The 61730-nt window shown below is 40.8% G+C and overlaps 2 protein-coding genes and 1 pseudogene across 2 annotated transcripts; all 3 read left to right on the top strand.

Annotated features, from left to right (window-relative positions):
- The first annotated feature begins 29359 nt into the window (after positions 1-29359).
- CCR8 (C-C motif chemokine receptor 8) lies at positions 29360-33290 on the top strand. The gene is made up of 2 exons (XM_025377252.1): positions 29360-29484; positions 31931-33290. Exon 2 carries the CDS (start codon positions 31945-31947, stop codon positions 33010-33012), a length of 1068 nt encoding a protein of 355 aa, XP_025233037.1. The 5' UTR covers positions 29360-29484; positions 31931-31944; the 3' UTR covers positions 33013-33290.
- Positions 33291-34477: 1187 nt separating this feature from the next.
- Positions 34478-35667, top strand: LOC112619187 (heterogeneous nuclear ribonucleoprotein A1-like). Its single transcript, XM_025377098.1, has one exon. The coding sequence runs from the start codon at positions 34660-34662 to the stop codon at positions 35623-35625; it is 966 nt and encodes a 321-aa protein (XP_025232883.1). The 5' UTR covers positions 34478-34659; the 3' UTR covers positions 35626-35667.
- A 9483-nt stretch (positions 35668-45150) lies between these two features.
- On the top strand, positions 45151-46537 carry LOC112619682 (annotated as a pseudogene).
- The last annotated feature ends 15193 nt before the right edge of the window (positions 46538-61730 follow it).

The following is a 61730-nucleotide window of genomic DNA, read 5'->3' as shown; positions in this document are numbered from 1 at the left end:
CATCTGACGAGGGATTAATAACACAAATGTGTAAGAAACTAAAAAAACTCTATGGGAAAAAATCTAATAATCCAATTAAAAATGGGCAAAAGATTTGAATACACATTTCTTAAAATAAGACAAAAAATGGTAAACAGATATATGAAAAGGCACTCAACATCACTGATTATCAGAGAAATGGAAATCAAAACTACAATGAGATATCATCTCACCCCAGTTGAAATGGCTTTTATTCAAAAAACAGGTAACAATAAGTGCTGAAGAGGATGTAGGGAAAAGGGAACTCTTGTACACTCTTGGTTGGAATGTAAATTAGTATAACTACTATGGGGAACAGTTGGGAGAGTCCTCAAAAAGCTGAAAATAGAGCTACCAAATGATCCAGTAATCCCACTTCTGGGTATATACCCAAAAGAAAGGAAATCAGCATATAGAAGAGATATCTGCACTCCCATATTGTGGCACTGTTCACAATAGCCAAGATTTGGAAGCAATCTAAGTGTCCATTAATGGGTGAATGAATAACGAAAATGTGATACATATACACAGTGGAGAACTATTCAACCATAAAACAGAATGAGATCCTATCATTTGCAGAAACATGGATGGAACTGAAGGTCATTATGTTAAGTGAAATAAGCCAGGCACAGAAAGAAAAACATCACCTGTTCTCACTTATTTGTGTGATCTAAAAATCAAAACAATTGAATTCACGGAGATAAAGTGTAGGAGGATGGTTAACAGAGGGTGGGAAGGGTGTTGGGGGGTGGAGGAATATGGGGATGGTTAATGAGTACACACAAAAAAATAGAAAGAATGAATAATACATGGTATTTGATAGAGTGGCTATAGTCAAAATTAAATGTACATTTAAAAATAACTAAAAGAGCATAATTGGATTGTTTGTAACACAAAGGATAAATGCTTCAGGAGATGGATACCCTATTTTCCATAATGTTATTATTATGCATTGCAAGCCTCCATCAAAATATCTCATGTACCCCCATAAATAGATATGCCTACTATGTGCCCACAGAAATTAAAAAACAAAATTTTGGGCTTGGCACAGTGGCTTATGCCTGTAATCCCAGCATTTTGGGAGGCCAAGGTGGGCAGATCAACTAAGCCCAGGAGTTCAAGACCAACCTGGGAAGCATGGAGAAACATTGTCTCTACAAAAAAATACAAAAACTAGCCAAGCATGGTGGTGCATGCCTGTAATCTCAGCTACTTGGAAGGCTGAGGCATGAGGATCGCTTGAGCCCAGAGGCAGAGGTTGCAGTAAGCTGAGATTGCGCCATTGTACTCCAGCCTGGGTGAAAGAGCAAGACCCTGTCAAAAATAATAATAATAATAAATTTTAAAAAGACTTTCAGAATTTAAAGACAGGTTTTTTGAAATAATCCAGTCAGATCAAAATAAAAAAGAATGAACAAAACCTACATGACATATGGGACACCATAAAGCAACCAAATATTTAAATGTTTGGTGTCCCAGAAGGCAAAGAGAAAATAAAAGGGGTAGAGAACTTATTTAATCAATTAATAGCTGAACACTACTCAAACCTAGCGAGAGATTTAGACACCCAGATAATTTTCCAAATAGAAACATTCAAACATCCAGATACAGTCTCCTAAATAGAAACAAATCCAAAAGGTCTTTTCCAGAGCACATTATAGTCAAACTGTCACAAGTCAAAGACAAAGAGAGAATTCTGAAAACAGATGCAAGAGAAAAGTGTCTAGTCACTTATTAGGGAACCCCCATCAGACTAACTGTGGATTTCTCAGCAGAAACCTTACAGGCCAGGAGAGAATGGGATGATATATTCAAAGAGCTAAAAGAAAACATAAATAAAACCAAGGATACTATACTCAGGAAAGTTATCCTTCATAAGTGAAGGAGAAATAAAGTCCCAGACCAGAAAAAGCTGAGGAAATTTATCACCACTAGATGGGTCCAATAAGAGAAATGCTTAACAGGATCCTATACCGGGAAGAGAAAAGATGATATCTACCAACATGAAAACCCATGAAAATATAAAATACTGCTAGAGAAAACAAGCAAATAAGGAAGAGAAAATGCAAATGTTACCACTACAGAAAACTAGCAAACTACAATGATAAGCAGAGAGAAAGACATGAACAAAGGATGTACAAAACAACCAGAAATAGATTAATAAAATGACAGAAATAAGCCTTCACATATCAATAATAATAAACCTTGGATGTAAATGGATTAAGCTTTCCACTTAAAAGATAGAGACTTGGCCAGGTGTCGTGGATCACAACTGTAATCTCAGCACTTTGGGAGGCTAAGGTGGGAGCATCATTTCAGGTCAAGAGTTCAAGACCAGCCTGAGAACATAGCAATACCCTGTCTCTACAAATAAATATATACATATATAAAAAAATAGATTGGCTGAATGGATAAAAAAAAAGATAAAACTATGTGCTGCCTAAAACAAACTAATCTCATCTGTAAAGACATGTATGGACGGAAAGTAAAGAGAGGAAAAAAGATATTCCATGTGAACAGAAACCAAGAGCAAGCAAGAGTAGCTATACTTATAACAGATAAAACGGAATTTAAGTCGGCTGGGCACGGTGGCTCACGCCTGTAATCCCAGCACTTTGGGAGGCTGAGGTGGGTGGATCACGAGGTCAGGAGATCGAGACCAACTTGGCTAACATGGTGAAATCCTGTCTCTACTAAAAATACAAAAAATTAGCAGGGCGTGGTGGTGGGTGCCTGTAGTCCCAGTTACTGGGGAGGCTGAGGCAGGAGAATGGTATTAACCCAGGAGATGGAGCTTGCAGTGAGCCGAGATGGCACCACTGCACTCCAGCCTAGGTGACAGATCAAGACTCCGTCTCAAAAAACAAAACAAAACAAAACAAAAAAACCAACACTTTAAGTCAAAAACAGGAAAAAGGGACAAAAGAAGGTTACTATATAATGACAAAGGGAATAATTCAGGAAGAGGATATAATAATTCTAAACATATATGCACCCACTCTGGAGAACCCAGATATATAATGCAAATATTATTAGATCTAAAGGGATATCTAAAGGGTACAGATCCCAATACAATAATAGTTGGGGAAATTCAACATCCCACTCTCAGCATTAGACAGATTATCTACATAGAAAATTAACAAATAAATGTTGTATTTAAACTACACTTTAGACTAAAGGGACCTAACAGATGTTTATAGAACATTTCACCCAACAGCTACAGAATATATGTCTCCTCAACAGCACATGGAACATTCTCCAGGATTGGCCATATGTTAGGACACACACACACACACACACACACACACACACTCAAAACTCAAAAAGTTTTAAAAACTTGTAATCACATCAAGTATCTTCTCAGACCACAACAGAATAAAACTGGAAATCAATAACAAGAGGAATTTTGGAAACTGCACAAATATATGGAAATTAAAGAATGTGATCTTGAATTACCATTAGGTCAAGAAAGAAATTAAGCAGGAAATAAAAAATAATTCAAGAAACAAATGAAAATCAAAACACAACATACCAAAACCTATGAGATACAGCAAATGCAGTGCTAAGAGGAAAGTTTACAGCAATAAACACTTACATCAAAAAAGTAGGAAGGAGGTGGCTGGCAAGATGGCTGAATAGGAACAGCTCTGGTCTGCAGCTCCCAGCGAGATCAATGCAGAAGGTGGGTGATTTCTGCATTTCCAACTGAGGTACCCGGCTCATCTCACTGGGACTAGTTAGACAGTGGGTGTGGCACATGGAAGGCAAGCCAAAGCAGGGTGCGGCGTCACCTCACCCAGTAAGTGCAAGGGGTCAGGGAACTCCCTCCCCTAGCCAAGGGAAGCTGTGAGGGACTGTGCCCTCAGGAACAGTGCACTCTGGCCCAAATACTACACTTTTCCCATGGTCTTCTCAAACTGCAGGCCAGGAGATTCCCTCAGATGCCTATGCCACCAGGGCCCTGGGTTTCAAGCACAAAACTGGGCGGCCATTTGGGACACTGAGCTAGCTGCAGGAGATTTTTTTCATACCCCACGGGTGCCTGGAATGCCAGAAAGACGGAACTTTTCACTTCCCTGGAAAGGGGGCTGAAGCCAGAGAGCCAAGTGGTCTAGCTCAGTGGATTCCACCCCCATGGAGCCCAGCAAGCTAAGATCCACCAGCTTGAAATTCTCACTGCCAGCACAGCAGTCTGAAGTCAACCTGGGCCACTCCAGCTTCTTTTGGGGAGGGGTGTCCACCATTAGTGAGGTTTGCATAGGCGGTTTTCCCCTCACAGTGTAAACAAAGCCTCCAGGAAGTTTGGAGTGGGTGGAACCCACTGCAGCTCTGCAAAGCTGCTGCAGCCAGACCGCCTCTCTAGATTCCTCCTCGCTGGACAGGGTAACTCTGAAAGAAAGGCAGCAGCCCCAGTCAGGGGCTTATAGACAAAACTCCCATCTCTGTGGGACAGAGCATCTAGGGGAGGCAGTGACTATGGGTGCAGTTTCAGCACACATAAACATTCCTGCCTGCCAGCTTTGAAGAGAGAAGTGGATCTCCCAGCTCAGTGCACGAGCTCTGCTAAGGGACAAATTGGCTCCTCATGTGGGTCCCTGACCCCCGTGCCTCCTGACTGGGAGACACCTCCCAGCTGAGGTCAACAGACACCTCATACAGGAGAGCTCTGGCTGGCATCTGGCAGATGCCCCTCAGGGATGAAGCTTCTGGAGGAGGGAGCAGGCAGGAATCTTTGCTGTTCTGCAATCTCCACTGGTGATACCCAGGCAAACAGAGTCTGGAGCAAACCTCCAGCAAACTCCAGCAGACCTGCAGCAGAGGGGCCTGACTGGTAGAGAGAAAACTAACAAACAAAATAGAATAGCATCAACATCAACAAAAAGGATATCCACACAGAAACCCCATCCAAAGGTCACTAACATCAAACACCAAAGGTAGATACATCCACAAAGATGAGGAAAAACCAGCACAAAAAAGGCTGAAAATTCCAAAAACCAGAATGTCTCTTCTCCTCGAAACGATCACAACTCCTCGCCAGCAAGGGAAAAAACTGAACAGAGAATGAGTCTGATGAATTGACAGAAGCAGGCTTCAGAAGGTGGGTAATAACAAACTCCTCCGAGCTAAAGGAGCATGTTCTAACTCAATGCAAGGAAGCTAAGAACCTTGATAAAAGGTTAGAGGAATTGCTAACTAGAATAATCAGTTTAAGGAAGACCATAAATGACCTGATGGAGCTGAAAAACACAGCATGAGAACTTCATGAAGCATACATAAGTATCCATAGCTGAATCAATAAAGCTGAAGAAATGATATAAAGCGTGAAGATAGTATTAGAGAAAAAAGAATGAAAAAGGAACAAACAAAGCCTCCGAGAAATATGGGACTATGTGAAGAGACCAAACCTAAGTTTGATTGGTGTACCTCAAAGTGAAAGGGAGAATGGAACCAAGTTGGAAAACACACTTCGGGATATTATCCAGGAGAACTTCCCCAACCCAGCAATACAGGCCAACATCCAAATTCAGGAAATACAGAGAACATCCAAATATATTCCTTGAGAAAAGCAACCCCAAGACACACAATCGTCACATTCACCAAGGTTGAAATGAAGGAAAAAATGTTAAGGGCAGCCAGAGAGAAACGTCAGGATACCCACAAAGGGAAGCCCATCAGACTAACAGCAAATCTCTCTGCAGAAACCCTATAAGCCAGAAGGGAGTGGGAGCCAATATTCAACATTCTTAAAGAAAATAATTTTCAAACAAGAATTTTATATCCAGCCAAACTAAGCTTCATAAGTGAAGGAGAAATAAAAACCTTTACAGACAAGAAAATGCTGAGAGATTTTGTCACCACCAGGCCTGCCTTACAAGAGCTCCTGAAGGAAGTACTAAATATGGAAAGGAAAAATCAGTACCAGCCACTGCAAAAACATACCAAATTGTAAAGACCATTGACACTGTGAAGAAATTGCATCAACTAAAGGGCAAAATAACCAGCTAGCATCATAATGACAGGATCGAATTCACACATAACAATATTAATCATAAATGTAAATGAGTTAGTACCCCTATTAAAAGACACAGACTGGCAAATTGGATAGAGAGTGAAGACCCATTGGTATGCTGTATTAGGGAGACCCATTCTCATGTGCAAAGACATACATAGGCTCAAAATAAAGGGCTGGAGGAAGATTTACCAAGAAAAAAAAAAAAAAAAAAAAAAAGCAGGGGTTGCAATTCTAGTCTCTGATAAAACAGACTTTCAATGAACAAAGATCAAAAAAGACAAAAAAGGGCATTACACAATAATAAAGGGATCAATGCAACAAGAAGAGCTAACTATTCTAAATATATATGCACCCAATACAGGAGCATCCAGTTTAATAAAGCAAGTTGTTAGAGACCTACAAAGAGACTTAGACTCCCACACAATAATAGTGGGAGACTTTAACACCCCACTGTCCATATTAGACAGATCAATGAGACAGAAAATTTACAAGGATATTCAGGACTTGAACTGAGCTCTGGACCAAGCAGATGTAATAAATATCTACAGAACTCTCCAACTCAAATCAATAGAATATACATTCTTCTCAGCATCACATTGCACTTATTCTAAAATTGACCACATAATTGGAAGTAAAACACACCTCAGCAAATGCAAAAGAAAGGAAATCATGACAAACAGTCTCTCAGACTACAATGCAACCAAATTAGAATTCAGAATTAAGACATTCACTCAAAACCACACATGGAAACTGAACAACCTGCTCCTGAATGATTACTGGGTAAATAATAAGGCAGAAATAAATAAGTTCTTTGAAACCAGTGAGAACAAAGACACAATATATCAGAATCTCTGGGACATAGCTAAAGCAGTGTTTAGAGGGAAATTTAGAACACTAAATGCCCATAGGAGAAAGCAGGAAAGATCTAAAATCGACACCCTAACATCACAATTAAAAGAACTAGAGGAGCAAGAGCAAACAAATTCAAAAACTAGCAGAAGACAAGAAGTAACTAAGATCAGAGCAGAACTGAAGGAGATAGAGATGTGAAAACCCCTTCAAAAAAATCAATGAATCCTGGAGCTGTTTTTTTTAAAAGATTAATAAAATAGATAGACTGCTAGCCAGACTAATAAAGAAGAAAAGAAAGAAGAATCAAATCGACACAATAAAAAATGATTAAGGGGAGATCACTACTGATACCACAGAAATACATACTACTATCAGAGAATACTATAAACACCTCTACACAAATAAACTAGAAAATCTAGAAGAAATGGCAAAATTTGTAGACATATACACCCTCCTAATACTAAACCAGGAAGAAGTCAAATCCCTGAATAGATCAATAACAAGTTCTAAAATTGAGGCAGTAATTAATAGCCTACCAACCAAAAAAAGTCCAGGACCAGATGGATTCTCAGCCAAATTCTACCAGAGCTACAAAGAGGAACTGGTACCATTCCTTCTGAAACTATTCCAATCAATAGAAAAAAAGGGAATCCTCCCTAACTCATTTTATGAGGCCAGCATCATCCTGATCCCAAACTGACAGAGACAAAACAAAAAAAGAAAATTCCCGGCCTATATCCCTGATAAACATTGATGCAAAAATCCTCAATAAAATACTGGCAAACTGAATCCAGCAGCACATCAAAAAGCTTATCCACCACAATCAAGTTGGCTTCATCCCTGGGATGCAAGGCTTCTTCAACACACACAAATCAATAAACATAATCCATCACATAAACAGAACCAATGAAAAAAACCACATGATTATCTCAATAGATGCAGAAAAGGCCTTCGATAAAATTCAACACTCGTTCATGCTAAAAACTTTCAATAAACTAAATTTTGATGGAACTTATCTCAAAATAATAAAAGTTATTTATGACAAACCCACAGCCAATATTATACTGAATGAGCAAAAGCTGGAAGCATTTCCTTTGAAAACTGGCACAAGACAAGGATGCTCTCTCTGACCACTCCTATTCAAATAGTATTGGAAGTTCTGGTAAGGGAAATCAGGCAGGAGAAAGAAATAAAGGGTATTCAAATAGGAAGAAAGGAAGTCAAATTGTCTGTGCAGATGACATGATTGTATATTTAGAAAACCCCATCGTCTCAGCCCAAAATCTCCTTAAGCTGTTAAACAACTTCAGCAAAGTCTCAGAATACAAAATCAATGTGCAAAAATCACAAGCATTCCTATACATCAATATTAAACAGAGAGTCAAATCATGAGTGAACTCCCATTCACAATTGCTACAAAGAGAATAAAATACCTAAGAATACAACTTACAAGGGATGTGAAGGACCTCTTCAAGGAGAACTAAAAATCATTGCTCAAGGAAGTAAGAGAGGATACAAACAAATGGAAAACATTCCATGCTCATGGATAGGAAGAATCAATATCATGAAAATGGCCATACTGCCCAAAGTAATTTATAGATTCAATGCTATTCCCATCAAGTTACCATTGACTTTCATCACAGAATTAGAAAAAACTACTTTAAATCTCATATGGAACCAAAAAAGAGCCCATATAGCCAAGACAATCCTAAGCAAAAAGAACAAAGCTGGAGGCATCATACAACCTGACCTCAAACTATACTACAAGGCTACAGTAACCAAAACAGTACAGTACTGGCACCAAAACAGATATATAGACCAGTGGAACAGAACAGAGGCCTCAGAAATAACACCACACATCTACAACCATCTGATCTTTGACAAACTTGACAAAAACAAGCAATGGGGAAAGGATTCCCTATTTAATAAATGATGTTGGGAAAACTGGCTAGCCATATGCAGGAAACTGAAACTGGACATATTCCTTACACCTTATACAAAAATTAACTCAAGATGGATTAAAGACTTAAACGTGATATAAAACCATAAAAACTCTAGAAGAAAACCTAGGCAATACCATTCAGGACGTAGGCATGGCTAAAGACTTCATGACTAAAACACCAAAAGCAATGGCAACAAAAGCCAAAATTGACAGATGGGATCTAATTAAACTAAAGAGCTTTTCACAATAAAAGAAACTTTCATCAGAGTGAGCAGCCAACCTACAGAATGGGAGAAAAGTTTTGCAATCTATCCATCTGACAAAGGGTTAATATCCAGAATCTGCAAAGAACTTAAACAAATTTCTGTGCATATTTTTAAATCAAAGTTCACAACATATTGTATCTAGACTTCTAAAAAATAGCTAAGGATATTTTAAAACTTAACTTTGCATTATGAATTTTTTTATGTCATTGGAAATTTTCTCATACATGCCATTTTAATGCATGATAGCTTATCATACAGAAGTCTCTAAATTTATTGAACTGTTTCCTTATTTTGGAATTTGGGTTGATTTTATTTTTTTTGCATTGTAAATAATATTGTAAAAATACAGTTGAATATGTATTTTTGAATACGTTTCAACAATTTCTTGAAATTCCTGGTTGTAAAATAATTTAATGGATCAAAGTAAGTTTGTGTTTCTAAGATATTTGATATGCCCTATCAAATTGCTTTCAGAGGCCAGGCACGGTGGTTCACGCCTGTAATCCCAGCAATTTGGGATGCCAAAGCGGAAGGATCACCTGAGGTCAGGAGTTCGAGACCAGACTGGCCAACACAGTGAAACCCCGTCCCTGTTAAGCATATAAAAATTTCGTTGAGCAGTGGTTTGTAGTTCTCCTTGAAGAGGTCCTTCACATCCTTTGTAAGTTGGATCCCTAGGTATTTTATTCTCTTTGAAGCAATTGTGAATGGGAGTTCACTCATGATTTGGCTCTCTGTTTGTCTGTTATTGGTGTATAGGAATGCTTGTGATTTTTTCACATTGATTTTGTATCCTGAGACTTTGCTGAAGTTGCTTAACAGCTTAAGGAGATTTTGGGCTGAGATGATGGGGTTTTCTAAATATACAATCATGTCATCTGCAAACAGGGACAATTTGACTTCCTCTTTTCTTAATTGAATACCCTTTATTTCTTTCTCCTGCCTGATTGCCCTGGCCGGAACTTCCAACACTATGTTGAATAGGAGTGGTGAGAGAGGGCATTACTGTCTTGTGCCAGTTCTCAAAAGGAATGTTTCCAATTTTTGCCCATTCAGTGATATTGGCTGTGGGTTTGTCATAAATAGCTCTTATTATTTTGAGATATGTCCCATCAATATCTAGTTTATTGAGAGTTTTTAGCAAGAAGGGCTGTTGAATTTTGTCAAAGGCCTTTTCTGCATCTATTGAGATAATCATGTGGTTTTTGTCTTTGGTTCTGTTTATATGATGGATTACATTTATTAATTTGCATATGTTGAACCAGCCTTGCATCCCAGGGAAGAAGCCAACTTGATTGTGGTGGATAAGCTTTTTGATGTGCTGCTGAATTCAATTTGCCAGTATTTTATTGAGGATTTTTGCATCAATGTTCATCAAGGATATTCATCTAAAATTCTCTTTTGTGTGTGTGTGTCTCTGCCAGGTTTTGGTATTAGGATGATGCTGGTCTCATAAAATGAGTTAGGGAGGATTCGCTCTTTTTCTATTGATTGGAATAGTTTCAGAAGGAATGGTACCAGTTCCTCTTTGTAGCTCTGGTAGAATTTGGCTGAGAATCCATCTGGTCCTGGACTTTTTTTGGTTGGTAGGCTATTAATTATTGCCTCAATTTCAGAGCCTGTTATTGGTCTATTCAGGGATTCAAATTCTTCCTGGTTTAGTCTGGGAAGGGTGTATGTGTCTAGGAATTTATCCATTTCTTCTAGATTTTCTAGTTTATTTGCATAGACGTGTTTATAGTATTCTCTGATGGTAGTTTGTATTTCTGTGGAATCGATGGTGATATCCCCTTTATCATTTTTTATTGGGTCTATTTGATTCTTCTCTATTTTCTTCTTTATTAGTCTTGCTAGTGGTCTATCAATTTTGTTGATCTTTTCAAAAAACTAGCTCCTGGATAAGCAAATGGAAGAACATTCCATGCTCATGGATAGGAAGAATCAACATCATGAAAATGGCCACACTGCCCAAGGTGATTTATAGATTCAATGCCATCCCCATTAAGCTACCAATGACTCTCTTCACAGAGCTGGAAAAAACTACTTTAAAGTTCATATGGAACCAAAAAAGAGCCCACACTGCCAAGACAATCCTAAGCCAAAAGGTCAAAGCTGGAGGCATCACTCTACCTGACTTCAAACTATACTACAAGGCTACAGTAACCAAAACAGCATGGTACTGGTACCAAAACAGAGATATAGACCAATGGAACAGAACAGAGCCCTCAGAAATAATACCACACGTCTGCAACCATCTGATCTTTGACAAACCTGACAAAAACAAGAAATGGGGAAAGGATTCCCTATTTAATAAATGGTGCTGGGAAAACTGGCTAGCCATATGTAGAAAGCTGAAACTGGATCCCTTCCTTACACCTTGTACAAAAATTAACTCAAGATGGATTAAAGACTTAAATGTTAGACCTAAAACCATAAAAACCCTAGAAGAAAACCTAGGCAATACCATTCAGGACATAGGCATGGGCAAAGACTTCATGACTAAAACACCAAAAGCAATGGCAACAAAAGTCAAAATTGACAAATGGGATCTAATTAAACTAAAGAGCTTCTGCACAGCAAAAGAAATTACCGTCAGAGTGAACAGGCAACCTACAGAATGGGAAAAAATTTTTACAATCTACCCATCTGACAAAGGGCTATTATCCAGAATCTACAAAGAACTTAAACACATTTACAAGAAAAAATTAAACAACCCCATCAAAAAGTGGGCAAAGGATATGAAGAGACACCTCTCAAAAGAAGACATTTATGCAGCCAACAGACACATGAAAAAATGCTCATCATCACCAGCCATCAGAGAAATGCAAATCAAAATCACAATGAGATATCATCTCACACCAGATAGAATGGTGATCATTAAAAAGTCAGGAAACAACAGGTACTGGAGAGGATGTGGAGAAATAGGAACACTTTTACACTGTTGGTGGGACTGTGAACTAGTTCAACCATTGTGGAAGACAGTGTGGCAATTCCTCAATGATTTAGAACTATACCATTTGACCCAGCCATTCCATTACTGGGTATATACCCAAAGGATTATAAATCATGCTGCTATAAAGACACATGCACATGTATGTTTATTGTGGCACTATTCCCAATAACAAAGACTTGGAACGAATCCAAATGTCCATCAATGATAGACTGGATTAAGAAAATGTGGCACATATACACTATGGAATACTAAGCAGCCATAAAAAGGATGAGTTCATGTCCTTTGTAGGGACATGGATGAAGCTGGAAACCATCATTCTGAGCAAACTATCACAAGGACAGAAAACCAAACACTGCATGTTCTCACTCATAGGTGGGAATTGAATGATGAGAACACTTGGACACAGGGTGGGGAACATCACACACCAGGGCCTGTCATGGGGTAGAGGTAAGAGGGAGGGATAGCATTATGAGATATACCTAATATAAATGATGAGTTAATGGGTGCAGCACACCAACAGGGCACATGTATACATATGTAAGAAACCTGCACATTGTGCACATGTACCCTAGAACTTAAAGTATAACAACAACAACAACAAAATACAAAAATTAGCCAGGCGTGGTGGTGGGTGTCCGTAATCCCAGCTACTTAGGAGGCTGAGGCAGGAGAATCTCCTGAACCTTGGAGGCAGAGGTTGCAGTGAGCCCAGATTGTGCCAGCCTGGATGACAAAGTGAGACTTTGTCTCAAAAAAACAAAAAATAAAACACACACACACACTCAGACACACACACACACAAATTGCTTTCAGAAATGCTGCAATAGTTTTTGCTCCCACTGGAAGATCTAAGACTTTGCCAGCACTGTGTATCATCAACCCAGGAGGTTCAACAGCTCACAAATAGGAGTTCCAGAAAGGAAAAAGAGAAAACAAAAGAAGAAAATTATCAGAGTACAGGTGCAGTGGTTCATGCCTGTAATCCTAGCACTTTGGGAGGCCGAGGCAGGTGGATCACTTGAGGTCAGGAGTTCGAGACCAACCTGGCCAAAATGGTGAAACCCCGTCTCTACTGAAAGTACAAAACATTAGCCAGGCGTGATAGCAGGCACCTGTAGTTCCAGCTACTCAGGAGGCTGAGGCAGGAGAATTGCTTTAACCCAGGAGGCAGAGGTTGCAGTGAGCCAAGATCATGCCACTGCACTCCAGCCTAGGCAAAAAGAGTGAAACTCTGTCTTAAATTAAAAAAAAAAAAAAAGAAAAGAAAGAAAATTATCAAGGACATTGGCATGAAAAATTTCAAGTTGCCATTTTTACAGGTTCAAAAAAGGTTAAATATGAGCACTTTCATGTACGTCAACCTATTACAGGAAAGATTTGTCAGAACCGAAGGTCATGAACCTCCAGCTTGAAAATGCCAACAGAATAAAAGACAATGAATAAAAGAAGAATCACACCAAGTTACAATATTATGACGTTTCAGAACACTAGGGATAAAGGAAAGATCCTGGAGGATGCATTGGCATCAGGGGGGTGAGGCAAGGAAAGACAGATAGGGAGAGAGTCACATTATATTTTTTATTTTATTTATTTATATATTTTTTGAGATGGAGTCTCGCTCTGTCACCCAGGCTGGAGTGCAGTGGCGTGATCTCGGTTCCCTGCAAGTTCCACCTCCCGGGTTCACACTATTCTCCTGCCTCAGCCTCCCAAGTAGCTGGGACTACAGGCACCTGCCACCATGCCTGGCTAATTTTTTTTTTTTTTTTGTATTTTTAGTGGAGACAAGGTTTCACCATGTTAGCCAGATGGTCTCCATCTCCTGACCTTGTGATCCGTCCACCTCGGACTCCCAAAGTGCTTGAATTACAGGCGTGAGCCACCACGCCCAACCGGGAAAGAGTCACTTGAAAAAGGTGAGGAATTCTAATGCATCAGACTTCTCAACAGCAAAATGCCAGTTAATGTTTGAAAGCAGTGAAGCAGTGTCTTTACAATTCTAGCGAACCTAGAAGTTGTCCAGAGAATTACCAGTCAAGTGCAAGGGTAGAATAAAGATTTTTCAGACATGTAAGAACTAAATGACACTACCTCCCAGGTTTCCTTTTGTAGGAAGTTCCTACAGGGTATGCTTCAGAGAAACAGAGAGGAAACCAAACAAGGAGAAGATATGGGGTTTAAGGAACAGGAGCTCCAACCCAGGAGAGTAGAGAAAGGAAAAATAAGGATAATAACTGTTACTTTAAGAGCAGATTAGGGTGGAAGAAACGAGAGCAAGGAGAGGCTGATTCAGGGCAGGGGAGGAGGGGAGAAGAAACCAAAAGAACATTAGGCATTTAGAAAAATTATGAGTCACTGATTGGACAGACCTGCAGGAACATTTGGAAAAAATAATTGTAGACACAAAGGAGACTAGGCAAATAATTTAAAGAGAGATAATAAAGGGAGAACAAAAAAATAGCTTAAGAAAGGAAACAATACTTTTTGTATTATAATCATTTTGAGAGGTTGAAGAAGTGGGGAAGGATAAGAGAACTAAATCCTCAACCATCTCAATGGGAAATCAATAGAAAATAAAAGTTCTGAACTGAAAATTACATGATAAGCATACTATTTAGAAATTTTGATGGTAAATCCCAAAAGGAAAAAAAGAGCAAAAAGTGCTATTGGTGATCTTTTCTGGAGTGTGGAACTAGTGTGGGAATTGGGGATAAGAAACAGCTATATTTTGTTATAGAGTTTTAGTACTGTTTAATTTTTTGCATGTATTACTTAGGAAAAAATTAAAATTTAGTACAGTTTAAAAATCCCCTGCTTACCCCTTTTCCCCTACCCCAGAAAAAGCATATGAACTAACTCTATGTACTTCATAGGTTAGACAGTCATTTTTATTTCTGCTCTGATGTTTATCTGGAAGTAAAACCATTTTGGTGTTCTCAGAGAACTCTCTGACTCATACCTGGAGATATATCAGCACTTGTGACCTCAGAGATTTCTAGATCTGTCCCATTATTACAAGTAATAATGTAAAGGATTTTATAATTTTCCTCTCTCTTCTTTGAATTTTCTTTCTGGCATTTATCAGTGGCTGGAGAGAATGCCTGTTTCACACCAGAGATGGGGCATAGTGTTTTGGTAAAAGTATTAGGATATAACAGCTATAAAAGGGTTGGCTAGATTGAGGGTTCTCATCTACAGCAAGTCCCCTAAGCTCCCCTAAAACTGTAATTGCCCAATGGGCTCTTCCTGCCCACTGCACAAATACAACCAGTTCACTGAGACCATGGTCTTACAGTAAAGAAAGAGTTTAGGCTGAGCACAGTGACTCACGCCTGTAATCCCAGCATTTTGGGAGGTTGAGGCAGGTGGATCACTTGAGGTCAGGAGTTCAAGACTGGTCTGGCCAACATGGCGAAACCCCATCTCTACTAAAAATACAAAAAAAAAAAAAAAAAAAATTAGCCAGGCGTGGTGGCACACACCTGTAGTATCAGCTACTTAGGAGGCTGAGGCAGGAGAATTCCTTGAACCTGGGAGGCAGAGGTTGCAGTGAGCTGAGATCACACCACTGCACTCCAGCCTGGGTGACAGAGCAAGACTCCATTTCAAAAAAAAAAAGAAGAAAACAAAAGAAAAAGAAAAAAAGAGTTTAATTGACTTGAGGCTGGCCACGCAGGAGATGGAGTTATTACTCAAATCAATCTCCTTGATGGCTCAGAGGTTAAAGTTTTTCAAAGATAGTTTGGTGGGTAGATGTAAACCAAAAATAGAATTCTAATCCCCCAAGCAACTGGATGGACTCTTCCTCTCGACCAAGGACATTCAAAAGTAAACCTGAAACACTAGTGCAGGCCATGATGGGAATGGGTGGTCAGACATGCCTCATTATACCTTACTTCCTTTGGAATTCAAGCACAGCTGACCAGCATTAACATTAAAACAGAGCCCTTAAGACTGACAAAGGTCCAGGCACAGCGGCTCACACCTGTAATCCTAGCACTTTGGGAGGCCAAGGCAGGAGGATCACTTGAGCCTAGGAGTCCGAGACCAGCCTAAGCAACATAGTGAGACCCAGTCTACAAAAAGTAAAAAATTAGCCAGCTGCGGTGGCTCACGCTTGTAGTCCCAGCTACCCGGGAGGCTGAGGCAGAAGGATCACTTGAGCCCAGGAGGTCAAGGCTGCAGTGAGAGCCCTGATCATGCCACAATGCTTCAGCCTGAAAGATCAAGTGAGAACCTGTATGAATTTAAAAAACAAACAACAAGAAACCAATAACAACCAATCAGTTATGTTTCACATTTTTCTTATTTTTTTTGTAATAAAAAATTAAAAATTAAATGAAAAAAAAAAGACTGGTAAAGCAGATTCTTTGTAACAAGAAGATACCAACATAACAGCAGGCTTTGACATATTTTGAAACGTCCCTGCAAATCTGTCTCTTCTGGGGAAAAGCTACATTCTGTAGAGACTCCCTTTCCCTTTCCAGGGTCTTCTTCCTGATCCAGGAGAGAATTAACTAAAAGTTTGACACCTTTTTAGAATAAGAAACATTTACAATCTATTTTCTAGAAAGCCTGGTACCTGAAGATTTCATCTGCATAATAAGAACTTTGGTCTCCACAACCCCTCATCTTAACCCAGATACTCTGTTCTAGTGATTCCAGGTCTTTAGGTAAACTATTTCAACCAATTGCCAATCAGAACATCTTTGACTCCACCTAACCTGAAAGCCCCCACTTCAAGTTGCCTCCTTTCTGGACTGAACCAATGTACATCTTACACGTATTGATTGATGTCTTATGTCTCCCTATAACGTATGAAACTAAGCTGTAGCCCAACCACTTTGGGCACATGTTCTCAGGATCTCCTGGAGCTGTGTCACAGGCCATGGCCACTCATATTTGACTCAGAATAAATCTCTTCAAATATTTCAGAGAGTTTGACTCTTCGTCAACATAGGGGACTAGGGAATGGGGAATGCTGCTTGGTTGTGGATGCCATTATTGGGATGTGGAAAATGGTCCTTATGCACTGAGTCCACCTCTAGGTGGAAGGACACAGGACTGGTTGAGTCATGAGTCATGATTTCAAAAGACCAGTCTTAGGTTATACAATAGTGATGTTATCTATAGGAGCAATTGGGGAAATTACAAATCTTTTGACCTCTGGAACAATGGCTGGTTACTGTTTAACTATGCCTACCTCTTAGCAGAATTCAGACTCCTTTCATAATCCTAATCTTACTGACTTTCATTAGTTTTACAAAGGCAGTTCATTTTTAGGAAGGACCATTATCATTTTTGCTTTAAGGTTAAACTATAAACTAAATTTCTGCCAAATTCACTTGGTCTACGCCCAGGAATGACCAAGGGCAGCTTGGAGGTTAAAAGCAAGGTGGGGTCAAATATGTCAGATTTATCTTATTGTCAAAATTTCTCAAAGGTGATTTCAAAACCAAACATTTTTATAAACTTTGTTGCCTCGGCAGCTGGATTTGAGCTGATCCTGCCATTTATTAACTTCCTTGACCTAACTTAACTGATCTAAGCTTCTATATTCTCATTTAGAAATAATAACCTCTCCTTAAAGTTTTGGTGAGGACTAAATGGAACAATATATGTGATAATATATATAGCATATTCATCTGGAGTGGTCAATAAATTAGCTATGATCGGTATTATTTTAAGAACAATGTTGACCTTATACAAATCACTTATATATACAGTTAGCATAAGTGGTACTGAAAATAATGTAGTACAGTAAAAAAAAATCATGGTGTTGGTATCAGACAGATTGAAGTTCAGATCTGGGCTCAGTTACATGCCTTTTATATGATTCAAGTGAATGATCAAACAAAGGTGATGTAGTCAGTGCATCACACTAGGGGTCATGGCAGTCAGTGAGCTCACACAGCTGTGTCTAGGATAACTAAACCAAAACTTAGTTGCTAAGTTTTTAGAGTTTTGATGAATAGAATTTGAAAATCAGCTGTCATCTTAGAGCCATACAAATAACATATTCAATTCAGTAATGTTCATATATATAAAGAGTTCTTACATATCAATAAGAAAAAGATAACTAAATGGAAAAGTGGGCAAAAGATATGTCAGAAGAAATAGACCAGAATTATAGCTATATACACAGTTTTCCAATATGTAATATTCAAATAGATAGAAAATAAAACAATGATGTAATTGGTTGTTTCTGGCATATAGGAACCAAATAAATGTTGGCATATTTGCTTATTTTTATTTTATTTTGAGATAATCATACATTCACATGGAGTTACAAGTAGTAATTCAAAGAGATCCCATGTATTCTTTACCTAATTTCCACCAATAGAAATCTTCTATAAAACTGTAGTACAATATCACAACCAGGATGTTGACATTGATATAGTCAAGATACAGAACAGTTCGATCACCACAATGATTGTCTCATGTTGTCTTTTTATAGCCACATCCAAGAGTGTTACATAAATGAAATATGAGATTTTGAAATATGAACTTTTGAGACTGAATTTTTTTCACTCAGTCTAATTCTCTATAAATTCATCTCACTTACTCAAGCTGAATGATGAGGAGCTCCCCTGGAAAAAAAAAAAAAGAAAAAGAAAGAAAAAAAGTAAAAAGAGAAAGAAAGAAAAACAAAAAGAGATTCATCCCTGTTGTGATCTGTCTCAAAAGTTTGTTCCTTTTTATCTCTTGATTACTGGATAATATTGGTTGGTATGGATGTACCATAGTCTGTTTAACCATTCACCCATTGAAGAATAATTAGGTTGTTTATAGTTTTTGACTATTACAAATACAGCCACTGTGAACATTCCCATTCAGGTTTTTGTGTGAATGTAAGTTTTTATTTCGCTGGAATAAATGCCCAGAGGAACAATTGCTGGGTTATATAGTAGTTGCACATTTAACTTTTTTTTTTTTGAGACGGAGTCTCGCTCTGTCGCCCAGGCTGGAGTGCAGTGGCGCGATCTCGGCTCACTGCAAGCTCCGCCTCCCGGGCTTACGCCATTCTCCTGCCTCAGCCTCCCGAGTAGCTGGGACCACAGGCGCCCGCCACCTCGCCCGGCTAGTTTTTTGTATTTTTTAGTAGAGACGGGGTTTCACCGTGTTCGCCAGGATGGTCTCGATCTCCTGACCTCGTGATCCGCCCGTCTCGGCCTCCCAAAGTGCTGGGATTACAGGCTTGAGCCACCGCGCCCGGCCTCACATTTAACTTTTTAAAAGAAACTACCAAATTATTTTTCAGAGTGGCTGTATCATTTTACATTTTTATCAGCAGCATATAAATGACCCAGTTTCTCTGTATCCTTGCCAGTATTTTAAAATTGTAGCCATTTTAACAGGCATTATAGTAGTATCTCATTGTGGTTTTAATTTGCATTTCTTAATGGCTAGTAATGTTGACCATATTTTCTTGTGCTTATTTGCTATTTATTTTCTTTGGTGACATGTATCTTCCTGTCTTTTGTTGACTTTCTAGTTGGATTGTTTGTTTTTTCACTGTTGAGTCTTGAGAGTTCTTTTTGATTTCTCGATACTATCCTTTTGTTGGATATAGGATTTGCAATCTTTTCATTCGTTCTGTAGCATATCGTTTTTTTTTCCTCTTAACAGTATCTTTCACAGAACAAAAGTTTCTTATTTGAATAAAGTCCTGTTTATCAATTTTTCCTTTTTTATATTGTGCTTTTGGTATCATGTCTAAAAACTTCTTGCCTAATCATTAAATACTGAAGTTTTTCTCTGTTGTTTTTCCCTAAAAGTATTATAATTTTGAGTTTTACATTTACATTTGTGATTCTTGAGTTAATTTTTCATAAAGTATGAGGTTTAGGTGGGGTTTACTTTTTGCTATGGATGTTCAATTGCTCCAGCCCTATTTGTTGAAAAGGTTACCCTTTCTCCATTGAATTATTTCTGCATCTGTGTAAAAAATCAGCTGTGTATATGTAAGTGGCTCTATTTCTTGGTTATCTAGTTTGTTCCATTGACCTATTTGTCTATTCCTCCTCAGTACCACACAGTTTTCATTACTGTAGCTCTATTATAAGCTTTCAAATCATGTAGAGTTATTCTTCCCATTTTATTCTCTTTTTAAAAATTGTTTTAATTATCCTTATTCCTTTGTTTATCCACGTAAAGTTTAGAATATCAGAGTTATATAGGCTTCATAAAATGAATTGGGGAGTGTTTCCTCCCATAATCTGGAGGAGATTGTTTAGAATTGATGTTAATTCTTCTTTAAACATTTGGTAGAATTCTCCAGTGAAACCATCAGATTTCTTAATTGAGAGTTTTTAAATTATTAATTTAATTTGCTTAATATTATATGACTATTTATTTTGGGTGACTAATATTGGGTGAGTTACGATAGTTTGTACTTTCTAGGAATTAGTCCATATCATCTAAACTGTCAAATTTATGTGTTTAGAATGGTTTGTAGTATTGTTATATTATCTTTTTGATGTCTTCAGTGTCTGTAGTGATATTCTCCATTTCATTTCTGATACTGGGAATTTGTGTACTCTCTTTTGCGGTTAGCCTAAGTAGAGGGTTGTCAATTTCATTCATCTTTTGAAAGAACGAGATTTTCTCCTTGATTTTATCTACTGTTTTTCTGTTTTCAGTATCACTGATTTCTGTTCATATCTTTATTTTTTTCCTTCTGCTTGCTTTGGGTTTATTTTGCTTTATTTTTTCTAGGTTCCTGAGATGAGAACCTAGATTATTGACCCCAGACTTTTCCTCTTTTCTAACATAAACATTTATTACTTTAAATCTTCCTGGCTGGGCACAATGGCTCATGCCTATAATCCTAGCACTTTGGGAGGCTGAGGCAGAGAGATTACTTGTATCCAGGAGTCTGAGACTGTAACTGCCCAGTGGGTTCCCCCATCTCCACTGCTTGGACAGAGCTGATTTATCAGGACAGGGGAATTGCAAAAGAGAAAGAGTAATTCACACAGAGCTGGCTGTGCAGAACACTGGAGTTTTATTATTACTCAAATCAGTCTACTGAAGGATTCGAGAATCAGAGATTTTTTTTTTTTTTTTTTTTTTTTTTTTGAGACAAGAGTTTTGCTCTTTAGCCCAGGCTGGAATGCAGTGGTGTGATCTCAGCTCACTGCAATTTCTGCTTTCCAGTTTTCAAGTGATTCTCCTGCCTCAGCTTCCTGAGTAGCTGGGATTACAGGCACCCACCACCACACCTGGCTAATTTTTGTATTTTTAGTAGACACGGGTTTCACCATGTTGGCCAGGCTGGTCTCAAACTCCTGACCTCATGATCTGCCCGCCTTGGCCTCCCAAAGGAGGATCAGAGTTTTTAAGGACAACTTGGTGGCCAGTGAGCCAGGAGTGCTGATTGGCTAGGTCGGAGATGAAATCATGGGAAGTTGAAACTGTCCTGTTGCGCTGAGTCAGTTCCTGGGTAGGCGCCACAAGATCACATGAGCCAGTTTATCCACCTAGATGGTGCCAGCTAATCATCAAGTGCCGGTATGCAAAATATCTCAAGCACTGATCTTAGGAACAGTTTAGGGAGGATAAGAATCTTGTAGCCTCCAACTGCATGACTCCTAAACTATAATTTCTAATCTTGTGGCTAATTTGTTAGTCCTACAAAAGCAGTTTACTCCCCAGGCAAGAAGGAGGTTTGCTTTGGGAAAGCACTATTATCGTCTTTGTTTTAAGCTATAAACTAAGTTCCTCCCAAAGTTACTTCAGCCTACATCCAGGAAGGAGCAAGAACAGTTTAAAGGTTAGAACCAAGATGGAGTCGGTGGGCCTGGTGGGTGGCTCATGCCTGTAATCCCAGCACTTTGGGAGGCCGAGGCGGGCAGATCACCTGAGGTCAGGAGTTCGATACTAGCCTGGCCAACATGGCAAAACCTCATCTCTACTAAAAATACAAAAATTAGCTGGGCGTGGTGGCAGGAGCCGGTAATCCCAGCTACTTAGGAGGCTGAGGCCGGAGGATCACTTGAACCTGGGAGGCAGAGGTTGCAGTGAGCCGAGATCATGCCACTGCACTCCAGCCTGGGCAACAGAGTGAGATTCTGTCTAAAAAAAAAAAAAAAAATGGAGTCTGTTAGGTTAGATTTATTTTACTGTTTCAGTCAGTCATAATTTTGCAAAGATGGCTTCAAGGCCAGCCTGGGCAACATGGACAACCTTGTCTCCATAAAAAGAATACAAAAAATTAGCCAGGTATTGTGGTACACAGCTGTAGTCCCAGTTACTAGGCTAAGGTGGGAGGATCACCTGAGCCTGAGAGGTCAAGGCTCCAGTGAACTGAGATCACACCACTGTACTTCAGTCTGGGTAACAGAGTAAGACCCTGTCACAAAAAAAATAATAGAAATAAAAAATATTCTCCTTTTGGCACTGCTTTAGTTGCATCCCACAAATTTTGACAGTTTGTACTTTCATCTTCAGCTCAGTTCAACTGTGTGTGTGTGTGTGTGTTAAATTTCCTGTAAGGAGGAAAAATAATTTTCTTTCTATTCTTCATAGTTCTTAGTGGAAACAAACTCCTGTACAAAAGATAAATTAATAAGAGGAAAGCAAGTAGAAGTTTTAATAATGTGTGTACCTCATGAATACCTGGAGATACCTAGGGAAAATGAGTACATCTCAAAGAAGTGACTTTGAGTTCATGTTTAACTATGATCTTCAAGTGAAACAAATAAAGAAAGGTGTTGGGGAGGTCAGTAATAGGGAGTTGGCCAGCAAAAATATAGTAAACAAGGGTAAGGTTTGCTATGGAAATTTATGCTAGAGTCTTCTCCATTGATAAGACTGTAGTAATTTAGAGTCATCTTCTCTTCCTGGTACACAGAGCAGACACCCTTGCAAATGGAGATTTCCTTTAACTATTGAAACTTCTCTTGCAAAAACAGCAATTTCTACTCTTGTTTTCAGAGCTTCTCCTGTTTGCCAAAATAATCATCTCAAAATTAATCTTTATGCCAAAAAAAGGTACATTTGGAGTGGCATGTTCTGGTCTCCTTCAGTCATATTTTGGGGTGCCATGTCCTGACCTTCATCATTCCCTTGAGACCACCTCCTTGGGCCAAGACTGTACTACTGCACTCCAGCCTGGGCAACAGAATACGACTCCATCTCAAAAAATTTTTTAAAATTAAAAACTGAAGAAAATTATCAGAAGAGCCCATCTCTGTATTTGGAAAGTGTGTGTGTCTTTGTTCTCTTGCAGGACTTCCTGTTTCTGCAGATTCTTCTTCCACCCCATGAGCTTTGGAAGCCGCTGGACACTCATGCACATCTGTTAGCTATCACAGAGCATTCTTGTTTTGTTCTCTTCTTCTCCAGAGAAGTTGCCTTTGAGACTGCTGTGTCCTGCTGGCACAGCTGACATTTCTCATAGGCTCAGCTGCAAAATTTTCTGGTGTGGCCATTGTCTTCAGGTATCAAGCAGTGGAGATATAGGGGATTCCCACTTTCATTTTATTGGACAGGCCTTCAAATATACCATCTCCACAGTAACAATTCATTATATTTTTAGGAGCAACACATTTTCCTAAGCATGTTTACACATATTATCTCATTAAATCACAATGTCCTCATGAAGGCTGCTTCTTTTTTTTGTTGTTGAGACAGGGTCTCACTCTGTTGCCCAGGCTGGAGTGCAGTGGTACGATCATGGCTCACTGCAGCTTTGATCTCCCTGGGCTTAGGTGACTCTTCCGCCTCAGCCTCCCGAACACCTAGGACTACAGGTACATGCCACCATGCCCAGCTAATTTTTTGTATTTTTTGTTGAGACAGAGTTTCACCATGTTGGCCAGGTTGGTCTCAAACTCCTGGGCTTAAGCAATTCTCCCACCTTGGCCTCCCAAAGTGCTGGGATTACAGGTGTGAGCCACTGTGCCCAACCCTCATGAAGGCTTTATTCCCGTTTTACACACGAAGATCCTAACGCCTTGTCAAAATGTGACCAGCCACACTGGCATCACCTGGGAGCTTGCTAGACTTGCAGAATCTCAGGCTCAGACCTGCTGAGTCACAATCTGCTGCTTAACATGAGTCCCAGGTGATTTGGATGCACAATAAAGTTTGAGAAGCACTGGACTAAAACTCAGAAAGATTTAGTGGCTTTCCCAGGTTTCCAGAGCAATATGGTAGCCCAGTTGGGACAAGGCTCTGGAGACTCAGAGAAATGCTTTTCTCAATGCTTCACTCCTGGCTGGAAGGCACATCCATTCTTTAGGGCCTGCTCCCTGATCTCCTCCACATTCTTACCCTGAAGACCCAGGAAGAAGAATCAGGAGTCCCTTTTACTCCTGAAGCCCTTCATGTATTCCCGTGTCACAGTAATGAATGCATTTGGCCTTGTCTCAAGACGGAGAATAAATGGGGGAATAAAACAATATTTCACAAACCCCTCTTCTATGCAGGGGAACAGGGTGAATATTATCAGAAGTGAAGAATTGACATTCTACTTTTACCCTTAACTTGGGAGTGTTTTTCCTGGGCAGGGACAAACTCTTCCAAGTTTCCTCTTAAGAGTTTTTCATGTGGCCCAGGTATTGAACATAAGATAGACTTGGAGAGGCCATTAGTTCTGGAGGCTTCACACTACTTGGCCTCATAGGTTTTTCTTTTCTTCTCCCCAACTTCATAATGATAAACTAAGGTTTCCTTTGTGTACCACTTTCGCAGTGCAGGTGCTTTTTGCAAGTCAATGGGAGAGAATTACACGTGTGGCTTATTAAATTGATCTACAATTTAATCAATAAATCATTCACAACATGAAAATGTCTTTGCTTTGAATTTGTGCTTGATAGCAATTTTCTATTTCCTAAAAACTTGTAACTGAAATGACAGCATGTCTTTATTAAGGAGAAATTTAAGAATAAAAAGAAATAACCTAATATAAGATTGTTTTAATTTCTGCCTATTTCATTCTGGATGTACCCACACTCATCCATGCTTCGCAAAGAGACAGTCACAGTATACATGCCACCTTAATCATAAAGATTTATCTGGGTTTCTACATGGTTTTCACAGTGATACTTTTTCCTTTCATTATTCATCATTCTTCAGAGAACCATCACCTCCTGGGACTCCTGTGATGCAAGTGCCATGATTGTTAAGCTCTTTAAGTGAGGAAATCATATAATTTCATTTTTTTATCCTTTCTATGGCAAAAGCAGTTCTGAGAATATGCTAGGCACTTTAGTGCTTGTAGCCTTGGAAAAAGGTGGTGAACATTTTTGTAGAAGATACATTCTGGGAACAAAGCACCATCAAAAGGCTAAGAGATTTAGCTGGGCATGGTGGCATGCACCTGTAGTCCCAGCCACTCTGGAGGCTGAGGCAGGAGAGTCGCTTGAACCTGGGAGGTGGAGGCTATAGTGAGTCGAGATCATGTCACTGCAGTCCAGCCTGGGCGACAGAGGAAGACTCTGTCTCAAAAAAAAAAAAAAAAAAAAAAAAAGGCTAGGCACAGTGGCTCATGCCTGTAATCCCAGCACTTTGGGAGGCTGAGGTGGGTGGATTACCTGAGGTCAGAAGTTGGAGACCAGCCTGGCCAACACGGCAAAACCCCGTTTCTACTAAAAATACCAAAAATTAGCTGGGTGTAGTGGCGGGCGCCTATAAATCCCAGCTACTCGGGAGGCTGAGACAGGAGAATCACTTGAACCCAGGAGGCAGAGGTTGCAGTAAGCCAAGATCGCACCATTTTACTCCAGCCTGGGCAACAAGAGCAAAACTCCGTCTCAAACAAAACAAAACAAACTGCTAAGAGATCTAATCAATTCTTCTGGCACACAAAGTAATATGAATTTCCTGAAAATGGAACTAAAAATATATTAACCACATTTCTCCATATTCAACCCTTCAAACCAAAATTGTGATGATACCTTTTTTGTATGCTGACAATTGTCATGATTACTCTTATGAAGGAAATAGTAGTAAAAAAAAATCCGTTTCTTGTTACTCTTTTTCTGTAATCCATATGGAAAATTAAATTATATAGACGGCAAAAACTTTCCTGATAAACTGGCTTTACCATTAATAACACACAAGCTTTTCTTAAACTCTGGCTTTGTCTAACACTTTTTGTTAAGCAAATGGGTTTTTACCCTCCAAACCACTGAGGGACTGATTTATAGTTGAAAACTACAGAAAATACAGAAAGACTTCCTCTAGTCTTATCCACAACTCTTTATAATGTTATTGCATGAGAATTTTTAATGCAGTGCAGTAAGAAAAGCACCCTCAGCTGTGCCTCGGAAGACCTAAGCTCTGGCTCTGGCTCTACTACCAAATTGCTGTGTGATTTTGGGAGAGTCACTTTGCCTCTCTGGACTTCAATATTACCACTTTGAAAGAAAGAGAGGGGGAGAGACATCAGCTGGATGACCTGAGGCCATTTTCTGCCCTAATATACTCTATGACAAGTATCCGTAATAGAGGTAATTTCTACATTTACACTTAGGGTTTATTTAAATACAGTCTTTTCTTTCTCTTTATTTTGAGGGAAAGGAGGTCAAATACGCTGCTAGTCTGTTTTTCCTTCTGAAGTGAAATGCAGTCTTTTGAACTTTTGGAGGGACCCAGTGGAATTGAATTGAATCCCCAATGGATCTGATCCAGCATTTTCAGAACCCATTGAATGTGCAGCAGGAGGTAGACTTGGAGAGGCCATTGGCTCTGGAGGTGTCACACTACTTTGGCCTTGTAGTTTGGTTTTTGCTGCCTTCCCATAGAATGCCTGAATCCCTGCTGTAGGCCCAAAGGTGAGGAACCAAGGTTTGTCAGTTAACTATGTCAGTTTGCCTGTCTTCAGAGTCAGGATGTTGTGGGTTGAATAATGGTCAACCAAAGAGACAAAGTCTTAATTCCTAGAACTTGTAAACGTTACTTTACTTGGGAGAAGAGCTTCTGCAGATGTGATTAAGTCAAGGATTTTGAGATAGGGAGACTATCATGGATTACCTGGTTGGATCCTAAATCCAATCATGAGTGTCCGCATAAATTAGAAGTGGGTGAGATCTGATGCAGATACACAGTGTAGAAGGAGATGTGAAGATGGTGGAGATTAAAGTGATGTGGCCACAAGCCCCAGATTTGCTGGGGCAGCCACCAAGAGCCAGAAGTGGCAAGGAACAATTCACCCTTCAAGCACCCAGGAGGAGGCAGCCCTGCTGGATTATTGCCATCTGGCCTCCAGAACCAGGGGAGAATACACATCTGCTGCTCTAAGCCACTAAGTTGGTGGTAATTTGTTACAGCAGCCACAGAAAACAAATACACAGGTGACAGCAGGCGAGTGTCCAGTCCTGCAGGGGCCCACACCAGCCCCCAGATCTGGCCCCGGAAACACAGAAAGAGGCGCATCCTTCCATTCTAGCTGTTCAGTCCTTTCCTCCAACTCTTCACCAGACTCCCACATCTCCACCTTGCCTCATTTTGCCTGTTCAACTATTTATTAAGAAGTTGCTGTGCACCAAGCACTGTGCCAGGTATGGAGAAGCAGCTGATAAAACAATCCTCAGGAACTGAAAATAGAGACGGTTTGGGGTTTAGATCAGCTTGCACTAGAAACTGGGCTTGGGGGGAATTCCACCTTAGTCCCTCAGGCCTTGCTTAACTGGGTTTTGGAGGGGAAGGTGGCTTCCCCCACACCTGCCCACACTGATGAGGCGGTCCCATAGTTCCCACCATCATGACATGGACTAGTCATACCTGAGGGCCCTGAGTTCTCCATTGGCTCACCATTGATCTTTGCTTATCACATACAAAACTCATAAAGGAACTGGGTTTTCCCCAAACTGTGTCAAAACATGAATGATGGTGAGGTGAATTTCCGAGGTATGAATTCAGGTACCAGCAGATATTTCCTTTTATTTCTTCTTTAGAGACAGGTCAGTGGCTCAATCATAGCTCACCTCAAACTGCTGGACTCAAGTGATCCTCCCACTTTAGCTTCCCAAGTAGCTAGGACTACAAGCGCATGCCACCACGCCTGGCTAATTTTATTTAAACAATTTGTAGAGATGATGTATTAGTCTGTTGTCACACTGCTATAAAGAAAGACCGAGATTGGATAATTTATAAAGGAAAGAGGTTCAATTGACTCACAGTTCTGCATTGGTGGGGAGGCCTCAAGACACTTACAATCATGGTGGAAGGTAAAGGAGAAGCAGGCACATTTTTCACAGGTCGGCAGGATGGAGTGAGTGCAAGCAGGGAAAATGCCAGGTGTTTATAAAACCATCAGATCAGATCTGTTAAGACTCACTCACTATCACGAGAACAGCATGGGGGAAACTGCCCCATGATGCAATTAACTCCACCTGGTCCCGCCCTTGACACATGTGGATTATGAGGATTATAATTCAAGATGAGATTTGGTTAGGAACACAGAGCCAAATCATGAGCTGGGGTCTTGCTATGTTGACCAGTCTGGTCTTGAACTCCTAGGCTCATGCAATCCTCTTGCCTCAGCCTCCCAAAGTGCTGGAATTATAGATGTGAGCCACCATACCTGGCATCCAGCAGATATTTCTACTGCATTTCTCCAGGAATGAGTGGGTTGGAGATGAGGAGATTCTGGAACTTCTGTCGTTTCCTCCCAACAATTCTGGGACTCATGTTCACTCTCCTGGGATAGGGGAAATTGACTTAAAGTGATTTTCAAAGGGCATTCCTGTTGAAATAGTTAATATATGTACATGCTATGTACATGCATACCAAATACACACACATTTGTGTACGCTACATACCATGGAGGAAAGCCAGTCTTGGTATAAATTTTACAACTTCAAAATAATAATGGAATTATGATTTCATTTTAATACCATTTTCAATTTAAAATTTTAATAGACTTTTTTAGAGGTTTTAAGTTTACAGAAAATCTAGGTAGACAACACAGAAAATTCCCATTAACCCCTGTATTCGTCTGCTAGGACTTCCATAGCAAAATACTACAGGCTGAGCAGCTTAAACAACAGAAATTTGTTTTCCCACAGTTCTGGAGGCTAGAAGACCAAGGTGCCCACAAGTTTGGTTTCTGGTGATGCCTATTTACCTTACTTGCAGATGGCCACCTTCTCCCTGTGTCCTCACATGGCCTTTCCTCTGAGCACTTGGAGGCCAGAGAGTGAGCTCTGGTGTGTATTCCTCTACCAAGGAGACACCAGTCTTACTGAATTAGGGCCTCAGCCTTATGATCTCATTTAACCCTCACTGCCTCCCTAAAGCCTTTAGGTGACTAGATGTGAGGGTGGAGCCCTCAAGAGACTGCATTGCCTTCTTTCTGTCTGCTCTTGTAGTGGGAGGACACCTCCAGAGGAGCTGCTGTTCATTGAGCTGCACTCACACATGAAGATACAGACTTTGTGAAGAAGGAATTGGCAACACTGAAACCACCAGAACAAAGGCTATCACTAAGGTATGTGCTATAAGCATCCTTGGGGAAGAAGGGCATGAGTAGGCAGGGGCATTTTTATATATTTAGAGGATAGGCAAAGGGAAGACCACAATTTCAGAGGTCTAGCACAAGAGGTAAATTTTTTTTTTTAATCTTTGCATTTCCTCAGAGCCCACAAACATGCATGTGTATTAGTGGCTGCCCATGCTCTGGCTGAGGGGAGCAAGCCATGCCATTTTCTCTGCAGGCCTTTAGGAGAGAGTGAAAACTCCTAGAAGAGTGGGAAGGTAGACAAGAAAAGATCCTTTATAATACCGGGCATCTGGGAAGATCTGTCCTTGTGCTGGGTACAGGGCTTCTATTAGGTAACTGAAGGACACCTGGGTACTGTTCTTAAGGAAGGAAGCCAGCAAGCAAACTTTCCTATAACTAAAGATGTTGCTGGTGGGTGCCTGTAGTCCCAGCTACTCAAGAGCCTGGGGCAGAAGGACTGATTGCGCCCAGGAGTTAGGGGCTGCAGTACACTGTGATCACACCTGTGTATAACCACTGCACTCCAGCTTGGGCAACATAGTGAGACCCTGTCTCTATAAAAAATAAATAAATTGCTGCCTGCTTGTGCTTTCAAATCATAGAAAGGTAGCAGAGTGGATAGGGATGTCTGAATGTAACGCAAACAAATTCCTTGGAAAAATATGTCTGGATTGAAATTGCATTGAATGTATATATCAATTTGAGAAGAATTGTCAAGTTTTATAATTTTTATGTAACTGAATTGCATTTTTATTAGGTTTATTCCTAGTAATGCTAGTAATTTTCATTGCTAGTATAATTGGGATCATTTTTCTATTGCATTTATAAAATTATTTTTTTTGGTGCTTAGGAAAGCAATTAAAAGAATAAACTGATGAATATCATGCAGATATATCTCTAAAACAGTAAGGAAAATACAAAATGAGAAACAATATATCATTTATGTAAGTTAAAAGTAAACATACAAAAATATATATTGTTTATGGATGTATATAAATATGTAAAAGTACAGGGGGAATTTGTTTGTAATGACACATACCAAATTGGTTTTAGTTGTTTATGTTATGGGGATAAGTTGTGTAGTTAAAGGGAACATTAGCTTCATCTCTATTGCATCAGAAATAAAAAAAAAAGAAGAGGGATGGAAGGAAGAGAGGGTATGAGGGAGGGAGAAAATAAGGGAGAAAAAAAGGAGGAAGGAAGGAAAAAAAAGAATCCAAAGTATTGTGAGAATATGTTAACAGCTGCTAATTCTAGGTGATGGAACTACAGGTATTTACATTTTCATTGTAAGTTTTGGCTTTTCTCATCTCGGCTGACTCCCCTGTACTAGCTTGGGTTTAGATAACAAAATACAATAGACTGAGTGGCTTAAACAATAGAAAGTGTTGTTTAACATACTTCTAAAGGCTGGAAGTCCAAGATCAAACTACCAATGCGGTTGATTTCTGGTGAGGCTTCTCTACCTGGCTTGCTGATTTCAGCCTTCTTGCTGTGTCCTCACATGGTCTTTACTCCATGCACAAGAGGAGCGAAATTTCTTGTGTCTCTTTCTCTTCTATTAAGGACACTAGTTCTATCAGATTAGGGCCCTGCCTTTTTTGGTTTCGTTTCTGTTTTCTTTCTTTTTTTTTTTTGAGACAGAGTCTCACTTTGTCACCCAGGCTGGAGTACAGTGGCGTGATCTTGGCCCATTGCAATCCCCATTTCCTGGGTTCAAGCAATTCTTGTGCCTCAGCCTCCAAGCTAGCTTGGATTACAGGCGTGTGGCACCATACCCGGCTAATTTTTGTAATTTTAGTAGAGACAGGGTTCTGCAGTGTTGGCCAGGCTTGTCTCGAACTCTTGGCCTCAAGCGATCCGCCTACCTCGGCCTTCTATAGTGCTGGGATAAAGGTGTGAGGCACTGTGAGAGCCAGGGCCCTGCCTTTATAACCTCATTTAACCTTTTTTTGTTTTTGTTTTTTTTGAGACAGAGTCTTACTCTGTCACCCAGGCTGGAGTACAGTGGTGCGATCTCGGCTCACGGCAACCTCTGCCTCTTGGGTTCAAGTGATTCTCCTGCCTCAGCCTCCTGAGTAGCTAGGATTACAGGCATGCACCCGCTGCGCCTGGCTAATTTTTGTATTTTTTAGTAGAGACATGGTTTCGCCATGTTTGTCAGGCTGGTCTTGAACCCCTGGCCTCAGGTGATCCACCCACCTCGGTCTCCCAAAGTACAAGGATTACAGGCATGAGCCACAGCTCCCAGCCTATCATTTAACCTTAATTACCTCTTTAAATACCCTATCTCTAAATAGTCACACCCACACCAGGGGTTGAGCACTTCAACGTGTGAATTTGTGCAGGACACAATTCAGTTCATAACATCCCCCTAATTTTTAAAAAATAAAAATGTTTTTAAGGAGTGTCTTTTATGTGTCTCTGTGACCAGGTCCCGCTGCCTTGATGGATTATACACTTGACCCCAGCATGACAACAATGACCGACTACTACTACCCTGATAGCCTCTCAAGCCCCTGTGATGGAGAACTTATCCAGAGAAACGACAAGTTGCTCCTTGCTGTCTTTTATTGCCTCCTGTTTGTATTCAGTCTTCTGGGAAACAGCCTGGTCATCCTGGTCCTTGTGGTCTGCAAGAAGCTGAGGAACATCACAGACATATACCTCTTGAACCTGGCCCTGTCTGACCTGCTTTTTGTCTTCTCCTTCCCCTTTCAGACCTACTATCAGCTGGATCAGTGGGTGTTTGGGACTGTAATGTGCAAAGTGGTGTCTGGCATTTATTACATTGGCTTCTACAGCAGCATGTTTTTCATCACCCTCATGAGTGTGGACAGGTACCTGGCTGTTGTCCATGCCGTGTATGCCATAAAAGTGAGGACGATCAGGATGGGCACAACCCTGAGCCTGGCAGTATGGCTAACCGCCATTATGGCTACCATCCCATTGCTAGTGTTTTACCAAGTGGCCTCTGAAGATGGTGTTCTACAGTGTTATTCATTTTACAATCAACAGACTTTGAAGTGGAAGATCTTCACCAACTTTGAAATGAACATTTTAGGCTTGTTGATCCCATTCACCATCTTTATGTTCTGTTACATTAAAATCCTGCACCAGCTGAAGAGGTGTCAAAACCACAACAAGACCAAGGCCATCAGGTTGGTGCTCATTGTGGTCATTGCATCTTTACTTTTCTGGGTCCCATTCAACGTGGTTCTTTTCCTCACTTCCTTGCACAGTATGCACATCTTGGATGGATGTAGCATAAGTCAACAACTGATTTATGCCACCCATGTCACAGAAATCATTTCCTTTACTCACTGCTGTGTGAACCCTGTTATCTATGCTTTTGTAGGGGAGAAGTTCAAGAAACACCTCTCAGAAATATTTCAGAAAAGTTGCAGCCATATCTTCATCTACCTAGGAAGACAAATGCCTAGGGAGAGCTGTGAAAAGTCATCATCCTGCCAGCAGCACTCCTTCCGTTCCTCCAGCATAGACTACATTTTGTGAGGATCAATGAAGACTAAATATAAACACATTTTCTTGAATGACATGCTAGTAGCAGTGAGCAGAGGTGTGGGTGTGAAAGGTTTCCAAAAAAAGTTCAGCATGAAGAATGCCATATATGTTGTTGCCAACACTTGGAACACAATGACTAAAGACATAGTTGTGCATGCCTGGCACAACCTCAAGCCTGATTGTGTTTATTGATGATGCTGAACAAGTGGTAACTTTAAAGGATTCTGTGTGCCAAGTGAAAAGAAAAGATGTCTGACCTCCTTACATATGCAAAAATATACCTCCAGAGCCTGTCGGTAGGCTGGAAGAAGTGGATATTGAAGTTTCCAGTTGTCTATTCATTGACTGATGGTGAAACAGCGGAAGTGATTCTGAATCAAGGTGATTGTGATTATAGTGACAATGAAGATGATGCTGTTAATACTGCATAAAAAGTGCCTGTCGATGACATGGTGAAAATATTTGACAGGCTTATGGAAGGACTAGAGCAGCATGCATTCATAACAGAACAAGAAATTATGTCAGCTTATAAAATCAAACAGAGACTTCTAGACAAAAACCATTGTTGATGATGCCTCTAGAGGAGACGTTTAAAAGCCATCAAACAGAATGCCTTCCCTGGAGGACCCACTTCCTCATTCCTAAACTGTGTCTGATGTTTCTTCTCATGTAAGAAATAAAAAATAAAAATAAAATAAAATATATTGGTATGTAACTACAGGAAAAAAATAAAAAACATATAGTGGATGGTAACCTTTCAATAAAAACTCAGTATCATAAGTAGAGACTGAAAGCTTACCGTTCTTGCTATTGTTTAACAGCTGATACAGGTATTCTGCTGATGCTACTGCTGCTTAGTTACCATGAACACGTTGTTTTTTCACTATTAATGGTGTGTCATGTTTTTTACTTTTAAGTACTTATGTGTGAGTAAGTGTAAGAAAATGATTGCTTATCAGTAGTATCAACGATTTACTCAATATCTGAATCACCTTGATTCAGAACCATTTCAGCCATTTCACCATCAGTCAATGAATATCAGTCTCATTATTGATGTCAAAAACTTCAATATCCATTTCTTTCAGCCTACTGCAGACTCTGGAAGTATATTTTTTTGCATATGTAAGGAGGTCAGACTTTTTTTTTTCACTTGACATACAGAATCCTTCAAAGTTACCACTAGTTCAACATCATCAGTAGACACAATCACAGGGCAGAGGTTGTGCCAGGCATGCACAACTACGTCTTTAGATTTTGTGTTCCAAGTGTTGGCAACAACATATATGGCATACTTCAGATAAGTTCAGAGTCAGGAAAGATGATGGTGCCAAACCGCCACAAATATTCTATTTGTGGGTGGCTGAGACAGTGACATCTTTGCTTTCTGATGATTCAACATACACAAACTTTGTTGCATGCACAAAAATTATTAAAAATTTTGGCTGGGCATGGTGGCTCACCCCTGTAATCCCAGCACTTTGGGAGACCAAGGCGGGTAGATCACTTGAGGTCAGGAGTTCAAGACCAACCTGGCCAATATGGTGAAATTCCATCTCTACTAAAAATACAAAAATTAGCCTTTCTGCCTGTAAATGCCACCGAAGAAGCACTGTTAGAGTCTCTCTTCTCACTGCCATCATGTCTAAGTCAGAGTCTCCTAAAGAACCCGAACAGCTGAGGAAGATCTTCATTGGAGGGTTGAGCTTTGAAACAACCGATGAGAGCCTGAGGAGTCATTTTGAGCAACGGGGAACGCTCACGGACTGTGTGGTAATGAGAGATCCAAACACCAAGCGCTCCAGGGGCTTTGGGTTTGTCACATATGCCACTGTGGAGGAGGTGGATGCAGCCATGAATGCAAGGCCACGCAAGGTAGATGGAAGAACTGTGAAACCAAAGAGAGCTGTCTCAAGAGAAGATTCTCAAAGATCAGGTGCACACTTAACTGTGAAAAAGAAATTTGTTGGTGGCATTAAAGAAGACACAGAAGAACATCACCTAAGAGATTATTTTGAACAGTATGGGAAAATTGAAGTGATTGAAATCATGACTGACCGAGGCAGTGGCAAGAAAAGGGACTTTGCCTTTATAACCTTTGACAACCATGACTCCGTGGATAAGACTGTCATTCAGAAATACCACACTGTGAATGGCCATAACTATGAAGCTAGGAAAGCTTTGTCAAAGCAAGAGATGGCTAGTGCTTCATCCAGCCAAAGAGGTCGAAGTGGTTCTGGAAACTTTGGTGGTGGTTGTGGAGGTGATTTTGGTGGGAATGGCAACTTTAGTGGTGGAGGAAACTTCAGTGGTTATGGTGGCTTTGGTGGCAGCCGTGGTGGTGGTGGATATGGTGGCAGCGGGGATGGCCATAATGGATTTGGTAATGATGGAAGCAATTTTGGAGGTGGTGGAAGCTACAATGATTTTGTCAATTATGACAATCAGTCTTCACATTTTGGACCCATGAAGGGAGGAAACTTTGGAGGCGGAAGCTCTGGCCCCTATGGTAGTGGAGGCCAATACTTGGCCAAACTACGAAACCAAGGTGGCTATGACAGTTCCAGCAGCAGCAGCAGTAGCTATGGTAGTGGCAGAAGATTTTAATTAGGAAACAAAGCTTAGCAGGAAAGGAGAGCCAGAGAAGTGATAGGGAAGCTACAGGTTACAACAGATTTGTGAACTCAACCAAGCACAGTGGTGGCAGGGCCTAGCTGCTACAAAGAAGATATGTTTTAGACAAATACTCATGTTTATGAGCAAAATATCTCGAGGACTGTATTTGTGACTAATTGTATAATGGTTATTTTAGTTTCTGTTCTGTGGAAAGTGTAAAGCATTCCAACAAAAGGTCTTAATGTAGAATTTTTTTCTTTTTTTTTTTTTGCGCACCCATGCTGTTGGTTGCTAAATGTAATAGTCTGATCATGACGCTGGATAAATGTCTTTTATTTTTCTAATGTGCTGTGTAAAATTAGTCTACTCTGAAACCATCTTGGTAAATTTCCCCCAGCAGTGTGAAGTTAGAATTCTTTCAGGGTGATGCCAGGTTCTATTTGGAATTTATATACAACCTGCTTGGGTGGAGAAGCCATTGTCTTCAGAAACCCTAGTATAGTTGAACTGACAGTTATTATGACCTAAAGCTCACCATTGAAAGGGATTACCCAAGCAAAATCATGGAATTATTGTTTATAAAAATGATTGTTGGCACATCCTATGCAATATATCTAAATTGAATAATGGTACCAGGTAAAATTATAGATGGGAATGAAGCTTGTGTATCATCCATTATCATGTGTAATCAATAAATGATTTAATTGTTTTGAAAAATAAAAATACAAATACAAAAATTAGCAAGGTGTGGTGGCTTGTGCCTATAGTCCTGGCTACTTGGGAGGCTGAGGCAGGAGAATCACTTGAACCTGGGAGGCAGAGGTTGCAGTGAGCAGAGATCGTGCCCCTGCTCTTCAGCCTGGGCAACAGAATGAGACTCCGTCTCAATAAATAAATAAATAAAATGAAATTCATAAAACTACTGTGATGATTAATACTGAGTGTCAACTTGATTGGATCAAAGGATACAAAGTATTGATCCTGGGTGTGTCTGTGAGGGTGTTGCCAAAAGATATTAACATTTGAGTCCTTGGTCTGGGAAAGGCAGACCCACCCTTAACCTGGATGGGAACCATCTAACCAGCTGCCAGCATGGCCAGAATATAAGCAGGCAGAAAAATGTGAAAAGAGAGACTGGCCTAACCTCCCAGCTGACATCTTTCTTCCGTGCTGGATGCTACCCGCCCTTGAACATCAGACTCAAGTTCTTCAGTTTTGGAACTCGGACTGGCTCTCCTTGCTCCTCAGCCTGCAGATGGCCTACTGTGGGACCTTGGGATCATGTGAGTTAATACTTAATAAACTCATATATATATATATATATTCCATTAGTTCTGTTCCTCTAGAGAACCCTGACTAATACAACTACCTTCAGGCTATGTGTATAAGGTATATATAAAACATAAATGAATTCTGTGTTTAGACCTGGGTCCCATCCCCAAAATATCTCATTATGTATACACAAATATTCCAAAATCTAAAAAAAAAAAAAAAAAACAAAATCTGAAACACTTCTGATCCCAAGCATTTAGGATAAGGGATATTCAACGTGTATGTTAAAATACTTAACTATGATTGGAAGTTTGTCTATTTTTCATTTTAATTATTTTAATTTTTGCAGTATATATCTTGAAGCTATGCTATTAGGTGAATGCATAAATAGTTTTGTTATGACTTTTTATTGAATTGACTCTTTTAGCATTATGAAATGCCTCTTTCTCTCCGGTAATACTTCTTGTCTTAATATCTACTATGCTTAGCATTAATATAGCCACACTGGTTTTTCTTTTGATTAGGGCATATGTTGTATAAGGACTTTGTTTAAGTTAATAAATGGAATCCAACCTCTCTAGAACCCATATAGGACAGGCCCCATATTGTAATCATGTCTACTCCCACTGCCGTTAAAGTTGCAGGCGTCACACTTTCAATTCACCATAGCTGGCTGAAACCAGCGGCAGCAGTAACTCCTAACGACGACCAGTGGATTAACAAAAAATACCCACCCGCTCCACCCGCATAGTCCTATGGCAAAATCCATCCACTGGTAAGAAGGACAACTGCCCTACACTGACCACACCGGAAGCTGGTCAGTCTATGCATGGCTAAAGCTTGAGGATCCCGCAAGCTCTGCTCTAGTCACATCCCAGAAGCTGACTAGTCTATGACAGTCAAAGCTAAGAGGACCATCTCTGGAAAAGTAAATATAAATACAATTTATAAGCCTAGTTATAATTCTGTCAATACTGATTGTTCTGTTGTCATGTTATTACTGCAAATGCTGCAAATGTCTATGCCCAGAGGAAGGTTTGCCATGCCCATGTATAGTGTAAGCATTTTTCTATTACATACACTAATGTTCTTACCATTTCTGCCTATAGTAAAAAAGGAGAAATCTTTAGAAAGATGCCCACATTGTGTACACACTACCTGGGTAAGAAATACCATAGTTAAAACTCTACTGTACCATACCTACTATAAATGTACAGAAACCAAGTTAGGAACCTGCACATACAATCAGGCCACCTATTCAGTCTGTGACCCAGGAAATAATCAGCTATATGTATGTTATAACCCTAAACTCTTACCCTGTGAATTCTGGTTTGAGGTACCCAATAAATCAGAGGAAAAAAAAAAAAGGGAGAGGTTATAGCTTGAACCAAAGAAACCCCTCCCTCCTATAAAAGACCTGTTTACTTGTATTTGGATGCCTGCCATGCCGCATATGTTCATAATCTTAAAAAAACCAGAAGCAGTCTGCAATGGTTTAACACAAGAGAGGCTTAGCAGCAACAGTCCTAAACATCTGTACAGAAAACCACAAATCAGATGCCCACACTGTAACATTCAGTGGTCTATGCTAACACAGCTCCAACATTTATATTCACGAAGGACTGCTCTACTAAGGAGTATGTCAACCAAACCAAATTGTAAGACAAGGACATGCAATCCTTTAAATTTTACTATCTTAAAGCTAGAGCTACCTTTTTGGTCTACAGGACAGACAGCACTATTACGAGTTGATAGACAAGAAGCAGGCCTTGAAGTTCCACTACCGATTGTCAAAAAGACTAGGAGGACTCAAATGCATCCAACCCTGCAATTGCAGGTCCACAAGTCATTCTACAAGCATTTTGATCAGCCAGTGCCTGAGCTTCCCCCATTAACCAAAAACTTATTTGCTCAACTAGCTGAAAACACAGCTGGCAGCTGAAGAATTTCCTCATGCTATGTATGTAAAAAAACTAATATGGGGAACCAGTGGCCATGGGAGGCAAATGAATTAAAGCCATGAGATAACTTCACTTTGCCTAACCCTGCCAGTAAACCAACAGCCTCAGCCAGTGTTTGATTGTTAAAAACCTCCATAATTAAAAAGTACCGTATCGCCCAATGGGGAAAGGCTTTCACAGAAGCAATAAGAGAAACAACCTGCCCAGGGCAACAGTATTATGATAAGATCAAAAACAAAACTCTATAGAGAAACGCCCAGAATGACTCCTACTTACCAGATCCAAACCCTTTCTCTCAATTCTCTACTCTAAACCACTCTTGATATCAGCTAGAGTCTCCAAATGCTTGGAAAGCACCCTCTGGCCTATATTGAATCTGTACAACATGGGCATATCAGCAACTGCTAGCTAAATGGACAGTGGCAAGTGTGTTAGGAACAATCAAGCCATCCTTTCTAATTCCTCCAAAGCAAGGGGAACTCTTAAGATATTCAGTTTATGATAAAAATTTTTAAAAACTAGAAGCATAATCACAAAAATAGATACAGATGTTAAAAAGATGTGGACATAGAAGACTGAAAAGATAATGAATGGCCTCCTGAAAGAATCATTAAATATTATAGGCCAGCTACCTAGGTACAAGATGGGTCATGGAGATACCGCACCCCAATCTATATGCTCAACCACATTATAAAGTTGCACGTAGTCCTTGAAATTATAACCAGTGAAAGATCAAGGGCATTAGATTTATTGGCAATACAAGCAACACAAATAAGAAATGCTATATATCAAAATAGATTAGCTTTAGATTAACTCTTAGCTTCAAAAAGAAGAGTATGCGGAAAATTTAATTTAACCAACTGTTGCCTAGAAATCGATGATATAATGGCCAAGCTATCATGGAAATACAGCTAGAATGCGTGAGTTGGCCCATGTTCCAGTTCAGACTTAGTCCAGGTGCTCCCCAGATTCCTTGTTAGGAAAATGGTTCTCAACTTTTAAAAGATTCAAAACCCTCATTGGTAGGTTGTTGCTTATTCTTGGCATCTGCCTCATCCTTCCTTGCCTTTTACCTCTGTTTATCAAGAGTAATTAATCAACTATAAACGCAATAGTAACCCGACACACTACGGCATAGTCAATGGCATTAACCAAATATCAGCCGCTGCCAGCAAAAGAAAAAGCTCAGCTCCACAAAGAGGTGGCAAAAAGTGATGCTTTCTATTAACACTTTTGTTATAAAAAGCACCAAGGAGGGGAATGGAGCAGGAATTAAAAGAAATTAAAGAAATTGTAAGCAGAAACTCAGTTGTATGTAGGAAAACCCAATTCCCCCTGAGAAAAAGAAAAAACTGGAGTCCTTTAAAAATTAACTGCCTGTTTTTCTGTGGCTAGTGAGCCTTATCTCTCCTCCTTCACCAGGCATTATGAAGACCCTGTTTCTCTAGCTGTGCAGCTGCAAGGTCACTAGACAGATAAACTCAAGTCGTAAAACACGTTTTTCCTTGAAAAGAAAGAAATGATATAATGCATGGCTCAATTAATTGAATAATTGTCTCTGTTTCTCACTTCTGTAATATGCTTCCCCCTGCACAGATCTCTCCCCACCCCATTAAATGCTTAAAAGGTAACTTAACTCTTTGTTCACGGCTCAGTCCTTTGGATGTTAATCCAACTGGGCTGGTGCACCCAAATAATAAATACCCTCCTGAACTCCATCAGTCTCTCTGATTCCTTATCAATCCCACTACAGTAGGACCTCCATCTGATATCAACAAAATTAGAGTAAGGTGTCAGAAATGTGGGGAGAAAAGGGAGCTGACAGAATTTAGAACACCTAAAAATCTTAATTCAGTCCTGGATCCTCTCCTACACTCCCTCAAGATCACATCAGATGCTGGTGTGTGGGAGTTGTTGTCTCACTGGCTCCAGAATACGCAGACCTCTTGTCTTCACTAGTTCCTTCTCCCCCTCCACAGAGGGCATTCTCATTGTAGACTGGAAAAATCATTCCTACTGTCCATTTCTTTAAGATTCTTCCCTTGTAAGTTTGGAGTTATATAAAACAAAACTCAGAAATATTTTTAGGGTCTTTCTATTTTTCTGCTCTGCAATATTCTCATGATACAGCATAAAAAGATAAAGAGTAAATTTCACTGTGTGTAAATTATAACTTAATTTTAAAATGCAACCCTTCTTACAGATCACTTGAGGTCAGGAGTTCGAGGCCAGTCTGGCCAACACGGTGAAACCCTGTCTTTACCAAAAAATAACAAAAATTAGGCAGGTGTAGTGGCACATGCCTGTAGTCCCAGCTACTGGAGAGGCTGAGGCAGGACAATCACTTGAATCCAGGAGTCAGAGGTTGCAGTGAGCCAAGATCGCACCACTGCACTCCAGCCTGGGTGACGGAGTGAGACCCTGTCTCAAAAAAATAAAACAAAAATAAATAGAAACAAACAAAATAAATAAAATGCGACCCTCCTCTAGAAACAAAAATAAACATAAAAACTCTTCAACACAGAATATAAAACCATACAGAGCCAGCTCTGTACACCATTCCTCTTCACATTATCCCACTCCTCTCATTACCTGCATTACTTGTGACATTCCAGCCACTCTGGCTTTTCTTTAACCCTGAGAGATCTCCATTCTTTATTCAAATAGTTCTTCCTTTCCATTTCTTTCTCTCTCTGTCTCTCTCTCTCTCTTTTCCCTTGAACTTTAGTTATCTGGGTGTTAGCACTTTTACTCTCTCAACCTAAATAATAAACAGAGAGGCTCTCTAAAGGAAGATATTTATTCAGAAATAGAGCATTGCAATAGAAATACATGTGTCATAGTAAACTATGTGCATGTGCATATTCAGGGAAGTAAAGAAAGACAAAGGTTTTTAAAGGAAACATGAGGAGGATTATATAACTGTTTTGAGATAATTATCCTTGGCTACAATAATCAATAACAAGGTGATGCTAGTTTGAGGTTAAACAGGCAGTTGCTGTGCAGATATACTCAAAGACATATTTTTTTTGTGTAAAGATGTGATGGCCTTGGTGCAAGCTTGTGGTTTCTGCAGAATCTTTTGTGATAGTTTGTGATAGTTCTTTTTATCAGGGATTTATGCATGAGAACCCTCCCTTCATATTTGGCATTATTTTTCAGGGTTTTTTTTTTTTTTTCTAACACAAGTGACTGCATTTTGATTCTGACAACTTTTACATTTCCCTCTTTTGATCAAGGTCTTTCTTTAAAACCATCATTGATCAATCATCCTGTAGTTAGGTTTTGATTGCCCCTTGATCCTGGAATGGATGTATCTTGGTTTGGACTGGTCTAGTGCAGTAAGCAAAGATTGCATCACTGCTCTCCAGCCTGGGTGACAGAATGAGACTCTGTCTCAAAAAAGTAAAATAAATAAATAAATAAAAATAGCGAACTGAATTCAACAATACACTAAAAAGATCATTCACCAGGATCAAGTGGTGTTTATTCCAGGGATGCAAGAATGTTTCAATGTATGTAAATAAATAAATGTGATACACCAAATTTACAGAACCAAGAACAAAAACCATATGATCATTTCAATAGATGCTGAAAAAGCATTTGCTAGAATTCAACATCCCTTTATGATAAAAACCCTCAGCAAACTGGGTATAGGAGGAACATACCTGAAACTAAAGAAGACCATATGACAAGCCCACAGCCAACATTGAACTGAACATGAGAAAATTGAAAGCCTTTCCTTTAAAATCTGGAACAGGACAAGGATGGCCACTTTCACCACTTTTATTCAACATAATACTTGAAGTCCTGGCCAGAGCTTTCAGGAAAGAGAGAGAAATAAAAGGCATCCAAATTGGAAAGGAAGATGTCAAATTAGCCTTGTACTCAGAGGGCATGATCTTATATTTAGAAAAACATAAAGACTCCAAAATTTTTTAGAACTAATACATGAATTCAGTAAAGTTGCAAAATACAAAATCATAAAATGCAGTATGAGGTGGGGTGCTGAAGTTCCTACAATTACTGTATTGCAGCCTATCTCTCCCTTTAGATCTATTAATATTTGCTTTATATACATAGGTACTCCAGTTTTGGGTGCATACATATTTATAATTGTTACATTCTCTTGCTGAATTTACCTCATTATCATTATAGCATTTATATATGGCAACAGCAATCTGAAAAAAAAATCAAGAAAGCAATCCCATTTATAATAGCTATAAAGAATAAAGCATACTATGGCCGGGCGCGGTGGCTTAAGCTGTAATCCCAGCACTTTGGGAGGCCGAGGCATGCGGATCACAAGGTCAGGAGATCGAGACCATCCTGGCTAACACAGTGAAACCCCGTCTCTACTAAAAATACAAAAAAATTAGCTGGGCGTGGCGGCGGGCGCCTGTAGTCCCAGCTACTGGGGAGGCTGAGGCAGGAGAATGGTGTGAACCCGGGAGGCGGAGCTTGCAGTGAGCAGAGATCATGCCACTGCACTCCAGCCTGGGTGACAGAGCAAGACTCCGTCTCAAAAAAAAAAAAAAAAAAAAAGAGTAAAGCATACTTATAAATCAATTTAACCAAAAAAATGAAAGAAAATTTTTTGCTCAGGATTGCTTTGGTGATTTGGCATCTTTTGTGGTTCCATACAAATTTTAGCACTGTTTTTTCTATTTCTGTGAAGAATATCACTGGTAATTTGATAGGGATAGCATTGAATGTGTGAATTTTCTTCTATATAAACAATTATAAAATGCTGATGAAAGAAATTGAAGAAGACACAAAAAATGAAAGGATATTCCATGTTCATGAATTGGAGGAAGAATTCATATTGTTAAAATGACAATTCTACCCCAAATGATTTACAGATTCAATGCTACCCATATCAAAATACCAGTGATTTTCTTCACAGAAAGAGAAAAAACAATGCTAAAATTTATATGGAACCACAAAAGATGTCAAATAGCCAAAGCAATCCTGAACAAAAAGAACAAAGCTGGAAGCATCACACTATCTGACTTTAAAATACACAACAACACTGTATCAGCAAGATGCTGGCTAAAAACAGATGCATAGGCCAATGGAAAAGAATGGAGAATCCAGATATAAAGCCACACACTTACAGCCAACTCATTTTTGACAAAGGCACCAAAAACATACAATGGGAAAAGGACAGTCTCTTCAATAAATGGTGCTGGGAAAACTGAATGTGCAGAAGAATGAAACTGGACCCTTATCTCTTACCATATACTGAAATCAACTCCAGATGGATTGAAAACTTAAATGTAAGACCTGAAATTATAAACCCACTACAGGGAAATATAAGAGAAACACTTGAGGACAGTTGTGTAGGCAGAGATTTTACAGTTAAGACCTCAAAAGCACCGCCAACAAAAACAAAAACAGATAAATGGAACTATATTAAACTAAAAAGTTTCTGCGCAGCAAAGGAAACAATCAACAAACGGAAGGGACAACCCACAGAATGGGAGAAAATATATGTGAACTATCCCTCAGACAAGGAATTAATAACCAAAATATATAACAAGCTCAAACAACTTAATAGGAAAAAAGCAAATAATTACATTTTAAAATGGGCAATAATCCTAGCACTTTGGGATTCTGAAGCAGAAGGATCATTTGTGCCCAGGATTTCAAGGTTACGGTGAACTATGATCATGCCACTGCCCTCAAGCCTGGGCACCAGAGTGAGACCCCATCTCTAAAAAAAAGGGGAGGAAGGCAAAAGATCTGAATAGACATTTCTCAAAAGAAGACATACAAATGGCCAAGAGGTATAGTTTTAAAATGCTGAGCATCACTAATCATGAGAGATTTGCAAATCAAAACTGCAATGAGGCTGGGCCCAGTGGCTCATGTCTGTAATCTCAGCAGTTTAGGAGGCCAAGGCAGGCGGACCACTTGAGGTTATGAGTTTAAGACCAGCCTGGCCAACATGGCGAAAGCCAGTCTCTACTAAAAATACAGAAAATACCTGGGCATGGTGGCATTCACCTGTAATCCCAGCTACTAGGGAGGCTGAGGCAGGAGAATCACTTGAATTCAGGAGGCAGAAGTTGCAGTGAGTTGAGATCACATCACTGTACTCCAGCCTCAGCAGCAGAGCAAGACTTCGGCTCAAAAAAAAAAAAAAAGACAAAAAAAAACCGTACAGTGAGATACCATCTCACCACAGTTAAAATGGCTTTTATCAAAAAGAAAGGAGCTTTTTCACACCGGATCTGCCACCAGAACACAGGTGTCATGAAAACTACCCCTAAAAGCAAAAATGGAAAAGGAAAAGACTCATATCAACATTGTTGTCATTGGACACGTAGATTTGGGCAAGTCCACCACTACTGGTCATCTGATCTACAAATGTGGTGGCATCGACAAAAGAACCATTGAAAAATTTGAGAAGGAGGCTGCTGAGATGGAAAAGGGCTCCGTCAAGTATGCTCGGTTCTTGGATAAGCTGAAAGCCGAGCGTGAACATGGTATCACTATTGATATCTCCTTGTGGAAATTTGATACAAGCAAGTAATATGTGACTATCATTGATGCCCCAGGACACAGAGACTTCATCAAAAACATGATTACAGGGATGTCTCAGGCTGATTGTGCTGTCCTGATTGTTACTGCTGATGTTGGTGAATTTGAAACTGGTATCTCCAAGAACTGGCAGACCCAAGAGCCTGCCCTTCTGTCTTACACACTGGGTGTGAAACAATTAATTGTTGGTGTTAACAAAATGGATTCCACCGAGCCACCCTACAGCCAGAAGAGATATGAGAAATCATTAAGGAAGTCAGCACTTACATTAAGAAAATTGGCTACACCCCTGACACAGTAACATTTGTGCCAATTTCTAATTGGAATAGTGACAACATGCTGGAGCCAAGTAATAACATGCCTTAGTTCAAGAGATGGAAAGTCACCCAGAAGGATGGCAATGCCAGTGGAACCACACTGCTTGAGGTTCTGGACTGCATCCTACCACCAACTCATCCAACTGACAAGCCCTCGTGCCTGCCCCTCCAGGATGTCCACAAAATTGGTGGTATTAGTACTGTTCCTGTTGGCCGAGTGGAGACTGGTGTTCTCAAACCTGGTATGATGATCACCTTTGCTCCAGTCAACGTTACAACAGAAATAAAATCTGTCAAAATGCACCATGAAGCTTTGAGTGAAGCTCTTCCTGGGCACAACGTGGGCTTCAATGCCAAGAATGTGTCTGTCAAGGATGTTCATCATGGCAACGTTGCTGGTGACAGCAAAAACGACCCACCAATGGAAGCAGCTGGCTTCACTGCTGAGGTGATTATCCTGAACCATCCAGGCCAAGTCAGCGCTGGCTATACCCCTGTGCTGGATTGCCACATGGCCCACATTGCATGCAAGATTGCTGAGCTGAAGGAAAAGATTGATCGCTGTTCTGGTAAAAAGCCAGAAGATGGCCCTAAATTCTTGAAGTCTGATGATGCTGCCATCATTGATATGGCTCCTGGCAAGCCCATGTGTGTCAAGAGCTTCTCAGACTAAACACCTCTGGGTCGCTTTGCTGTTCGTGATGTGAGACAGACAGTTGCCGTGGGTGTCATCAAAGCAGTGGACAAGAAGGCTGCTGGAACTGGCAAGGTCACCAAGTTGCCCAGAAAGCTCAGAAGGCTAAGTGAATATTATCCCTAATACCTGCCACCCGGTCTTAATCAGTGGTGGAAGAATGGTCTCAGAACTGTTTGTTTCAATTGGCTATTTAAGTTTAGCACTAAGAGACTAGTTAATGACAATAATGCATCATAAAACCTTCAGACAGAAAGGAGAATGTTGTGTGGACCACTTTGATTTTCTTTTTTGTGTGTGGCAGTTTTAAATTATTAGTTTTTAAAATCAGTACTTTTTAATGGAAACAACTTGACCAAAAATCCGTCACAGAATTTTGAGACTCATTAAAAGGTTTAATGAGGAAAAAAAAAAAAAAAAAGGAAGGAAGTAACAGATATTGGCATGGATGTGGAGAAAGAGGAACCCTCATACACTGTTGATGGGAAGATAAATTAGTAGAGCATTATGGAAAACTTTGTGGAGTTTCCTCAAAAAAACTAAAAAATAGACCAGGCATGGTGGCTCATGCCTGTAATCCCAGAACTTTGGGAGGCCGAGGCAGGTGGATCATCTGAGGTCAGGAGTTCAAGACCAGCCTGGCCAGCATGGTGAAACCCTGTCTCTACAAAAACTACAAAAAATTGGCTGGGCATTGTGGCAGGTGCCTGTAATCCCAGCTACTTGGGAGGCTGAGGCATGAGAATCACTTGAACCCAGCATGTGGATATTGCAGTGAGTCGAGATGGCACCATTGCACTCCATCCTGGGTGACAGAGCAAGACTCCATCTCAAAAAAGAAAAAGTAAAACAAAAACAAAAACATAGAACTACCATATGATCCAGCAATTTCACTATTGGGTATATAGCCAAAAGAAAGGAAATCAACACATCAAAGAGGTATCTGCATTCCCATGTTTATTGCAGCACCTTTCACAACAGTCAAAATATGGAATTGATCTAAGTGCTCCTTAGTGGAAAATACACACACACACACACACACACACACACACAATGAATCATTATTCAGCTATTAAAAAAAATGAAATCCTGTCATTTGCATCAACATGTTAAGTAAAATAAGCCAAGCACAGAAAGACATATATCACATATTCTCACTCACATGTGGGAGCTATAAAAGTGGATTTTATGCAGATAGAAAGTTGGCTGGTGGTTACCAGAGGCTGGGAAAGGTATGGTTACAGGGGGAATGAAGACAGGTTAATTAATGGATACAAATATACAGTTAGATAGAAGTAAGATGGTAGTCAATAGATCAGTAGGGCGACTATAGTTAACATTAATCAATTGAACATTTCAAAATAGCTGGAAAACAATAATTTGAATGTTCATAGTAAAAAGAAAAGATAAATATTTAAGATGATAGATATCCAAGGATTCCTACAGGTAGCTGGAAAGAGACCACAGACATTGAGGGAAGCTCACTCAGGATCTGCTCCTCACCCTGTCTCTCTGGCAAAGTAGTAAGTGAGGTGCTGAGCAGAATGAGCTACTTTGTGGTTTCCACTGTGAGCAGCCCTGTCCCTTACTCAGTGGCTTGTCCTGCAGTGGTGATGGCCAAATAGAAGCAGCTGTGGCCCACAGCACTCACAGAGGTAAGGAAAGCTGCAAGTGGATACAGCACCTTCAACTGAAATATCCAGGTTCTCACAATGGGACTGACTAGACAATCAACTTGAACAGCTGAGTCGACTGAACTGTAGATATGGAAGCTGTCCCTGCCCCCTGCCCTGCCTCCACCAAGCTCCCTCCCAGGGAGAGATCAGGTCTTTATAAGCCTGGCTGGAGTAACTGAAGGCTCCCTACAGGAAGGCCCCACCCAGTGAGGAGGACTTGATCGCGGTCTGCTTAAAGAGGAGAATTCTTAAGAATGAAGAAAAGCAGGTTGGGGAAATGGCCCACCCGGGGGGGAGCACAAAGCCAAAGAAACCCCCACCCCCAGCCAAAGGAAGTGGTGAATGATCATGCAACCCTGCCCAGGAAACCATGCTTCTCCCACAGATCTTTGCAACCCACAGATCAGGAGATCCCCTCATGAGCCCATATCTCTAGGGCCTTGGGTCCTATACAGAGAGCTGTGTGGAGTCTTGGCAGAGTAGCCACTCAGGCACTCACAGAGACCCAAGACTTTTACATACTCTAGCCCCCAAATCCCTGGTGAGGCAGCAGATCTGTTCATACATTCCCCTAGGAAGGGGGCTGAATCCAGGGAGCCAAGAAGTATCATTCTGCAGGCCTCTCTTCCACAGCACCTCACAAGTTAAGACACACTGACTTGAAATTCCAGCCAGCCAGGGGCAACAGGCTGAGCCTGCCTGAGATAGGAAGGAGTTTCCCCGGGAAGGGTGGGCACTATTTCTGTAGTGCGGTCAACTCAGTATTCCAGCCTGCCACCTCTGGAGAGTGCAGGTGGTCAGGGCAAGGAGGGGACCCCCTAATGCAGCACATTTGCCTAGCCAGATTGTGCCCAGACTGCCTCTTTAAGCAGACACCAATCAAGTCCTCCTCACTGGGTGGGGCCTTCCTATGGGGACTCTGCAGTTACTCCAGCCAGGCTTATAAAGACCTGATCTCTCCCTGGAAGGGAGCTTGACTGGGGCAAGGTAAGGGGCAGGGATGGCTTCCATATCTGCAGTTCAGTCGACTCAGCTGTTCAAGCCTGCCAGCTCTGGAGAGTCTAGGCATCTGGACAAAGAGTACTCCTGCCAACACAGCAAACCTGCTCTACCAAAAAGCAGCCAGACTGCTTCTGTAAGTGTGTCCTGAATTATATTCCCCCTACTGAGTGAGACCTCCCAAAAGGGGTCTCCAAACACCTCCTACAAGAGTGTTCAGGCCAGGGAAAGGTCAGTACTGCTCTGGGATAGAGCTTTCAGAGGAAACAGCAGGCTGGCATCTTTGCTGTTTCACAGACTTCACTGATGATACTTCCAGGTACAGGAAAAGCTGAGGCAACTAGGGTCTGGAGTGGACCCCCAGAAAACCACAGCAGGCCTACGGTTGCTAAGTCAGTGCCCTGTTAAGAGAAAAACAAACAAACGGAAAACTACAACATCAACCAAAAATACCCCACAAAAAGCCCACTCAAAGGTCAGCAACCTCAAAGGTTGCAGGTAGATAAGCCCACAAAGATGACACTGAATCAATAAAACAATTCTGAAAACTCAAAAAGGTGGAGTGCCTCTTCTCCAAATGACTGCAATAACTCTACAGCAAGGGGACAGAACTGGGCAGAGTCTGAGATGGCTGAATTGACAGAAGTAGGCTTCAGAAGATGGGTAATAACAAATTTTACTGAGCTAAAGGAGCATGTTGTAACCAAACGCAAAGAAGCTAAGAATCACAATAAAAAATACAGGAGCTACTAACTAGAATAGCCAGTTTAGAGAGGAAGATAACTGACCTGATGGAGCTGAAAAACACAACATGAGAACTTCACAATGCAATCACAAGTATCAATAGCAGGATAGACCAAGCAGAGAAAAGAATCTCAGAGGTTGAACACTATCTTTCTGAAATAAGACAGACCAACAAGAATGAAGAAAAAATAATAACAAAGGATTAACAAACGATTTGAGAAATATGGGATTATGTAAAATGACTGAATCTAGGACTGATTGTGGTACCTGAAAGAGACAGGGAGAACAGAACCAAGTTGGAAAATATACTTCAGGATATCATCCAGAAAAACTTCCCCAACCTAGCAAGACAGGCCAACATTCAAATACAGGAAACCCAGAGAACCCAGTAAGATACTCCATGAGAAGATCAACCCTAAGATATATAATCATCAAATTCTTCAAGGTCAAAATAAAGGAAAAAATGTTAAGGGCAGTCAGAGAAAAAGGCCATGTCACCTAAAAATGGAAGCCCATCAGAGTAACAGTGGGCCTCTCAGTGGAAACCCTATAAGCCAGAAGAGATTGGAGGCCAATATTTAACATTCTTTTTTTTTTTTTGAGACGAGTCTCGCTTTGTCACCCAGGCTGGAGTGCAGTGACGCAATCTCGGCTCACTGCAAGCTCTGCCTCCCGGGTTCACGCCATTCTCCTGCCTCAGCCTCCAAGTAGCTGGGACTACAGGCAAGCACCACCATGCCCGGCTAATTTTTTGTATTTTTAGTAGAGATGGGGTTTCACTGTGTTAGCCACGATCGTCTCAATCTCTTGACCTTGTGATCCGCCCACCTCGGCCTCCCAAAGTGCTGGGATTACAGGCATGAGCCACCACGCCCGGCCCAATATTTAACATTCTTAAAGAAAAGAATTACCAACCCAGAATTTAATATCTGGCCATACTAAGCTTCATAAGAGAAGGAAAAATGAGATCCTTTTCAGACAAGCAAATGCTAAGGGAATTTGTCACCACTGGGCCTGCCTTGCAAGAGCTCCTCCTGAAGGAAGCACTAAACATGAAAAGGAAAAACTGTTACCAGCCACTACAAAAACACACTAAAGGACACAGACTAGTGACACTGTGAAGCAACTACATAACTGAAATATGCAAAATAACTGAAATCATAACAGTCTCTCAGACCACAGTGAAATCAAATTAGAACTCAAGATGAAGAAATTCACTCGAAACCACACAACTACATTGAACAACCTGTTCCTGAATGACTACTGGGTAAATAATAAAATTAAGGCAGAAATCCAGAAGTTCTTTGAAACTAATGAGAACCAAGAAACAATGTACCAGAATCACAGGGATGCAGCCAAAGCAGTGTTAAGAGGGAAATTTATAGCACTATAAATAATAAACAAGTCTGTAAAATAACCAGCAGACATCATGATGACAGGATCAAATTCACACATAACAATATTAACCTTAAATGTAAATGGGCTAAATAAATGCCCCATTTAAAAGACACCGAGTGACAAGCTGGCTAAAGAGGAGACCCATTGGTATGCTGTCTTCAAGGGACCCATCTCACATGCAGACGCACATAGGCTCAAAAGAAAGGGGTGGAGGAAAATTTACCAAGCAAATGGAAAACGGAAAAAATCTGGGGCTGTAATCTTAGTTTCTGACAAAACAGACATTAAACCAAAGATCAAAAAAGACAAAGAAGGGCATCACACAATGGTAAAGGGTTTGATTCAACAAGAAGAGATAACTATCCTAAATATATATGCACCCAATACAGGAGCATCCAGATTCAATTCACAAAGCAAGTTCTTAGAGTCCTACAAAGAGATCTTGACTCCCACACAGTAATAGTGGCAAATTTTAACACCTCACTGTCAATATTAGGCAGATAATCAGGACAGAAAACTAACAAAGATATTCAGGACCCGAACTCAGCTCTGGATCAAGTGAACCTGATAAATATCTACAGAACTCTCCACCCCAAAACAACAGAATATACATTCTTCTCATTGCCACGTGGCACTCACTCTAAAATTTATCACATAATCAGAAGTAAAACATTCAGCAAATGCAAAATGACTGAAATCATAACAGTCTCTCAGACCACAGCGAAATCAAATTAGAACTTAAGATCAAGAAATTCACTTGAAACCACACAACTACATTGAACAACCTGTTCCTGAATGACTACTGGGTAAATAATAAAATTAAGGTAGAAATCAAGAAGTTCTTTGAAACTAATGAGAACCAAGAAACAATGTACCAGAATCTCAGGGATGCAGCTAAAGCAGTGTTAAGAGGGAAATTTATAGCACTAAATGCCCACATCAAAAAACTAGAAAGATATCTAATTAACAACCTAACATCACAACTAAAGAACTAGAGAACCAAGAGCAAACAAACCCTAAAGCTAGCAGAAGACAAGAAATAACTAAGATCAGAGCTGAACTGAAGGAAATAGAGACACGAAAAACTCTTCAAAAAAATCAATGAATCCAGGAGGTGTTTTTTAAAAAAATTAATCAAATAGATAGGCTGTTACCTAGACTTATAAAGAAGAAAAGAGAAAATAATCAAGTAAACACAATCAGAAACAATAAGGGGGATATTACCACTGACCCCACAGAAATATAAACAAACATGGGAGAATACTATAATCACCTCTATGCACATAAACTAGAAAATCTAGAAGAAACTGATAAACACCCTCCCAAGACTGAATCAGGAAGAAATTGAATCCCTGAATAGATCAATAATGAGTTCTGAAATTGAGGCAATAATAAATAGTCTACCAACCAAAAAAAGTCCAGGACCAGATGAATTCACAGCTGAATTCTACCAGAGGTACAAAGAAGAGCTGGTACCATTTCTACTGAAACTATTTTAAACAATTAAAAAGGAGGCACTCCTTCCTCATTTATGAGGCTAGTGTCATCCTGATATCAAAACCTGGCAGAGATACCATAAAAAAAGAAAACTTCAGGCCAATATCCCTGAAGAACATTGATGCAAAAATCCTCAATAAAATACTGGCAAACCAAATCCAGACATTTATACAGTCAATAAACATATGAAAAAAAAAAAAGCTCAACATCACTGATCATTAGAGAAATGCAAATCAAAACCACATTGAGATACCATCCTATGACAGTCAGAATGGCAATTATTAAAAAGCCAAAAACAACAGATGCTGGTGAGGTTGTAGAGAAACAGAAACACATTTGTACTGTCAGTGGGAGTATAAATTAGTTCAACCATTGTTGAAGACCATGTGGCAACTCCTCAAAGATCTAGAGGTAGAAGTACCATTTGACCCAGCAATCCCTTTACTGGGTATGTACCCAAAAGGAATGTAAATCATTCTATAATAAAGATACATGCATGCATATGTTCACTCCAGCACTATTCCCAATAGCAAAGACATGGAATCAGCCCAAATGCCCATCAATGATAAGACTAAGGAAAATTTAGTACAAACACACCATGGAATACTATGCAGCCATAAAAAGGAACAAGATCATGTCTTTTGCAAGGACATGGATGGAGCTGGAAGCTGTTATCTTCAGCAAACTAACACAGGAACAGAAAACCAAATACCACATGTCCTCACTTATAAATGGGAGCTGAATGATAAGAAGACAAGGACACATGGGGGGAACAACACCTACTAGGGCCCATTGGGGGTGGGAGGTGGGGGAGGGAGAAGATCAGGAAGAATAGCTAATGGACGCTGGGCTTAACACCTAGGTGATGAGATGATCTGTGCAGCAAACCGCTGCACACGTTTACCTATGTAACAAACCTGCACATCCTGCACATGTACCCCGAACTTCAAATAAAGTTGAAGAAAAAAAAAGATTATAGATATCCCATCAACCTTGATTCGATTCTGTGAATGTATCAAATTATCGCACATACTCCAAAAATATGTACATCTATTATGTATCAATAAAACAAATACTGAGTTGAAACGATGAGAGTAGGAGGAATATGTGGAAAGGAAGAAAGAAACACTCACATTTTTAGACACCTACTGTGAGCTAGGCACCTATTCAGCATTTTCTCACTTAATCTTGAAAGAATCTTTCCAGATTATTATTGTTAACCCAGGAGGCTGTCAAATTAGAAATGAATCTGCGCCTCAAAAGTTAACAAAACCAGTAACTTATAGAAATAATTGAGTTTGCAGGATGGCAGATAAGAAAAGAAGTAATTTGTTGTTAACACTGAAACTCTCTCTGCTTATGAGATAAAGTAACTGACTAACATCAGTTGGAATCAATATGGCCAGTGCAAGTCTATGCAGAACCAGCTTGCTAACATCACCAGCCTGAATTTACATGACATGTTTCATACTAACTCCCCTCGAATTTTCACATGTGATCCATGAGGTATCATGAAGAGACAACTGCGCATGCCCAGAGACTTTTCAGCCCTCCACTTTTCTTCCACCAATCACCTAATCTCAAAATCCACCCCCTGAACCTTTTCTAATAAAAATACTGCTTTGAAGCCAGCACAGAGAGACAGATTTGAGCCTCACACTCCTGTCACCTTGCGAGTTAACTTCCAATAAGAAGGCTTTCTTCTCTCAAAATCTGGTATCATAGTATTGGCTTGTAGTGCATTGGGCAGCAAGCTCCCTTTAGCTTGATAACAGAGTCTCAGAGTAGAATGTCTTTCAAATCATCTCTACCCTGCCTCCTGCATCAGCCAGCTAGTCCATGCTTACACATGTCCTCTGCTTTCTCAGCTTTGCTGATCCACTGCCTGGCCTACAGCAGTCCATGCCCTGGAAGATTCAATTCTGAGGGCAGCCAGCCCTGTGAGAGGGCCCACCATACTGGGCACAACAGGATTGGATCAGCTCTGTGGTTGGGGTGAGATTTGAGGAGAGGTCTCCTCCACCTTTTGCCAGACTGCTGCCTGTCAGGACTCTCCTCTCTCTGACCCTAGCAAAGACTATTTGGAATAGCCAACACTTGTGAAGTAGAACATATTGCTGGATCTTGAATCATTCCAAGTTTTCCTTAGGGGACACTGCAAGGGATATATTGGAAGACCTGTCCTGGACCCTGCTCCTTTACTTACAAGCCAGCCTGAACTAACCTCATTGAGGTTAGTCATTGGTAAGATAGGGATGATGAGGATGGTGATGATATGCCATCTCTCCGGTCTATTCTATAGAATGGCCTGATATCCAATCTGTAACCTGCAAAACCCTTTGCACACATACAAAGGTAATTAATAAAATAAACAGCATGTAGCCTTCTACTGGTAGTATAACTTTGGGAAACTTATTTAAACTTTTCTGGGCTTCAGTTTCCTTACATGTAAAATTGGGATAGTAATAATGTATTCCTCTGGTCTATGTGTTCAGGGTTATGAAGTGGTGTTCTAACATTACCTACTATTCACTGGCTAGCAGTACCACTACTTGCCTACAGTAGAACAGAAAGAATTGGAGTTCATTCCTGTGTGTATCTGTGTGTATATATACATGGTATGTTATGAATATGTCTGTCAAAGAAAGGCTAAAAGCACTGGTCCAGATTAAAGGAAACTAAAAAGACATGATATCTCACTGAAATATTAATATGTAATTCTAAATTGGATTCTGGATTGGGGAGAAAATGCTATGAAGGACAGTTTGAGGACAATTGGTGAAATTCAAATTTGGACTGTATATGAGATCTTATAAGTATTAAATAAAGCAGAAACATTTATAACAGTACCTGGGGTGTAGAAACCACAACAATTCGTCATTACCTACAGGATGTAAGCCCTGTTTTGTTCACTACCATATCCTCAGAACCTAGAGCACATAATATGTGCTTAACTAATATTTTTTGAATGAATGAAGAAACTGGGCTCCTACAAGACAGAGCTAAGAACTAGGGTGAGGTGCCCAGGGCCAACTGTCCTTACACACAGGGACTGATTGTCCTTGTTGGTTCCTAGACATTGTTGGTTACCTTAGTGACCCTTGGCATGGAAAACATTCTAAGATTGATCCAATTATTCCAAGTACCTGGTTAACACAACCAAAATTCCTGGCAGCTCTACACATCAAATGCATTTGTAATTTACTAACTTATGATTGCTTAGTGTTTTGCCTGGCAAGGGAAGTGGGGTGGATTTTGCTGCTGTCCCCTGCTTCTCAGGAGACAAAGACAGGCTCTGCTTGGCTGAGGAAGAACGTCAGGCCAATGCTCATCTAATAGGAGGGAAGCTAGCCTTTGTGAGGAGGTTCAGTAGGCAGATCTCAGCTGGACGTCGTGCTGCAGAGTGGTCTCAGATGGCTGGTGGGGCGCCAACATGCAGCACCCCTTCTCCAAGCTCTGGCTTGCTAGCACCTGCCACCTAGATCAGCCTGGATGCTGGTCCAGCTCATCACTGTGAGTATCCTCATCGCCAGATGCTGGGCAGCCGAGGCTGGTCATAGAGCCCAGAATGAGACAGCTGATACCTTAGATAGTATTCGATCTGCTGCTCTCCTTTGACAGATGAGGAAACAAAGGCCTGGAAATGCAAGTTGGCCTGCCCAAGGCCACAGCAGATATTGGCAAAATGAAGACTTAGGGCCAAGGCTCCTGATTCTTAGAAGATGCTCATTACACTTGGCTCTGTTAGCCTATTTTGAGGAGTAAGGCTCTCAAAGTGAGGCCACCAAGGGCTAAGAGACAGTACCTAGAGGTCCCTTCACTCTTACTGACTCTGTAGCCATCCTCTAGTTTCTCTTGAACATTTCTGATGTGGGAAAGTTGAATTGCCAAACCCTAGTGTGGGTAGAATTGGGGAAAGCAAATCTGAGCAGTAGCACCTGGGGGGAAAGCAGCAGTTACATTTTAATAAGATATTTTCTAGGCCGGGCACAGTGGCTCACGCCTGTAATCCCAGTACTTTGGGAGGCTGAGGCAGGCAGATGACCTGAGGTCAGGAGTTCAAGACCAGCCTGGTTAACACGGTGAAACTCCATCTCTACAAAAATACAAAAATTAGCCGGGCATGATGGCAGGTGTCTGTAATCCCAGCTACTCGGGAGGCTGAAGCTGGAGAATTGCTTGAACTCAGGAGGTGGAGGTTGCAGTGAGCCAAGATCACGCCACTGCGCTCCAGTGTGGGGAACAAGAGCGAGACTCCATCCCAAAAAACAGAAAAAAGAAAAAGAAAAAAAAAAAGGATACTTTCTGGATGAAAAAAAAGTAGGCAGAATTAAAAGTGAGTTGTGTGCAATTTAAGTGCTAAGAAGTAGCATCAACTGGATGTCATCCTTTTCATATTTTCTTTTTTTTTTTTTTTTTTTGAGACGGAGTCTTGCTCTGTCACCAGGCTGGAGTGCAGTGGCACCATCTCGGCTCACTGCAAGCTCTGCCTCCTGGGTTCACGCCATTCTCCTGCCTCAGCCTCCGAGTAGCTGGGACTACAGGCGCCTGCCACCTCGCCCGGCTAATTTTTTGTATTTTTAGTAGAGACGGGGTTTCACCATGTTAGCCAGGATGGTCTTGATCTCCTGACCTCGTGATCCGCCTGCCTCGGCCTCCCAAAGTGCTGGGATTACAGGCGTGAGCCACCGCACCCGGCCATATTTTCATGAGTAACTTCATCCCAAAAAAGATTTCAGTCCAGGCTTCGTTAATATAATCATTACTAAAAAAATTCTTTGGGCTCAAACTGGAGAAGGAGAGTTTTTTTTTTTTTTTTTTCTGTTGAATTCAGATGAAACTAGCATCTTGGAATGCTTGCTCTGGCAGGTACTGAGCCAGGTCCATTCACATTATCATTACCTCCTGCAGTTTGCACAGCAATCTGCAGGGAGGGTGGTGTTATTCTCAATTTTACACATTTGAACATTGATACTCAGAGCAGTTAAGTGACAAGCAGCAGTAAGTATGGCATATTAATGGGAAAAGATTTGGAGACTGAATTCAAATGCCACCCTACCATCCACTAGCTCACAAAAGAACTTCCTGCAGAATGGCAGTAACAATCATTGATCATTCCTTCACCCCTGACCCCTTGCCTTTAAGAGCTTGTCTGTTTATAAGTAATTTAAGAAGCTATGTTTCTTTCCATCTGTTTAGGTAGAGAAGAGCATATAGAGGGAATTGTGAGTAAGCCAGATTAATGCACCAGAAAAAGTAGAAACTGTACCAGGAACAGGAAGGACGGATTGGCACCAGTGAATTCAAACAATAACCAGGTAGAAGATAAAAAACAAGGTGTTGTCATATAATGGATTATCCAAAATTCCCAGTGGGGAGGGCTAGCTATCTGGACTCAATCATCTACTCTGTCTCCCAGAAAAGGGAGTCTCTGGTTGAGCCTTCTGATTGTAATAGGAAAGTAAGTAGATAAAATAAACCACATAGTCAAACAAGGTGAACCATCTTAGAAGCAGAACCTGAAGGACCTGGGGAGCAGGAGAGGGAGGCATAGAGGAGCTGGAAGCTGAAAGGAAACAGGCAGGGGAAAGAATGTGACTTTGAATTGTATATTAGCAAGGCTCCTCCTTGACCAGTTTGTAACTTCCCGTGTGCAGAAATCCTTCTAACATGCCAAACTGACCCTTTCATTCTCCTGCTTAAACCTCTTCGCATAAAGCCTACATACTCCTACGTGGTTGATGGAGGGCCCCAGGCTCTCCCTCTGGCCTCCTCCCTTCCATTCCTTCCCTCCTACTAGACATTTCCACATTTACAGTTCTAGGAATCTGACATGCTCTCTCTTACCTCTGGGCATTTGTACCTGCTCTGAGAGATGAAAACAGACTCATCTATTAGGTAAATGCTTGAATGAATGAGTCAAATTGGAATACCGGGGACAGTCCACCACCTCTTTTGGACTTATCAGGTCTCAAGCAGTAGCCACCTCCAGTCTGATACAAAGGATTACTCCCTCCTCAATGCCAGCTAGAGCCCCATCATGGTGAGGCTATATAATGAGTTTATGGAGAAGACTGTGGATGGGTCATGGACAAGACTTCCAGGTTGTTGGTGCTCTGTGCAATTCCTTAAAGAAGCAGACCTTGCTAAGATTGCTAAAGCTGTCCCTGGTATGTTGAAACCCCCTACATCAGTAGTGTTTAACTGGGCTTGCAGGGGTGCTCTAAAGAATACAGAACTGTTGGCAAAACTTTGTTTATGCATATGCATTTTCCTCAATGCAATCTGTGCCCCAGTCTATCTCCTATATCTCCTCTGTGGCTTGCATTAGCCTGAAAGTCAGGACCAAGGGAGTCTGGAGATCATGATCTCAGATTCATATGATATTAGCCCAGAAAAGGAACTTGGAGTCACTTAGTTCAAGGCCCTCATCTTACACATGAGAAAGCTGAGGCCTAGAGAGGTGACAATGATTTTTTTGTCAAGATATTGGACAAGCATCAGAAACTCCTGACTTTTAGTTCAGTGTTCTCTCCACTTCTATCTGAAGCCACTCCTGGCATCTCCTTATACTTTCCCATCACAGCTGGTCTCCTGTATAGACCAGACAGATAAAGCATAACTGAGAAACTGGAAAGGGGCAGCATCTGGGACTAAGGAACAGTGCCTTCACCCTGGTATGCCCAAGGCCAGTAGCTCAGTGACAATGCCAGTGGGACTATCAGGTAATTTATAGACACCTGAGGCCAGGACCCAGAACCCTGTTGGGGACAGGACACATGTTCCCTCTAGTGGTCAGTTTGAGCGAAGCTTCTGACTGGGTGAAAGAGAGTGGATGGGAAAGAATGGCAGATGAGGGAGTGCCACGCATTAAGAGACAAAGGGGCTAGCGGGAAGACTTCTAATTTACATACCTAACCTGTCATTAGAAATCCTGCTTTGAGATTTTTCGTAAAAATGCAGATGTTTGGTAAGTATGTGGAATTAAAAAAAAAAAAAAAAACAGACACAGGGTCTTGCTGTGTCACCCAGCCTGGAGTGCAGTCAAGAGTTTGCTGCAGCCTGGAACTCCTGGGTTCAAGAGACTGTCCTGCCTCCACCTTCTGAGTAGCTGGGACTACAGGCTCATTCCACCATACCCGGCTACTATTTTTATTTTTGTAGAGAGAAGGTCTTGTTATGTTGCCCAAGCTGGTCTTGAACTCCTGGGCTCAAGAGATCCTCCTGCCTCATCCTCCCAAAATGCTGGGATTACAAGCCTGAGCCACTGAATCTACCCTAAATATTTAATTTTATATATGGGAGGCTTCACTTTTGACCTCTAATGAAGGCCCATAAACTGGCCAGGCACAGTGGCTCACATCTGTAATCCCAGCACTTTGGGAGGCCAAGGCAGGCAATCACCTGAGGTCAGGAGTTCGAGACCAGCCTGGAGAACATGGTGAAACCCCATCTCTAACTAAAAATACAAAAATTAGCTGGGCGTGGTGGCGTGCACCTGTAATCCCAGCTACTCAGGAGGCTGAGGCATGAGAATCGCTTGAGCCCAGGAGGCGGTGGTTGCAGTGAGCTGAGATTACACCATTGTACTCCAGCCTGGGCAATAGCACAAGACTTATCTCAAAACAAACAAACAAGAAAGTTGAGGTGAATACACAGCTAGCAGGTGACAAAGCCAGGATCAAATACAGAATCAGTGCCTGATTCCAAAGTCCACTTTCTTTTTACAGCATTACTCTGCCTCAGTGGTCTCTCAAGGACACACAGAAAAGAGCAGGAGATAGCCTCTACCCTTTAAGGAGGGAAAACAAGGTGTATCTGTCAGGGAAATATGTGTCCTGATTATCTTTCATCTGGATTATGAAAGATAATCTCCTTTACTTAAAGTCAACTGATTATAGAGGTTAACCACATCTACAAAATACCTTCACAGCAACACCTGGATTATTGTTTAATTGAAAACTGGGCATTATAGCCTAGCCAAGCTGACACATAAAACTGACTGTTACACAAGATGCTTGCTTATAAATAACGTCATTCTGCCAAAGGTAAAGAAAACCTGGCCGGGCGCGACGGCTCATGCCTGGAATCCCAGCACTTTGGGAGGCTGAGGCGGGCGGATCACCTGAGGTCGGGAGTTTGACACCAGCCTGACCAACATGGAGAAACCTTGTCTCTACTAAAAATACAAAATTAGCCGGGCATGGTGGCACATGCCTGTAATCCCAGCTACTCAGGAGGCCGAGGCAGGAGAATTGCATGAATCTGGCAGGCAGAGGTCGTGGTGAGCTGGGATCACAGCATTGCACTCCAGCCTGGGCAACGAGAGTGAAACTCCATCTCAATAAAAAAGAAAAGAAAACCTTCCACATATGGATAGAGCTATAAGCAAACCACAAGTGGGTCCTGCTCACCCCTGTGGGAAATTCAGATCAATCAGGACCTAGAAGATTTGTGACCAGAAAATATGTGCTTATGTTTATAAACTTTTAGCCAAAATGTTGCCCATTTCCTCATTGTGAAGAAAGGAAGAAAACAAGAAGAGTTTGATTTTTTCCAGAAGATGGGGAACTGGTTTGTCAAAATATTGACGGAGTGACTTGTGGCTTCCATATGACAAAACACAAAACACCACACCACCTGGGCACGCACAATGGCTCCTCTCCCTTCCACTGGCCCTGACTACTTGGTCCTTGGAGTAGAATGTGAAGACCCCACTCCTGCAGGAACACAGTCCACCCCACAGAGCCACCTGCCCGTCCCTCGGATACCAGCTTGTAAGCCGCCCTAACTTACTGTTCTCTCGCAGACCATCACCCTTGGCTCAGGGGTAAGGTTACAGGCAACATCCACTGGCACAGAAGGAAGAAAAGCGTTTCCTTCTTGTGAAGCCCAAAGCAGTGACAGGATCATCCTCTTTGCAGAAGCTTCTGGGTAAAGCCATTAGAATTCCCTTTTTTCTGCAGTATTCACCCATCCTTGTAATCAGGCA

This window comes from Theropithecus gelada, chromosome 2, assembly GCF_003255815.1.
Source record: "Theropithecus gelada isolate Dixy chromosome 2, Tgel_1.0, whole genome shotgun sequence".
Lineage (NCBI taxonomy): Eukaryota > Metazoa > Chordata > Mammalia > Primates > Cercopithecidae > Theropithecus > Theropithecus gelada.
The sequence above is the reverse complement of the archived record's forward strand: the minus strand, read 5'-3'. Positions and strand labels throughout refer to the sequence as shown.

Bases quoted from the DNA above. Each gene is read 5' to 3' on its own strand.
- LOC112619187 (XM_025377098.1), top strand. From the start codon at position 34,660: ATGTCTAAGTCAGAGTCTCCTAAAGAACCCGAACAGCTGAGGAAGATC.
- CCR8 (XM_025377252.1), top strand. From the start codon at position 31,945: ATGGATTATACACTTGACCCCAGCATGACAACAATGACCGACTACTAC.